Source organism: Xiphophorus couchianus, chromosome 5 (assembly GCF_001444195.1).
Source record: "Xiphophorus couchianus chromosome 5, X_couchianus-1.0, whole genome shotgun sequence".
Taxonomy (NCBI): Eukaryota; Metazoa; Chordata; class Actinopteri; order Cyprinodontiformes; family Poeciliidae; genus Xiphophorus; species Xiphophorus couchianus.
Window position 1 is genome coordinate 5,757,062 of NC_040232.1, and position 71,674 is coordinate 5,828,735.

A 71,674-nucleotide genomic window follows, 5' to 3' on the forward strand; every position below is an offset into this window, starting at 1 on the left:
GTTCTTGAAGTCTTCCAACAGAATCAGCTGGCGGAGGGATTCAAAGTCACTTTTAACCTCACTTGCAGCACACCATTTATCAAAAAGTAGTCCCTTCTCACGCGCAAACTCCACATAGGTCTGGCCACTAGACCTCTTATGGTTCCTGAATTTTTGCCTGTAAGCTTCAGGTACAAGTTCATAAGCACGTAGGATTGACTTTTTCAATACCTCATACTTCATGCCCTCCTCAGCTGACAGTGACGAAACAACCTCCTGCGCTTTACCTATGAGCTTGCACTGCAATAGAACAGCCCACACCTCCTTTGGCCACTCCAGTGCCACAGCAATCCTCTCAAATGAATTGAAGTAAGAGTCTACTTCTGACTCCCTAAACACAGGCACCAAAGTAATATTCTTGCTGACATCAAACTTGTTTTTGTCCGACACCACCTGTGGAGAATCAGAGTAAACAGATGAACGAGGAGGTGCGTTGCCATGTGAAAGTCTTAGAGCTTCTACCTCCAGCTGTTTCAGCTTAATCTCTTTTTCAGCTTCAATTTCCAACTTGCGCATTTCAAGTTTGAAATCAAACTCAGCTTTTCTTACCAACTCCCTCTCCTGTGCCTCCAGCTGTAGGCGAGCCAGCCGAACCTTAAGTCTGACATTACCACTGGAGCCACTGAGCTCTGGTGACACTGGATCGAACCGTGGTAAAGTCGCAGGGGGCGCCGGTGGCTCTGCCGACCCCCTTGATGGCGTTGCCATTACATCAACACCTTCATCTTTTGAAGGAGGGAGTTCTAAATCAACAGAAGGAACATCACAAACATCTACATCCATTTTACTTGGGTCCACCAGGACTTTAATCTGAACCAGTTTTTGAACAACAATGTTCTTAATTTCAGCTTTTGAAAAGTGTTTTTTCACTGAAATATCAAAATGCTCAGCCAGACATAACAAGTCATCCTTACGACACAATTCCAGCTGTACATGGCTAGGAGCCTGTACAAACTCCTCTAAGCTAAAGCTCATTTCTAAACAGACACAAGGATCTCTCAAATTATTATGGATGTCTACAGCTCAGGGAAAAGAGAGATCCCGGACGAGCCCCCACTTGTTACGGCCCCCCCCTTTTTTTTGTGAGGAGGGGAGTAACACGACAGCCACAATCATTTGACAGAGTCCAGGTGAATGTTGTAAAAAAGAGGGATTTATTGATAACGAAAATCCCGGAAGGCTCACACAAACTGTGGGGGAGAAAGGGGCGGTTAGGGGGGTGCCAAATCATAGAAAATAATAAAACAAAACAGGGCCTAACTACCGTCTGAACTAAGGAAACAAAACGAAAACAAAAACCCTGTTTATCTAATCTAACAAAAGTTTCCACCAAAACTTTACATGGGTGGCACCCACCTCCTTACCTAGTGTATCTAACAGAAAATACAACTACGTGATGAAATGTACAGGGTACCCCAAACTTACCTCGCCCTCTAACTCCCACCACAAACCTTCACACAAAGAGCAACAAGACATGTGTCAGGTAACAAAGCCAGCTCCCGCTCTCCCCAGCTGGGCTGCTTAAATAAGGCCTCCCTGCATGCTGATTGGCCCATAGTTGATGAGGATCAATCAGAGGAGATTGACACCAGCTTTCCCTAGTACCTGTGAAGAAACAAAGAGGGAGGGAAAAAAAGAAACAAACAGCCTGCCAGGCATGTAACATGAAGCCACAGAAAAAAAAGTGTACTTCTTTCAAACGACCTCAGCGTTTGAAAATTTAAGATGCTTGTCCAATGAGGCAGCGTCCAGGCAAGACCTGTCTTAGAGCTCTTGAGTTAACCTTTTGATAAGCCCTCTGGACAGTGTAGATTAAAGGTATTAAATCATCATTTTGTGGTGTGGAGGTGTGCATGCAGAGACTTCCCCTTCACAGTCTAGTGGTCAGGTTGGAGGTGCGAGGTGGTCGGTGCAGACAGGTCATCCTGCTGCAGTGACGAATGGTTTTCATCAAGGGGCCTATAGGCCCACTAGGAAAACATACATAGAGACTTCTGGCAAAGACAAATATTCACCCACCAGCAGCCCCACTCGGCAGGATACAAAGTCTGAAAAGGACGTCTTCACCTCTATCTAAGGCTTTTATTAACCCATTAACACACACATTGTGCAACTTTGCAGAGATGAACCGTCTGGATGTTATTTCTCCATGAAAACATGTATTCCTGCAGCACCACTCACTGCAGCTCCTTGTTGCTCTAATTCAGCAGCAAATGGAGACATCCTCAGATTGAAATGATGCCAATTAGCACAGGCACAACTGATTTTAAAGCAGTGATTAAAGGAGATGTGCCACACTGAATCTAGGATTTATCCCCTCTGCCCCCCTCCCTCTGCAGACTTGCCTTTGCTCAGACTGCCATTAACATCCCATGAGGCATTGGGGCAAGCTCCTGGCCAGCAGCCAGATTCCCAGTTATCTGTTTAAACAATTTTGTAGGCTATTTCAGGAAGTGGAAGCTTGCTGTCCATGTCTCTCGCCGTTGTTATGGCAACAGCTCAGCTCATGTTAAACACAACTCAGAGACATGACCCAATATCTAAGCTAAGTTAGATAATGTGAGTTCAATATTTTTTAAAGAAACCCAGAAAATTACAAAGTAACCATCTCATATGATGTAGAAATGATACATATTTATATTCTATTAACAGGCAGCAACAAAACTGGGGTTAAGAGTCTTTTTGGTTGATCTAGATGTTAACTAATTTGAGCACTATGCTGCCAGTTATCATACAGTCATTACAACAGAAGCTTTCTTGAGTGACTTTAATTTGAATTTGTTCAGCCTTATATAAAATAACTCCTTATCTCTGTAGCTGCTCCTAAATATAGTATCCCTTAATCCTTAACAAGTGTGTAATTGGTGCTGCATTAGTTAGTCCAGTATAGCAACGCATATGCATATGCATGCTGGAATGTTAATGAATGGCAGTGAGGTTAACAAGAGCTGAGCTTCTCTTTCCTGTTTTAAACGTGACTGCATTCAGATTTCTGACCTTCTAATGATGCAAAATCTATCATAGAATTAGAATTTATGAACAATTTAGGTTTATCTCACAAGACAGAGATGATACACTATACTGGGTTCGCATGAATGAGAAACAAATCTGATTTTAATAATACGATACAATACAAGAATAATTTTTGTGTTTGTAGATTCCAAAAGAAGGTCCGATTCCAGAGGAAGGAAAAACAAGCTGTGCTAAAGTGTTTCTAGTTTAAAATTTCAGTTTCTTCTCTCCTTTTTGCTGTTTTTATGCTTGTCTAATTCTATTTGCCTGATTTTGAAAGACTCCAAATAAACAAAGAAATTTATATGCAAAACCAATACAATTATTATTTAAATAAGATAGTTTACACAAAACTTTAACTTCATTGCATCATTTCACTGGTTCTATTGTCGCATTTTTTTTACTGTTTTACCAGTTTATTCATTTTCATCAACCTTTCATATTTTACTTAGTAATTTAGTTGATTATGACTAGCTTAGTGGATATCTTGATTAAAATATCTTTTTGTTAAGAAACTCTCGGATTTTGAAGATAAGCTGTTTGTGTTTATTTCATATCTGCAATGTCCGGTGCTCGACTTATACCTTCATCTGTTGTTATTTTAAGAAGCTAAATGACACAAAATAATCATATTTTATAAGTAAAGAATTTCTTGATTACTGTGCTTGTATTCAAGGATTTTACCTCCAACTATTCACTGCATATTATCTTATGACACCACTAGGCTAAGCCTAGTACACTTTATGAATTTTATTTTATTACTTTTACATCCAAACCTGGGTACACGTTGTTCTTCCCAGCAGAGTTGAGACTTGGGAGTCAATGCATCAACAGCATTGGCATAACCTCGGGCATAGACCTTTGATATATTGCTTCAATATATCCTTCTGGCTGAGGTTACCATTTTGATCTAAACTGACTCTGATGAGATGATTCTCCCATTTCAGCTGAAAGATAATCCACAAGTATACAACCTGAAAAACTTTTCAATTGAGATCAGTAAGCTTAAGATTATTTTTGGTCATATTAAAGTGTTTTTACCCAGTTAGTAACTATTAAAAAGTTACAAATAAAAGGGGGGAAATAACTTAACGAAAAAATTACAAAATCACAAAAATAGTGAACCACAATGGATGAAGAATCTGAATACACAGAAAGGAAAATATAAAGTAAGGCCTTTAAAGCATCAATAACAAACTGTATATAGCCAAACCTGTAGAGACCCAGATGGAAGTATAAAAAAGTCCAAAATATGAATTTTGCAAAATAGGTCCTGTTAACTAGCCATGGTCAACCATCCAAAGCAGCAGGGAGTGCACAAGATAGGCGAAGAAGAGTGTAGGCTTGGTTTAGCGCATGTTTGCTTATATTATAAACAGCTCCACCCAATTTCACCTGGCTGTAAATATGGATGAAACAAACAAAAGCTCACAGTTAAAGAGAACATGCAGAAGTGGGGTGGAGAGTGGATAAAGTTTTCAAGAGAATCAAAAGTTTAGTTCCCTCACAATTGGTGAAGCTAACCACAATCTAATGTTTCAGTGAATATTATGAATGTTGTTTTATACTCAATAAAAGTGAAGCGACACTGCATCGGTAGAAATTTGAGTTGAACACACAAACAATCCAAACTGTAGCAGGAAGGTTAAATTCAATTTTCATTCCTAAAACTGAGTTCCAGCAGCCCACACACACAGAGAAATAAAGTACGACTGATGCACAGATGGGCGAGAAGAAGAAAGTGTTGAAGGAAGGTAAATAAAGGTTTAGAGACTCCATTATTCAGATATCTAAAGATATTTCTTAAAACAGAGTTCTAATGATAACTTCTGACAACCTTGAGATGATTATATTATTGATTTTATAGAAAATTTAAAGAAATACATTGAGTTTCCAGAAAAGTGCCTCAAAGCATTTCGAGAAATTTACCTAAAGTTAGGTCCAAAAACTTTTGGTTAAATGAAAGTAAAAGTATTTTCATTTATCTCAGAACTTTGTTAATCACATATCACATATATCAATAGACTGTTTATTTAAATTTAAAAAATACCTTCTCAATAATCAATGGCAAAATCTTTACTAATCATGCCACTAAACTCTTTCTTATAGTTTCTTAAATGCTGTTTGCAGGTTTTCTCTGGTATTTTGACAATTTGTTTGGGGATGAGGCTGGATGCCATCACCCTCATTTTAGCTCCCTCCACAGAATCTCTGGTAGATCAATTAGGACCTAAGACTTTTTTTTAACAAATATTGTGGTAAAATTTAAAAAACATACTCCACAATTCAATTCAAAACTACATTATTTATCCCAAAGGGAAATTAAATGTTGTAACTCATATCATCCAAGTATCTTCCAGGAGTTGTTGTAGATGGAGATGCTGAGGGCAGGGAGGATCTCCTGTAGCAGTTAGTCTTGCAGTAAATCTGAAAAGGCCTCCCTGTGTAATTTGAACTTTTGATGTTCTACTTAGCTGTCCCCGGTTGTAAAAACAATATGTTGTTGCCATGGTTACACATCAGATAGTAAAAAACTACGAGTAAAAGTCCTTTCAGCTGCTCAGCATCCAAAGCCAGAGAGAACAACCATCTAAATATGCAACAAATATTGAACAAAAGTAAAAGAAAAGAGACAAAGAACTAATAACATTGAGCTACGCTAACATGCTGCCACCATAAGTGGCACAATTATAAAAATAAATACATTAATCCACAGCAATAGATAGCAGGTTTATAAATAGTTTTTTATTGTTTGAAAACTGCATTTTTTTTCCACTTTTTTGCATTTTTACCCATGTTTTCATTGTTGGATGAATTTTGTGACACGTAGCATTTTAATCTACATTTCTGTTTCACAAGCCAGCCATTGGTTGAGGGTTTTAATTACCTCAGCAGTATAATAAAAAACATCAGTTTTTCTCTTCATCTGAACACATTAATTATCGTGTAGGAACAGTATCATTTAAAAGAAAATAAAACAAACTAATGATATACAATACACAACCAACCAAGTGTTGCGTCCCACTCTCCTCTGATCAGCCCCTTCATTTGATGATTAAATCTTGTGATTTACCCCTTGCCATCTGAGCCAGACCTTGAAGCAGCTCTCCCCATTACACGAGGCCATCTCCATAATTACACTACAGAAACAGAGAGACCTGCTGCACATCAAACTCACAGCACTTAGATTGTTAAAGCACGTATGTCAGCTGTTGAATTTGACTCATATCCAAGGCTTGCCGGTAATGAAACAGAGGGGGGACGCGAGGGGTGAGTCAGCCACTGGCCTTTGTTAATTGCATGTCTCACATCATCCTGGCCAGGACAGTTAATTGGAAAAGATCAAGGGGATTTGCAGTGTTAATGAGCTTCCCGTGAACTCAAGTCATACTTTGGATACCAGAGGAGCCTTTACAACTTTTCATTTCTAGGGTAATGTGGTCATACAGCTGTAGACAACTACATCCTCATCTCCTGCGTTTGGCAGAGTCGGCTCATAAGGGAATAGACGTTCTATTATAAGCACCTGACCATTCGTCCTTCTCTGTCTCTTTGTCACTTTGCAATGAGCCCATATTTTGCTATGGTGCAGTTTAATATAAACTTCAATATGTAGTTACTTAGTAAGTGTGTTATTTAGGGGTGCACTAATTTATCAGTGCCAATTTCCTTAATTTTTGGAGATTGGTGTTCACTGACACTTATATGTGAAGCCAATCTTACTGACCTGAGCAAAGGTTTAAAAATCAACGACTGTACTCTTCTGCTCTCCCGTAAAAGTGGTTTTATTGACAGACCGGCCATCCTGGTAATACCTGCATGTTTGCCGTTAACAATAGTCGCCCAACTGTTGCTAACTCAGTAGCTTTCTTGCTAAATTTAGTGACATTTCAGACAAAAAAACCTGGTACCAGCCAAAATCAGACCTGGCAAGTCAGGCTTTTTAAAAATTGCTAATCGGCAACCGGCCAGAAAATTGCAAAAAAGCATAAAAAGAAACAAGATAAAACTGATCAGAATCAATAGAACCAAGAAGCAAACCAGGTTAAATCCAGTGAAAAATATTCATAAAGCTCTAAGCAACTCTTATATGAATCTGTAAATTATTTCACAAAGTCAAAACAAACCACTGCAAATATATGTTTATCACTAAAATGCAATATGGAACATGAAAGAGGATCTGACATGTACTAAAAACATTAAAATCTGCCCTGCAATAACCAGGAAGCCGTGGAGTAGATGACCCACCGCACTCTGTGCACAATGTAGAAATGATCAATCATAGCAAAAATATTTTATTCTATATAAAATAATTATAGCTTTATAATTTAAGGTATGAAAACTTGAGTGAAATGAAAGCAGTGAATTACCTGGCCGTGTTTTGAGCTGCTTTTCTCCTTCCTGTTAGGCATTGACAGATGCCAGCTCTCCTGCCAAAGGCCACATCATTCTTTGCAGCCACACCACCCTTCCTGCCAGCTACACACAATTAGGCCACTTGGTTAACAGTCATCATCAAACCGATGGAAAAAAAAAAACAGGTTGAGAGAGCTTATGGTTCATAATGTGACTGTGACATTTGTATGGATAACAGACGATGTGCAACGTCTCCCTAAATGGTAAATACACAATAAACAAAAAGAAAAATCCTCTAAAATTATTACAATTGATAAAATGATACTTTTGACTCCATAACAATGACATTTTTGTCCCTATGTGGCGGCATGGTAGGGGTCTTTTTACATTTATGTTTGAGCTTTAATTCTCTGGCTAATGTGCTGAATTGTTGCTTTAAAATTTAGAAATAATGTTGCACCAGTCCCTCCTGTGGCAAAACACACCGGCCATCATAATGCTGCCCGCTACCTCCTTACTTACCAACTATTCTCAACTTTCCCCCTACAATGAAAGCTAACTGCTTTAACACTTTAGACTACAATAATTTAATTCATTATCAATTCATATACACATTTTCAGGCAGATGGTGATAAGCTTCGGTATCTGCGTTTAAATTAACAGTAAAACTGCGCAAATTGAAATTACAAAAATATATTTTTGTATAGTGGCAGCACGCCAATTTAAAAAAAATAATAAAAACTTACGCTTTTCGATAAAAAGTTGTTGCACTAACTCAGTGCTTCTCAATTCAAGTCCTCAGGCCCCCCTGCTCTGCATGTTTTAGATGTGCCTCTATTCCGGAACAGCTGATTCAAATGATTGCATGACTATCAAGTGCTGCAGAAACCTGTTGATCACCCATAGATTCAATCCAGGTGTGTAGCAGAAGGGAAACACCTAAAACATGCAGGGCAGGGAGGCCTGAGGACCGGAATTGAGAAAAGCTGCACTAACATGAAGTGGTTTTTAACCGAAATAGTTGAATTTTGCAGAACTACAAGGGAAACACTTTTTTTGCATCACACGAGTCACGTGATCAAGATCCAGATGTTACTACTGGGGAAAACAGGAAAGGCCCCTAGGTCCCCCCAAGGGTTCCTCCCTTGCCTCCCCACCCCCCCAACTTTAAAAGTCTAGCTCCGCCACTGAATATGAGGGGCTTGTTGCTCCAACGCCTGAATATGAAATTTGTCAATTTTATGCAAATATCTCTTAGGGTGTTAAATCATAAAATTAAGATTTGACAAGAATCTGTTTTTTTCTGCTGTTGCAAGTTCACACTTTTGATACAGTTAAGCCATAAGAGATGCTTCTGCTTGTTTATGACAGACAAGTTTGAAAATGGTACTATCAGATATTATTAAACCCTTAAAGTACAGCTCAGCAGACTTACCATTTGACATGAAAAATGTTAAAAATTATTTTTGACAAAAGCTAAAGATGAGGTTTTAACCAGACTGGTGCAACAAACACACAACCTTGAACTGGAGGGGCAGAGCAGGTGGAGAGGAAGAGACTTTGAGAAGGAGTGAGAGTGTGGGTGGGAGAACGAGCTGAGAGAAAGGAGAGAGGATTTTACTGCAAAATGGCCCAGGGGGATTTAATCACAGTAAAACACTGAACTCTTATTGGGAGTCTTAAAATGTTTTTAAGAGACCAGCTGTGCCAAACTGTAGCACCACAACAGGACCACATTACATTATACGGCCACAATAGTCCTCTAGATCACCTCATGAATGTTATGTAAACGCTGTGGAAGCTTCACAAAACATACTTTACCTGGGAAAACTAAGAGACAAGGCAGTGCATGAGCTAGATGGACTAAATACAGCAACTAAAGGAGAGATTAATCGAGCTGATGACCTTATCTTTATTTATTCTTAACATCCTTGTTGATTTGTGTTTCTACTATATTTCTTATATTTATGTTTATTGAGATATACTTATTTCATTATTATTTTATTCAATTATCTGACTTGCTTTCGAGAGTTGCTATTTTTTAAATTTCGTTGTGCTTTATTCATGCACAATGACATTAAAAGGAATTCTGATTTTTTTTTTGGCTTAAAGGAAAACTGGTTTTGGACATTCCATCTATCCACCCATCATAAAATATAAGTAAACAAAGCATCTAGCATTCAGGAAAGGGTCCTGAGGCTGCAGTTTGTAACTTTTATAAAATTATACATATTTTTTACATATTTGCCAAAAATGTCACCATGTTGTGACATTTTGATATGAGACAGATAATCTGTGAAAATATTGATATCTTAAATGTCCCTGAGCTACTACTGCTGTCTGAATAAATGCACCACTCCTGGTCAAAAGGTTCTGATTGGTTGTTGATTGTGCTGGCAATCAACCACATGTACTCGCTGCTCAGTGTGCTAATGGTTGAGAAACAAATCAGAAAAACCATTTATCCATTGTAATTGGTGGCTACACTAACTAGCCTAGTGTTCATGACAGGCTTTGCTGACGGGGAAAAGCATAAGGGGAGGAATGTTGCGCACATGGGAATGATTGACAGATTTTTAGCACATTTTTTTTCACAGATTATCTGTCTCATATTATACTGTTGCAACATATATGTAAAAATATATATGTTATAAAAGTTAAATAACGGAGCTTTAAGAAATCTCTTTTTAGCAAAAGTTTTGGTTAAACATTTATAAATGTTTATCTTAACCTCTTATGTTGTCTTTTTTACCCATTGTAATTGGTTGTTTTGTTTTTAGCTCTTTCTATCTCTTTGAGATCTTACAATGAAAAGGGCATTGCAAATAAAATTTATTATTATTATTTCTTAGATGGGAATCTATATAATCTCCAGCATTAACATTTATTTTTATCAAACTGAATCTAATTCAAAGTAAACCCAATCATAATTTGGACCACTAATTGACAAAGTGAAAAGCACAACACCAACATCAATGAGCATCTTGCTTTGTTGAAATCCTTTAAAGGATGCACTTTTAACAAAAGATGTTGCTTTGTGCTACATATTAGCATTAGTCAATAAAAAAGTCTGAATAAGGCTGCATTTTCTCGTGTATAGTTGTTTTGTAAAATATGGCTGTTTGGACTTTAGTGTGCCTGCTTTCTGCAGGAATGTTTCTCAATATCCTGAGAGTTACAGATTTCTGTGCAGTGATAACTCTGAGATTTTTCCTTTTTTTCATTTAAAATTATGGCGTTGCTTTGAGGTTTGTCATCAAGGCAAAACACATTTGAAAAGAAATACTTCTAACACTTAAGCACTCTTTTCAAAGCATGTCAGGTTCCTGGGCCAAATTGGGAAGGATAGATAGGAAATGAGCAACAGATGGCTGGAACTGATGAAGAGAAGAAAACAACACTGCTGAACAGAGTCAAACAGGCATTTTGGCACATTGGAGGGCCGTCGTCTCCATCTTCCTAAACCATGTTTTTGACTTTTAGATGAGAACAGCCTACATTTACTCATTATACACAGACCCTACAGATGGTAACAACCTCCTTTAAGTCAGTGATTTCCTGCAGAATCAAAGCAAATCGTTAACAATTCATGCATGAAGATCACAAACTTTAGAAAAGGTGGTTTGTTCCCTTTGGGTTTAATATCTTCTTTTAAGCCAAGGAATATAAATACCCGCATGTCTTGTTCAGAAGTGATGAAAGGATGGAGGGGGAGATGGATAGAAGGATTGGGGCCTCATGTGCAGTAACGCATGTGGAGCTTCAGTCTGTGGAAATGAAGAAACTATGGAGCCAAAAATAGAGCGTTGTACATGTAGCGCTCTGTAGATACATGTAAAAAAAAGACATTATGAATAAAATGTATTATTTTATCTATGAAATAAATAAAATACAGAATGCTACATGTTCTGTAGCTACATCTATCTATCTATTTATAGATAGACAGGTAAACGTACTTGGGGTCATAAATCATGGATCATGACCTAAACTAAGTAACTGAAAGTAAATTTATATTCATATTCATATGCTTCAACTATCAAAGTCAAGATATATCACATATGTATAACATATACAGTATATATACTGAATATATATATATATATATATATATATATATATATATATATATATATATATATATATATATATATGTGTATGAAAATATAAATGTTTTTTTATTTTATATATATATACTGTATATATGTATATACAGTATATATAGTGAGGATATCCTCTGTAGTCTAACATAACGTTGCTCTGCAGCTACATGTATATATAAATATAAAAAATATAGATTGTAAATACATTTTAATGAGTAATCTTTAAGTAAATTTTATAACATTTTGAATTTTTATATATTTTTATTAATTTCTTTTTAATTAAAAAGTATTTTAATAAATATTTACATTTAAATTACACATTTTAAATTGAAATTTTTATCAACTCATTCTATTTGAAAACAATTATATTTTTAAATACATGTTTTAAATAAATTTCAATGAGAAATAAAACTTTACATCTATCCATGTGCATATCCACTTGAAAAGAAATGAGTCAGCCAGGCATTTCTATTTGTTTTTCGGTATTTCAAGTTAACTATATAGAGCCTCAATCAATCAGTCAATCAAGTTTATTTGTTAACACATTTCAGCAACATGGCAGTTCAACGTGTTTTACATCATATTGAGAGGATGCTTATATGTCTGAGGCCAGATGTTCTAACACTAGATCAGGTCAGGTCACAACAATCTGAGTTTAAATTAAGTACCTTAAAATGCTCTGGCAGTGTGATCAGTAGCCATCATTTCCAATATCACTATAACAAAATAAGAAATGACAGCCTGAAATAAAATATATAATAAATTAAACCTCTCCCTCATTAAATCTCACTCTTTATTCTAATAGGATTTCTGCAGAGCGAGGTCTTCCTGCTGTCATGCAGAGACTGACTGAGTGAGCCAACCTGGGTTGCTGGTGGTGACCCGTTACTTAGGAACCACCGTTATTGTTTCATGCTGCAGGTGGAACCTCCATTAGGACGCCAGCTGCATGTGAAACTCTGCTACTCCTGTATTTAAAGAAACTCAAAGGATTTCTGAGTTGTGTTTGTGCACTTGTGGCAACAAGCAGCTGGTGAGATTCAAGGCTTGCGAGGGAATATCATGAGCTCAGGCGGTTTTCCCTGGGATCACACTGACTCATCTATCATGCTTCTCTCTCTCTCTACGTCCACACGCTCATATTCTGTGATCAGTGTTGTAATTCATCAAACAACACTACACAGCAAACTTCCTGCTTACGACAACTTCCATGGCACACAACTTTTCAACAGTCAATCATATGCAGATAAAAAAAATTAACAGAAAAGTCAGCTAAAAAAGATTTTATTTCAATGTAAAATTCTATTAAAATTTATATAATCAAGGAAAGCACATTAAACAATGTTACCTGTTAAAAACAGAGCAACCGTTGTTTAATACAAAGGTTTTCTAGACAAACCGAGTCCTTGGTTGGATCTTTAATAAAAAACAGCAAAATTTAAATTAAATATTTCTGTCACACACAGAGAGAGACACATAAGCTGAATTTCTGCGACTGTAAACAAGAAAAAACATGAAAGTGGCTATATGCATATGTAAATAAAAATTTTAAATTTATGGTAAAAAAAAAAAAAAAAAAAACTAGACAAGCTCTTATGGCTAAATCTGGCATATTTCTGACTGACTGGATTATTTTAATGAACCCAGCAAACGTCCATGGCACATGACTTTTCAAACTTTTCAGTCATCTGCAGATAACAAATGTACAGGAATATCAGCTTTTTAAAATGTAGATGTCAAAATAAAATTCAAATATTTTTAAAATATATATCATAATCCTGTTCTATATAATCAAACTGATCCAAATTAGCTTATGTGGCTAAATGTGGCACATTTCCATGACTGACTGGCTTATTTTAATTAATGTTAATATTTAATGTTTTTATGAGGTAAAGCACTTTGAACTAAACTTGACTTGACTTAATTGGTTTTAATTTAATTAATTAATTAATGTATTTTTGAAGTTATACTACAGAAAAGCGTTTGCGTTTTCATAAGAGTTATAAGGTTAGAAGCAACAAATATTGACATTTTGGGTGTAAATGTTATAGCAAATAAAAGTTTTTTACTGTTTATTAACAAACTATTCGAGGTAAATGGGACAAAAGTGGAAAATCCACCATAGCTGAAGGTAATTGGTTGCCTGAATGTACATGATTTCAAATTATGGTTCTTTTTTCAAAAAGAAACAAAAAAGTGTTTCGCCATGGTGACCTGAACAATCTGAAAAGTGTGGTGTGCATTTGTGTTCACTATCTTAGTATCATCCAGCTATTTGTTACATCCAGAAATTGGCATTTTCGCCCATTTTTATTCTGAAAAACTCAACAGTTTAGTGAGATTCCTTGGAGAGCATCTGTGAATGTGGATTTTCAAGTCTTCCCATGGATTCTCACTGATTCCCGCTGTTCTTAACACATGAGTATGCTTTGATGTAAACCCTTTCATTTCGGCTCTGGCTGTATGTTAAAGGTCATTGTCCTCCTGGGAGGTGAACCTCTGTTCCAGTCTGAAAACGTTTGTTACATTTCAAACGGTTTTCCTCCAGAATCGCAGTGAGTCCAACACATGGCGTAAACAGGAAACAGGACTTATGGTTGTCTTTCAAAGTGAATGACTAATAACATGTCTAAAGATTCTCGCACCTGAGATTAGAGATGGGAATTGATAAGAATTTATCAATACCAATTCCATTATCAATCTCGTTTATCTATTCTCATTGAGTTAAAAAATAAACTCCTTAATTCAAAATATGCACCATGTTGTATTTGATTCAAACAAAATTAATACTTGCTTAAAGAGTAAGAATCTGTCAATCAAATGAACATTCTAACACGAAATGCAGCTTTCATGTTAGAAAGCACAGCCTTTGTGCTTTTAATATTTTAAACAAGCCCCGTTGGAAAATATATTCTAATTTGTTGAATATGACTGTAAATGTTAATGTGAGATGGAGATTATTCATACAGCATGGCGCTAAAGTTAATAAAATAACCAGGCGGCAGAACATGGAGGAGTTTAATGTTACCTGGGACATTCATAGCAGGAGATGCTGCGCTCAAAGCTCCACCCCCTTGAGCCAGCGCTGTTGCTAAGCAACAGATCAAACAAATCTGTTGGAGGCTGTGTGGTCAACTGTTTGAGGGTGTTAGAGGTATTTCCTCCTCTTATTATGATTACAGATTTGAACATGTTGCAACTGGCCCTAGTTTCATCTTTAATTGTGGAATGTAATAATATTTTGGAGTGCTCCACGTCCTGGACAGCATGTGCAATACATCCTCACAAATACTTCACACATTATGGGAACTGTAACCAAGTAATTGAACCGCTTGCAGATTCCCATTGTTTGAGATGTAGATCAGCTATCTATTTGCAAAGTGCCTTGAGACAAAGGAGGCATTCATAGTATCATTTATCAGTTACCAGGCTGAAACTGTCCTTATTATCAGGATTGACACTTTTACGGTTAAATACCAATAAATTCAAAAATACAGTTACTGTGTGCAGTTTAGTGACACACTTCTTTCTGTGACAAAAGCAGCAAATTACAAATGGGAAAGCTTAAAATTTTAAGTGCATGTCTCTAATTGGGTGGACAGCCATGTTTTGGTTGGTAGGTATGTAGATATTCTAATCCAGGGGTGTCAAACTCCAGTCCTCAAGGGCCTTTTACATGTGCCTCTGCTGCACCAGAACTGAATAGAATAATTAGGACATTAGCATGGTTCTGGAGAACTTATCTACACAAGGAGGAGGTAAGTCAGCCATTTCATTCCAGTGTTTTGTACCTGTGGCACATCTAAAAACTGCAGGAGACCGGAGCCTGAGGACTGGAGTTTGACACCTGTGTTCTAATCTTTTTCCATTTTTAGACGATAGAGTGGACAGTGCTTCATCATGATGAGATATTCAAAGTTTAGGATTGTATTTTCTAACATAACCCTGCATTAAACTACCTAGCAACTTGATTCCTGCTCTTTATTGTGTGTTCTTTGTTCTTCATTAAGCTTTTTGTTCCGTAAGACATTTGAAGTTTGAGGTTGAATACAAATGCTTGCCAAACACTTCAGTCTTTTATATTTAATTTACCGATAAATATCCGACTATCCACAATAAACTGACTGGAAATTGTAGATTTATCGATATTGTAGTATTCAGACTCATTCAATAAATTAGATTATTATTTAAAAAAATAATATATTCCAGGAACTTTATCACGAAATAAAACACCATATATATTAATTACACACAGATGGATATTTGAAGACCTTTTTCTGTTAATTATGAGTATTTTTCCTTCACAGCTAATAAAACCATGACATTTAAAATGTAAATATTACATCGGAAAAGTTATGATTAACTTAAATTTATGAACATTATGCTTAATACCTGCTTAAAGGTTGCTATCTTCAAAAGGCACTTTGAATCTGAGAAACAAAACTCATTGGTATGTATACTTTCATTTATTGAATATAACTGTTCAATAGATACTGTGAAATCTATGTATAGAAAACCATAATTGTTTTATTTAATCTTCCTTTAACCAGGTAAGTTGTTTGAGAACAAACATTATCTAAGACAATATTACACACACACATCTAACTTAAGTTCATATGATTTGTTTATAAAAAAATTATTTATATATATACAGTATATATAAATAATTTTATATATATATATATATATATATATATATATATATATATATATATATATATATCCACTCAGTTATAGTAAAATTGCTTCAGATTTTATTTGTCCAGGAATTTTGTTCCAAGTTTAAGGCAAAATAGTTTTGACTTCAGGTTCCTTGTTTAAGCAAAAAAAAAAAAAAGACAGGCAAAAGCCTGGGAAACACTGCCATCTATTGGTTGAATATGTCACTAGACATATTAATCAGCAGAACCTTTAGGTTGGTTTTATGACCATTTTTAAAACTGATTCAGTTTGCCGGTAAATACTGAATGTTCTTCAGTGTCTTAAACATATGCTTCAATAGCTGCCCGGAGGTGTAAATAACTAAAGGTAAATACAGGCAATCTGGGTCAATTTGTATGTTGGTAAACATGAAAAGCATCATATATACTCATCAATGTATTTAAATATTACTGGACACCGTTTTATTCAAGAGCTGCTCTGATACTTTGTGGGATTTATAAGCTCTACTGGAATTAAAGAGAAAATAGAGTCTAAATGGTTTACACTGATTTGCCCTGCTAAGATCTTGCTGCCCAAGTTTTTACTTATAAAAATGTTTATAGTCTTACCCACTGAAATGCAATCATAAGCAAACAGAAAACTTTGATTTACAACAGACATCAGTATATAATCATAACACATCACTGATAGTTACATAACAGTTGTCCAGTTTTTTAAAAACAGTGGGTTAAACACCCATTTCTTCTTTCTACACTTTGACTCTAATCTAATGTGAAATAATATAATATACACACAGATATTTCAACACAATTCAAAGCGACAGCATGTACTGTTTACTGTATATTTATCTGACCTCCAAATGGCCCAGTTGGCTCGGCAGATGGAAAATACCATTAAGACAATTTAGCTTGTGTACAAACAAGAAGTCATGCTTACACATAAACTGTGTTTTTTTGCGTGTTGTGTATTTTTGTTCCAAACAAATTTGAAGGTGGGAAGAGTAGCTAGAAATTGTTCACAGTGTCACTTTAAAATAATATTACTCAAAAGTAAAAATGCATTTTGAAGTAAAACAACTCCTACAAGTATATTGTTTTTCTAAAAGTTAATCAAGTAAATATGCTAGCTGTGCCAATTTCATAAAAAATTAATGCTGTAAAATACTTTCAAATCTGCAGAAAATTTAAAGATTAATATTCAAAAACTATGAAGTGATAATGAGAGTCTAACTTTCAGTCCATTTTAATTCTAAGCTATGAATATTCCACCTTAGATGAAACTGGACAAGTGAATTATTTCTATGACAATTCATTCATCAAATGTTTCTAAAGAGCCTTTGAGTCCGACAACAGCAGACATGTTCAGATGGTGGCGAAAACTTCCAGACTTGCTCTGACATCACAGCGGTCTGTGGGAGTTTGTTACAAGATTAGCTGAGAAAAGACTTATTCACCAGCACTGTGGTTGATATTCACAGTGAAAGACAACCGTCAATGCCCAACTGCTCACTATGCTAATTTCTGACACGTCTCTGTGAATTTTATGCAGCATCTCTGGTGACATCCAGTGACCGGTGGAGCTGTGTATCATAGTGTAGCTTGCATCATCATTGTGTGAAAGCGGTGTATGTCCAAATGTGTAGTGATGAAATATTCATAATAGCATGTAAAAAGCTTTATAGTCCATGTTTACAAGCATTTACTACTAAATGAAGCCACTGCAAACATTGAAACCTCAGCTATTTACCTCTTAGTGGATTTAAGATTTTTCTCCCGACTGAATTATTTATGACTCATTGATTATTGCTTTGCTTTTAAAGTCTTTATGCAAAATGTAAAGAAAATATTAATGGTGTCCTATTTATGCTTCCTTGAACAGGTTAGGATAGGTGTATGTACAATGGCCAGTTAGGGCCATTGTAGATAGAAAAAAGGAGGACATTTCCAACAAAAAACTCAAATTTTGAGGTTAATCTCAGAAATTTTCTAGAAAGAAACTTGTAAGTTTCTGAGTTTCAAAAGTCTAAAATTTTCACCTTTTAAAATTCAGAAAATATCCCAAGTTTTTTCTGGAAAATTTATGAAATTACAGTAATCTCAAACTTTCTGAGTTTTTCCTTGGTAATTTTTGATGACTTGTTAGAGATACATTTAATTGACTTGAAATACTCAACAAAGTAGTTCAGAAAGAGATTAAATGATAGAGTGGTATTTTTCTGTATACAATTATGACTAAATTATCTACTCAAAATCATAAGATTAATGAGATCAGAAAAATAGTTCATGAAATAAAGAACTTCCTTAGATGTGAAAGAATGCATATTAGCGATTTTATGCAAACAAATGCACAATTATACATCTGTACATTTTTAAAAAGCATAAGTGGCACCTCATGCACAGCCAAATGCAGCAAATGGTTTCTGAATAGTATGTCAACAGGATAACTCTTTTCCAGCAGTCATTGTAAACACAGAGCGGTAGAACCAGCTCACCAAATGCTGTAACTCCACTTGGGTTGCTAAGTGACGAGCCGGGCTTTGCTGGGGTTGCTAGGTAACGGCTTTGGCTTCACTGGGTTGCTAGGTGAGGGTCAGCCCCTGCTAATTTGCGATGTTACATTCTGAAGGTTTTTGAAACAACTCATTTTCCAGATACCAAAAAATATTGATTTATTCCCCAAAAAAATGGCTGTTTTTTTTTTATTAAGCACTTGGACTGTTTTTAGAAGTTTTAGATACCCAAATGGGAGTGCAAGAATGTGCTTAATGTGAATTTTGCATTCTATTCTATTTAGTTTGATGTCTATTTTCTATGCTCATCCAGAGCAAAAGTAAAATTTGAAAACTCAAGAGTTCCTCGTAAATTTATAAATTAGGCCCGCATTATTATGCTGGTGCCTCGAGATGTTATTTCTAATACAGTACAGGACACATAGCACTGGAAAACAGATGTAACAACGCCATCTTGTGGTCAGAAGTGAAAGATTTGGTTTTAAAGTCAGTCCTTATCACCTTTTTCTTCCCAGTTTGCTAATTCTGCAAAAAAATAAACTCTCTCTCTTTTCCTTGGTTGGCTTGTAACATAATTCAATATTGTTTTCCACATACAATCTGCATATAAAATGTTATACTTGTTAGATGTGTTCAGGGTGGGAGTACCAAATTTAAATTGAGGAAGAATTTAGAAGCAGAATTCAGTTTCTATGCTCCTCTAATCTGGATCAAACTTCCAGAAAACTGCAAAAATGTTTAAACACTGTTCATTTAAATCAAGGTCCTTTCCAATTTGGATCAGGCAACAGGACAACAATCTCAAATGTAGTAACAAATCTGTAGAAATGTGACTAAAAGAGAAAGTAGTGCCACGGTGTAGTCAAAGTAAGAGAGCTGTGCACCACCACTAGGCACATTGGCTGGTTCCGTTCTGGGGATGACTGTGGAGATGAAGATGCAAAGAAGGATTTTACATAAAGTCAAGAAAATGCTGGACAATCCTGACCTTCCTTTTCATGAGACTATCTTGCAAAAACAGAGTCTTGTCAGAAGCTTCATCAAATTTGCTGCAATAAAGACCACTACCGGAAATTTGGGTTAATGAGTTACAACATTTAATTTCCCTTCATGACAAATAAAGTATTCCTTAATTGAATTGAACATTTGTAGCTAAATATATTGCAAGAATAAAATTGAGCATTTATTCTTTTTTTTCCAAACACACCCCAGGTTTAAACTTTTAAAATTAAAACCACACCCAATCTTGAGAAAATGTGCATTTTCAGAATACCATATCCTTTACTTGGTTATTTGTCTGGAAGGAGAATTGCATTAGAAAACATTGTGAAAAAGAAAATCTTTTTCAAACAGTCAAGGAAACAGATTTTATCACCGTTAGTCCTTCATTTCGTAGAAACTCGATGTCTCTTTTTTGTCTTATTTTTCTTCTTTAAAACTTTCCTATTTTTCTTGTTTGGATTTGCCATCTCTCCTTTAAAAGACGAGAGGTTACTTGGTTTGGGTTTGAAATTTGCTTGACCGGGTTTCTGGGCCCCTCCTGAACCTTTCACAGCATTCTGCCTGGACTTCCTCAGGGATCCTTTGCTGTTGGTTTTATTCGTCTGCTTTTCCTTTTTCACTGATCTCTTCACACGGATGGACCTGCTTTCCAGCTTTGAGCCATCCAGTGCTAGCGCCACCTCTACCGAGTCGGCACTCTGCGACAGGGACAAACAAAAAATATATTTTTTAATGTTTCCATCGTAAAAACAATACAAATCTTTACTAGAGTAATTCTAATTCTAAAGACAGCATCCTAATTGTTGCATTATGTTCAACGCACCTCAAATAGGACATATCCGAATCCTTTCCCAAGTCCGGAGTTTGGGTCTCGCACTAGTCGCACTGCCTCGACTTTTCCACACTCCTCAAAATGCTGTCGAAATGCCAACTCCTTGATATCTACAAATATCCAACAGATCAGTATCATGCATATCACATTATATCATGAGCTTTGTTTTGGCACACCATCTTACCAAATGCCAGGTTCCCAACAAAAACAGAGCGCTTGTGATCATGCTGCAAGAATAAAAGGATTTTTTAGCAACAAGACTGCAGAGTGCACAGGTGAGTTTAATCTTGGAAAGTCTTACTGATGACTTGTCAGTCACTCTGTCCACTCGGATGTGAAAGCCTTTCTCAATCTCCATGCCGTTCCTGAGAGGACAAAGCCAATCATCATTTATGTGCTTGTTTACCGTTTCTCTTCTAAGTTTATTATTAGTTTGGCAGCACTGTTAATCTTCTCACCTCTCCAGAGCATTAATAACTCCCTCTTCATTTTTAAACACCACATAAGCATTTATGCTTTGCTTCTTGGGATGAACTTGGCGTCTGTAAATGTAAAAAAGAAAATCCATACTGAAAAGTGTAACATAAAAAGAAGAGGTTCTGTGAAGCTACTATAAGTACTAATTCCCTTCTGCATCAAGACTATAGTGAGATGGCAATGAGTTTATAGAAGAGTTAAAAAAAAGACAGATTATTAGTTAGTCAGCCAAACTGTACGCTTGGTGATATTAACATTTACATAAAACCATTAACACTGAAAAAGTTTGTGATGTTAGAAATGCTGTATTAGAAATCATAGACACATTTTTTTTTTTTATTTATACTAATGCAGTTCTATGTTGTTAGTTAGACTGCTGAATGAGAATCTGACACATGAATGAATTACATTTAACCAGCTGTTGGCACACCGCTAACTAAAAAGTCTAGCTCTAAAGTACTAATCATAGACATTAGTTCTGCTAATGCTAAGGCACTACAATAACATGATATCTAGCAAAGCTAATGCTAAAGTGCTAATGTCAATTCAAGTGAGTGTGTTGGACATTGAGGACTCGGGATTTTATTTCAAGAGAAGTCCAGACCACAACTGTGGAAATGTCACTAAATTGCCAGCATATTGTCCAGCTTATTTCTCTTCATCCTTGTTTTCACCGGATTCAAAACATACCGATTCAGTTCTATGCAATAAGGCGAGTTACTACGTGTTTCTGTTACCGCTGTCACGCATTGTCTCCTCCTTGCTCCAATACAGTGCACAGTGTTTGTCTCGGGGCGGGAGAAGATGTCTGTCTAATTGTCGGTAATAAGCGAAAAGCATCAGTGACCAATAAATACAGTATATAGAGAATGAATAGAGAACATTGTCAAGTTTTTCTTCTTTAGGAATATTCTGTCAAATATTTAGACATATCTAAGATTTTTAAGTACTTCTTTAATAACTACTAAATGTATTTTGTTTGTAATAATGATCTTTACATTGATTACAGTATTCAACCATTCGGCAGACAGATCAAAAAGAAAGCAGCGATGCACTGATTGCAATTTTCTAGTCTGTGTGAGCTTCATTTTCAAATTTTTGTCATTTATATTTCCTCCCTCTCTGCCTGTACTATAATTTTACATGTCCAAGTTAAACTTGGTGGGGTTAGTCTTTCAGTCATATACTTTTCTTTCTGAACCTGTTGTACTGTTGTATGTGGGTCATGGAAAATTGTACTGAAGGTCAAGGAGAGTTATGGAAAAGTCATGGAATACCAATGCGAACCCTGCTGTAAAGTTTTTCTAGAGCTGTACTGTCAACATATTTGAGTCAAACACTTACTTAATAGTTGCTTCTTTACGAGACATTGAGGGATCCTCTCTAACCTAAAGTGAAGAAAGAGTAAAATATGATTAAAGATTATTTTGGTAATTAAATAAATGAGAATTTCACTGAGTGTTACAATTGTGAATCTGATCTTTTTTTTCTTTTTTTTTACCACAGAGCGAAACCGAGCAGATTCAATCGGTCCTTTATCTTTGAAGAGTCCTTGCAGAGTCTAAAGAAAGTAAAAAAATAACCAAATGATTACACATTAGCTCCTTCATAAAACAATAAGAACAATCTTAATAAATAATACAGAACTTTGCCTTGCATTTTATCAACCTAAGATCACAAGAATTGGTTTAATGTGGGGTCAGTCTCCAAAACAGAAATAGAGGGAAGCACAGAGATAAATACTATTCCCAAGGATACACAATATATCAGTATCTGGTTTTTTTTTTCATATCGATATCGGTCCGATAAGTAAAATTGGGCCAATATTAACAACAGATGATCATTTCCATCCATTCTTAGAGTAATGTAGGGAACATTATTTTTGTAAATTGGTGTACATCATGTGCTTTCTAAAGAAATTGTAAGGCTTTAGACTTTCTAATTGTCTAAAGCCTGACCATTGTTCCTGGTCAAACCGAGGAAGAATGATCAAGTCATTTGATGCTTAAACTGTGAGTGACTGCTACCTTCATTGTGCAGCTGATTGGTAGGTTGCCAACAAACACGGTCCTTTTCATCTTTAAGGCTTCCTCTTGTTTATTGGCTTTCTGTTTCTGTCGCTTCATCACCCAGTACTCTGCACTGTTTTCACCAGTAATCTCTGATGCTTTCCTCTTTTTCCTCATTGAACTCTTTTGCACATCCTCGTCTGTGTCTGCTGTTAATAAACTGCTCTCCCTAAAACCAATGCAGATGAACAAGAGAGAGAAAAAGACAAAAGGTTGTGCTTTTATTTAGTTTTTTGATAAGATCGTTTAGAACAATGTGATGGTAAGAAGGAAGATTCGAACAATAAAATATGCATTTGAAGGAATGATTTGTAAACTTCTCACCTGTTCAGCAGTTGCTGCTCAGCCACTGATGTCTTCCTGAAGGATTTGTTCGTCGTCTGCTTGACCTTCACTTCTAAGCCATCTTTCTGCTGCTCATTTCTTTCTGTAGTCTTTTGTATACGCTTCTACAGTAAAGAAAAGAAAAGAAAAATATGAAATGCCAAGACTGCAAACAAGTTATGGTCTCATTTATAATAATGTATTTTATTTGTTAGCGCCTTTCAAAACACCCAAAGACCCCTTCCAAGAAAAAAACAATACAAAATATAAAAAATTAAAACATATGAAGGAGGGGAAAAAATGATTACAATGAATAGGCCAACTAAATAATCCTAATCAACTAATAACACCTAAAGCAGTCAGTAGAAAAGCCTCTTGTAAATTTTGGTTTTCTTAAAAGTTGTGACTCCATGTTGGAATGGTGTTACAAATCAAGCCTGCATTACATCTTATGTTCACTTTTAATTAACTGAAGTTCTTTTGTAACAGAACCTTTGAGCTCTGAAAACCAGATTGTGGTTTGGAGTTCTTGTTGTTCCTAGCAGATATTCAAGTTTAGGAAACATGTTAATGGCCAATACAAACAAGAAACGTGCTGAAAGCTGAACTGAATTATGTTTTCCAGGAGCAAGATTTTATTTCTATTTACATGCTCGACCTGTGGTCGAGTTTACATACTCTAAAACGCTAAGTAAATGTCTAACACAGGAAAAACAAACCTATGTAGCACAGACACATTCAGGAAGCTAAGTCGTACTTAAAGGCTCGGGAGGCTGGACTGAAAGACAGCAAAACAGCACTAATTGTAATAGGACATAATCAAGATAATCCGTAGTCTGTAAATGACAAGGGTAAGATCCTGTGGGACTTCCAGGTCTAAACTGATAGACAGATGAGGACCAATCAACAAGATACCCTGGACAAGTCACAAGAGCACCAGATTTGTGAACATTTAAGTTAACTGAATAACCCTGAGGTATTCAATCATCGGGTTGGAAAACACATGATTAAGAGGTAGTTGGTTAATTCTGGGGTTATAATCCCACCATCAAAAAAGCAAACTGTTATATAGACTGTGCAGTTTGAAAACATCTAAGACTCAAAACGTGTAAAAATGTCCACCTTTAACATCCTGCTTTTTAAGGGAAATCAAGGCGAACAAAAGTGGTGCTTACCTTGGGGACAGGCTGAAACAGAGATTCTGACGCTGGTAACGGAGTCGTGAATAATGCTGACAATGACCCAGACGGTTCAGAGCTCTGTTGGAACAAACTGCCTGATACCTGGCCGACAGCATATGCAGATAACTCTTGATTGAGCAGCATTTTTTCTCTGCAGAAACAAACATAAGAATGAAAAAGATGCAAAAGTAGAACAATAAATCCATAATAATGTCAGACTGTTATGGGCGTTTCAACTGTTTTAGTGCGTGGTTTCTCTGTCCTGTATTCACGTGCCAATAGCAAGGAGGTTGTCGCAAGTAAACAAACCTGTGGTGAACTTTTTTCTTCATGGCTTCTTCTGGATCCCCGCCGTCCAATCTTATGTCTTTATCTTTGCTTAAATAATGTATTATTTACAGTCGCATGTAGACTTTTTGAACACACAACACAACAACACGTTCCGTTTATGGTCCGAGCACTGTTCTACCTAGAATTGTGTCCCCAACGGAAAACTGTAAGGAAGATACAAAGGTACCAACTAATAAATGACCGGAATTAAACTATAAGCGGGATATTTAGGATTTAGCTAAAGGGAATATATTTATGACGATTAGAAATATTTTTTTTATTTACTCACTTGGTATTTTTATTTTTTTAAATGAAAAATATTTGAGGTGGAAACGAGTACGCCTTTGAAATGTGTCACTTCCGGTAAGCCTACGGTCTACGTACCTTTTTCTCTCTTCTCTCTCTCACTTAAAGTTACATAAATTATATTTAACCGCTTAGAGAAAACATCTCCCGTATTATTTAAGTCATAAAAGTTTCTGTCACTGTCCAAATGCCAAAAGAGTTCACGTATTTACAATATCGAGCACAAGCAAGGTTATACGTAAGGTTGAACAGCAGGTGGCGGTAATGCGTCTTTGCAAACCGTCAAAAGACACCAGAAGAAATATTTTTAGCTTGTCAAGCTGTCATGTTTCTCAACTCAGCCCAGATCCGCTTCTAGATTTGGACTCTAATGCTAAAAGTTTCACTTGTAAATCTCTGAAGGTATTTAAGGCTGGAAAGTACCACATACATAAAGCGCGATCTATAGCAATTGCAGTTTTAGTGTTTTCTGTCTTCTGTGGTCGGCTTAATGAGAACCGATCAGGCCGAACGGGATGAGATGCCGCTGGACCCCGTGGGCAGGCGGATCTCCTGCGGAAAGGAACGGGCCACGGTCCGCTACGTTGGGCATGTATCACCATATGAAGGTGAAAAAACACAATTATTCTCATTTCTGAGTTGTTTTGGTAGCGAATTCAGATTCTCATAATTTTTGATACCTAATAATTTGCTCGGTTTTACATCCTGATGGTAACTTCAGTAGCACAAATATAAAGATCGACCCTGAAATGGGACAAATTCATCCTAGGCAATCGGACTGTTTTGTTGTACTTAAAAAAAACAACAACAAAAAAAAACTGATGTACAGAAGATTTAATAACCAATTCTTCAATGTTTGTTGTTTAGCATTTCCTTCAGGTCAGGGTTTGTTATTGGGGAAGCACCCATCTGTTCTGCGTTTCTATGTGGTTGGCAAAATGCATCCTAGTCTGTGGCTTCAAATCAACCTAGCAAGGTTTCTTCAGCTTCCTGTGACCATCTTGTCACAGCTCTTGTTTTAATCACAGGTTTCCTCTCTGACGGGTTTAAAACAAGATAATAATCTGATTTGCCAAGAGGTTGTCTTGCTTTAGAGATGCATAAATGCATAAATTCTTGATATTTAACAAAGCTAGTGTCCTATTTTCTGTGGTGGAGCAGCTAAAAATGGTTGAAATGTTGGAAGTGTAGCAGAGAGAGAAGCAAAATCACCAGATATTGCCACAAACACATCAACAATATCTGTCTGTAGCTCAGGAACAGCTAATTTGATGATCCCACAGACAGTGTTGGTTACAGATGTAGGTGAAACGTATTTTGGTGAGCTGTTGAGAGTAGTTTGGAAGCAACAAATAAAGAACAGGAGGTTACTTTAAAGTTTAAATGTTATATCTTAAATCCAGATGAAAAATAGTCGTGCGTTCATTTGTGTGGTAAAGTTTAAGCACAAAAGTGCAAATTACATCAAATTTATAGCCATGACAGTGCAAAACTTATTTTTGTTTTAAGGGTGCACAATTAGGCAACCAAATATCCAACTTTTACACGTTTTTAAAATGCAGAAAATACATCTGTAACTATTTATTTTACAAAATTTCAACCATTTGAGACCTGTTTTAAATCCATCACCATAAATTCAAGTAGTCACTTTATTGCACATTCTTTCTATGGCTTATATTTTTGATTCAGTTTTTCTTATTAAATACAACACAGCATTAAAAAGGCTTTTGAGACATTAGAATGTTTCTATAGTTTCTATCTATGCTAAACTAAGTCAGTTTAGCATAGATATATTTATTTTTGTTGTAGTTCTGAAACTTTTATAAAAGCCAACATATGGTGCTGAGGTAGATATTAACTTTTTACCTGCATAATCGTTGTTTTTAGGCCTGTGGCTTGGTGTGGAGTGGGATAACCCAGAGAGAGGAAAACATGATGGCAGCCATGAAGGAGTGCGGTATTTTACATGCAGGTAATCTCTGACCGTTTATTTCAATTTTATCATTGTTGTTTTGTTTACTATCAGTGATTTTAAGTGATGGAAATTTGGCCCTGGCAGTATAATTTCTGCTTGCAAGTCAAGGAAATAAACTTTTTACAGTGGGACTTAGACAACCTTTTGCATTCAGCTTTTATTACGACTTTATTCTTGTATTATTTCAACTTTATTGTTGTGCGACTTTATATTATGACTTTGTTCACTGATTTTTTTTCTTAGTCTCCATCACATCTAAGTGAATAATTAAAAAGATGAATACTGTTTTCTTCTCTTAGAAATCCTAAGGGAGGATCCTTTGTTCGTCCGCAGAAAGTGAGTTTTGGAGTGGACTTCCTCACTGCTGTTTATTTGACCTATCAGACAAACGCAGAGGAGGTGCTGAACGAGGAGATCTTTATTTCCTCCAAGAAGCTCGAATGGTTTGTTGTTGAGGAGAAAAGGTACGACAGTTGTATTTGCAGGATTTTCACTAAGTTGTGCTTGTTTTATGTGATTATTCAGCTGCTTTGCTTCATGTTTTCGGGTGTTGTTAGACTAGGGCAAATGAAGCTCAGACAAAAGAATAAGAAAAAGTTGCACAATATTTTTGCCGACCACTTAAAAAATTGGAATTGGATTGGACAAACATATCAGCAAATCTTTAGTAATCTTCCTTCTAAGTACCTTATTATTCATTTTGATATTAACTGCCCTGGTATCTGCTTTGTGTAAAAACGTCTGCCAAATGCAGATACACATCAACATAAACATGTTTTTTGTTATTACAGGTTTGAGAATCTTCCATCAGTTGTATTGAACCATAGCAATGTCAATGGACCCGGGGCGGCCGGAGAAATCAGGAAAACAACACCCAGTATCCTGTTCTTACCAACCTAACAACTACAGATGTAAATTTTGGCTGAAATATTGATTGGAATATTATACTTCAGCTTTATTTATTCAGTTCAATTTGAAAATACTTTATTCATCCCAAAGGAAAGTTGAATGTTGTCGCAACTTTTGTCATCCAAGTATCTTCAAAGAGCCGTCTTGGATGGTAATGCCATGACTGAAGGCAGTACCATGACTGTAATGAAATGCTAACAGCTCAATTTCTGGGTAGCAAAGATGATATTTCACAGTAACGTCCTGGATGACATCATCAGTTGTTGCTGCTAATCTACCTCATTTGCTTTTGCCGCTCCTCTTTAAATCTCTGTCTGGTCAGAAAGCCAATCAGAAAGGTGAAGAAAACAACAGAAAAAAAACACTATGTACAGGTTATGACCTGACTGAAACTAGTGTCTCAGTCAGGTCTTGGCTGTGCTACCTGTGATTATCGGAGTAGTTGGAGGCCTTAACAGCCCACTTCAGACGTTCAGTGGTTGGACCTCTCTGGATCTCTATTGTCCACATGGAAAGATGTGGCTGCCATCACAGAGCAGCTGGACAAACTGGAAGGCCTGCAGCTCAGGTAAAACCTCCTCCAGAAAGTCTGTGTTTTAACAGCTGCATTCTGTTTTAACTGATTTAAAACTCTTTTAATTCTGTTAGTGTCAACAGAATTAGCTTGACCTCTGACCCCTGGGCTCACCGTCAGGCGTTCAGCAACCTCAAACTCCTTGCCCTCAACAACTGTGACTTCACCTGGCTGCAGGTAAGCAATTCCTAAAAACACAACAGGTTTATAGTTCTTGAAATTCTTTCAAATTTCTTTTAGGTGGTTTTCGGGTTTGGAAATGCTTGATTTCCTTATAAAATCAAGCACTTTAAAGCATAAAAATCCCTTAAAGTGTTTGATATTCAAACTGCACAGTTTTACAATAAATTGCAATCTAACAGTTGATTTAAAAAACTAAATTTCGAAAACATTTACAAATTTGTTTCCCCACTGTTTGAAGTTAAATCAGTCTAAACTTTTGTTTTAGATTAGCTAGAATCAGTGTGGATAAAGTGAAACGGAGATCTGGGAAATCCTTGCTTAATACTTTCTTTAATTAAAAATGGTAGTTTACCAGGCAGAGGAAAGATTTTTAAAACATTTTAATTGTGCTTATAAACGTTTTTTTCTCCAAAGGCCAAATAACACTTGAAATTTCTCTGGTTAGATGCTGGAGTGCGCCCCCATGTGGCCTCAGCTGGAGGATCTGTCTTTAGAAAATAACAACATAAGGGAACTACAGAGGTAAGATTCCCATCATCCATTTTCAATTTTGCAGTATCTTTTTCCTCTCATATCACATTGAAACTTATGAAAGTATCTTCCCTGAAGGCCAGAGGGCGTCCTGCAAACACTGAAGAGTCTCAATCTGTCTTGTAATCCTTTGATGCAAGAAAGCGTGTCCAGGTTATCCTCTCTGCCCAGGTATAGTCAGGAGGAAGTTTAATAGTCTTCATTTTTAAGTTGTAAAATATTAACCGATTTACTAGAATTTAATAACACCATGGAGTAAAAAATCACATCTTCTTTTAATTCTACACTTTCATTTGTTAGGACATAATAATATGGATTTTTTTCATGTTCTACAAAGATTTAAAGCTTACAAAAACACAATAAAGGTTTCACAGTCTTTATTTATTAGACAAAAATGAAAACAACATAAAATACTGCATGTGAAAAACTAAATCTGTGATTTAATACCAGGCTTAAATACTTACATTTTTATCAATAACAATGATCTTTCTAAAATAATTCTGTTTTCTTTTACATTGGAGACTGGAGTGGCTTAACCTGTCTAACACCAAACTGTCAATTATTCAACTTGAAGACGCAAATCAAGGTGTGTTGACAAATTTTCTGTTATTTATAATGTGACATGCACATTTAAATATTTATATGAATATATACACAGTTGAAACCAGAAGTTTCCATACATATTTATCTGACTGTCAGAATTTAAATAGACCAAATTTATCTTCTTTTAGGTGAGTTAGAATTACAAAAATTTGCTATGTGTGACAAAGTCAGATTTATGTATTTGTTTTCTCGATCAGAATGAATACTGTCTCTTTAAACGAGTGAAAGCCCAGATTGTGATGCCATGGCTTTGGAGGCGCCTGATAGGTTAACTGAGACATTTGAGTTAATTGGATGTATTTTAACACCACATATAGAAGTAACTGCTTATGTAGAAATATTGAAATGTCTGGAAGGAAACCCAGAAAGTTTGATCCAGGTCAAACATTTCAGAGACAAAGCTACAAAATACTGAGGAAAATATGTGTAAATTTCTGATTCTGAAAACATTAATAAATACATCTAAAATAAAATTGTGGCATTTAGCAAATAGAAGTAATTCCAGATGATTCTAATGGACCTAAATTGAGGGAAGTTTGGTCTGATTTACTGAGAAGAAAAGGTGTACAAGTCTTTTTATTTGGTGGATTTGTCAATCACTGAGTGCATTTTGTGTTTAAACTCCATAATTCTAAAGTCGTTAATATTTTTTCTCTGTAGCTACTAGTACAGACATCTTTCCCGCTCTGATGAATCTCAATCTGGACCACAACAACATCTCTGAGGTCAGGCTGTGTTACAGCTTGAGATTATTCCATTTTATTTTTCCTTTCAATTATACAGACCCCCATAGGGGACATAAAAAAATCTTTTGCATTCCCTCGCAAAAGTATTGCGTTCCCTCACAATTAGCAAATATGCCGTGCTCTGTTTTGCATAGAGTCACAAATGTCAATTGAAAATTGCACATTTAAAGAGCCTCTGAAAACGTGTTTATATATTCTTAACTCTTTGGTGTAAAAAACTGAAAATCGATTTATTCACTGCAGTTTATGTTTATTTGTGTAAGGTGGAGATGGAACTGCACATGAAAACGGCCCTTTATTAACCATTCCGACTATCGACACAAAAAAGACGCAATCAAAACTGTCAGATGACTTTATTACTCAGTGAAAATAACTCAGAAATAGTCCACATAGTTTGGATGTGTTTCTTCTTTCTTTCCTTCTTATAGAAAGTTTCTGTTTATATCTTAAAAGGGATGGAAAGCACATTAGGCTGTTTTGCTTTTACGTTTGTGGTGCACTTCAATCCTAAGGAAAAAGATATAAAACCTTAGATATCTCACAAAAGAGATGTTGACATACATGGAAAACCCCTATATTACAGCAGAAACACTTTCAGTGTTCAATTATGCCGCATGAACTGACCAGTACATTATTGTATTCCCAATAAATGTTACTGCGATTGAACACAAAATAATTTTTTCCCATGTCCCCTAGGAGGCTCTGTACAATCATAAGCACTAATTATGCTGGCAACAAGTTTTCGTTTCGTTTGAACAGGCTCTCTGTGTCTTTTCTTCCAGTGGAGTATGGTTAATGAGCTTGCCAAACTTCCCTGCCTCGTTAAATTATCATGTCGTGACAACAAACTGGTGAGCAGCGATGGAAACCCAAAAACTGTCAATCAAATGATTATTGCCAAACTTGGACATCTGCTCTACCTGAACAACAGTGAGGTATGTGTGCGTGTTTTCCATCACTGTTAGCCATTTTTGTGTATTTTTTTTACTTGAGATGTTAACTGGAAGAGTCCACTGTGGTCATTTCTACACATGGATGAGTCTTTGAGGTGAAGTTATTCAGCTGCAGAAGAATATTTCATAGTGGGATAGTTGCAAATGACAGTGAGACTTAAAGATGCAAAGTTTTGCTCTTGAATTTCATCCAGAAAGTATTCACATGGCTTCACTTTTTCCATATTTTGTTACATTGTAGCTTTATTTCAAATTGTATTAAACCTATTATGCAAAATTTACATTCTGAACATTTTTATACACCCATTTTTGTTTCTACTGCTTCTAAAAACAACCCAAGCCATTTGTTGGCAAGAATAAGTTTAAAGTTTTTTAGTGTCTGGAAAATGAGCCGTTTCAAAAACCCCAAGGTAACTAAGACACACTAGGGGCCCTGTGGCGTTACCTAGCAACCCCAGCCCGTCACCTAGCAATCCAAGCTGAGTTCCAGCATGTTTGGTCATTTTACCACTGTATGCACTGTACAATGCCAGCTGGAAAAGACAACTGTTTTGTTGTTGATTCACCATCCAGAAACTGACGTTCATTTCTCCTGGCTTTTAGATCAGCTTTGAAGAAAGAAAGGGGGCGGAGCTTGACTACATCAAGATGTTTGGAGAGGAGTGGCTGAAGGCAGGGGGTGTGGATCAGGCCAGCACGGCGTTCACCTGCCAGCACCCACGTTATCAGATGCTTATTGAGAGTAAGACACTTTGGCTTTGTTAAAAATGCCTAACTAAGCACAGTTATGCTAAAAAGAATTCTACTATGTTCATTATTGTGCAATATATTGCCAAAGGTATTAGGCTCCAAATCAGAGAATGCAAGTGTTCTAGTGATTGGGAATTATAGATCCTTTACTCTGTTTATATGTTTTTAGCAACTCTTTCCAAAGTTGTAAATTTACTCATATTTTTTCTAAATTATGAATTGATTAGTATCTGCTACTTGTTTCAGTAGAGAAACATCTGTTATCATGCTGCTTTGTTCTTTCAAATAAAAGAGGAATTGATTGATGAGGCAAAAGCAAGGTGAAAAGGTTGAAAATATAAGAAAACTAAAGTCCTAAATAAAAGCTAAGAAAATTATGGGATGTTAAGATGTGACCAAATATTCAGAAAAAACAAATTAACTTTTCTGTCTTGTGCAATCACTCTTTGTTCAGTATTCAGGACAGAAAGAGGCTATAACGAATAATAAGGAAAAGGCAAGCCTTCTTTTTTTATGGTGACAGTTTTTATTCAGTTATCATTTATTGTCTGTTTTGTTTTTTCTAAGAGTATGGAGCTCCGGATGAAGGCGAGCTGAAGAAGCCAGAGCCATTTGCCTTGAAAAATCAGCTGATAAGTCAGTTCTGCTTGATTTTTTTTTTCTCCTCAGTTGTCTCCACAAAAAATAATAATAATAACCCTAACCCATAATATGATGCTTTCTGTATATGGTTTTGTTTTCCATATGTTTTCTTAGATATTACATTTGTTTTTCCTGATGATGCTGAACGGGAACCTATAGGCAAGAAACTACCAGGTAAAAAACAAACTGCCTGAGCATTAATTCAGCAGTTATTAATGAATTAAACCTCATGTAAAAGTTGTTTTCTGGTTATATCCAAACATTTGTAGCCTCTATGGTTGTTCAGAAAGTAAAGGGACTGCTGCACAGGCTGCTGAAGATCCCACCTGCAGATCTGAGGCTAACCTACACCAGTCACAAGGTGAAACTGGATCACACATCTCTGCTTTATTTCTACACAGAATCCACAAACTAAGCAGGCCTAAATACTTGCAATCGGCACCTGCTTGTATTTGCATTTGAATCAGTTTATAAACACCTGGTGGCAATGTAATGTAGAAATGAGTCATCTGCATAGTTGTGGTAGCTAATTTTACTTAATATTACCGTGCTTGAAATAATCTAATAGCTAATATTAAGCAAAATTCACATTTTCCACATTTTTGTACCTAAAAATTAACCCAAGCGCTTAAAAAAAAAATTGGTAAAAACTTGATGTTTTTTGGTGTTTAGAAAATGAGCCATTTCAAAAATCTCCAGAAGGAAATGGCACAAATCAGCAGGCACTACCCGTTACCTAGCAACCACAGCGAGGCCTAGCCCGTTACACAGCAACCCACGCTGGACTCCAGGCCATTTGTTTGCCCAGCACATACAGTGGTAAAATGAGCTGACCAAAGTGTTTTGTTGTTGACTTTATGTCCAGACATTGTTGCTAAATTCTTGTTTGTTGTGCAGGTGGCTCTACTTTTGCTTTTGAAAGATGTATGGTTGTATAATTGCTCATCTCTTTGCAACCATTTTCACATGCGAGTGTAAACACTTAGTTGGGCATGGTCAGCAGAAGCTTATTTAGATTTAAAGAGACAGAAGGCCCTAAAACTGCTCATTTTGAAAAAACTGACCTGTTAAAAATGTCATCATCTAAAAATGATTTTGTGCAAAAAAAAGGTAATAAGCATGTAATAAACCCTGCTCTAGGAAGATTTATAGGTCACCTTTTAAATAAGTTATGGTGGGACAAAAAGCAAAAATGGATGAAATAAGGAGGCCAATGCTTTCTTGGAACATTGTGTATGTCAGGGGTCTCAAACTCCAGTCCTCGAGGGCCGCTGTCCTGCAGTTTTTAGATGTGCCACAGGTACAAAACACTGGAATGAAATGGCTTAATTTCCTCCTCCCTGTGTAGATCAATTCTCCAGAGCCTTGCTAATGACCTCATTATTCTATTGAGGTGTGGTGCAGCAGAGGCACATCTAAAAGTTGCGGGAGAGCGGCCCTTGAGGACTGGAGTTTGAGACCCCTGGTGTATGTAGTCTTTGTTAGAAAGAAATCAAATGCAATATTAAGCTAAAACGATCATGAAAACAAATATTAATGAGATAAAAATGAGCAGGTTTTTTTTTTTTTTTTTACAAACTAACATTGTATGAATTGAAAAATGCTTGAAGATGCAGCTGTCCTGTAAATCACTGAAATAATATTTAGGTATAAAGCCAATGTTTCTGAGAAATGCTTTGTTTTCAAGTTGATACAGTTTTCAGTTAGAAAATAATCTAATTTAGTCTATTTCTAGGTACACCACAAAAAGAAACAACCACAAATAATTTTGAGTAAAATAATAGGAACAGTTTTAAGTTGTTAATCACTCAATTAGGACCTAACGACCTATTTTGTTTCAGGTGTCGGGGACAGAGTTTCCCATCGACAGCGACTTAAAGACGCTTCATTTTTACTCTGTGGAGGACGGAGACCAGGTTCTGGTTCGCTGGTCCTGACTTGATCCAGCTGCATGTTTTCTAAACTTTAACACAAACTGAAATGTGATTTTGTTATCACACTGTTCTGTGTTAATTTTTCTCATTTAGGCAACTGCAGACGTTCAGAACGATGTAATCGTCTTAATTTGTGCCTCATTAAGAAGAAGGTGTAAGGTAGCGATTCTTCTTCTGCCTTAAAAATATTTTAATTTTGAAACGGGTCATCATCATAAAGCTTTCACAAGCCTGGAAAGCTTCATGTGTGTTTAGTTTCAGACTACAGTGCAGCAGAAAGAAACAGCATCTCTTAATTTATGTGTTCTGTCTGAGTCTGTTTTTATGGATCGTTTGTTTTTTTTGTTAAACAGCTCATATTTTCAATGTTTTGTTTTTGTTTCTATGTAGAAACTAAAAATGTGGATTTAGGGAGATAAAACGTCTCCCCAGAAACATTGAACACCTTCACTGGATAACTATTTTAGTTATTTGTCTTTTACACATCAGATTGTGGATAAGTATTTTGAGAATTATCTAATTCTTTTCTGTGTTGTGGAACAAATAAAGAGTTGGAAAAATGTCTTTGCTGTTTTTGGTTTCTTGTTTTAAAAGTTCACCATTGCTGCTACATTTTGTTTGCTTTCCTAAATTGTTATAAATAATATCTTATGTAATACCCTGGAGAAAGAGTAGAGAGGCACATATTTCACAATCCTGGAAGTCTACAATGAAATTTGCAGTTTGATAATTTAGGGTCTGTTGGTTCTGGTCCACTGGGTTTTCTGAAATCCAGTTAACACACGACATTGACTGGGACATTTTAGAGGAATTCATGCTGACAGGTTTTATGGGGATACTGATTTCATTAAGTAATTCATGTCAAAGGAGCTTCAACCAAGTATGAGGATACCTTTCAGAAGCCTGACATTTCTACTTAAAATTTCTGTTTTATCGAAACTACAAAAAATAAATGCCTGAAATGTCAAGCGACCAAATGTTGAACTTTTTATTAAACTTTTTCAAAATATACATGTGTGTGTAATCTATATTATTTGTGTGAATCACAAAAATTATGACTATACACCAAGATAGTGGAATTCCAGAAAAACTATTGTGAGAAACATGTGGAAGGAAGCTCCCCAGATAGCACAATGACTGAAATGATGTCAGGCAGAAACATTGAATCTACATTGAAGCCTGACATTGAAACGAAATTGAAAGTGGTCGGTGACTTACATGTTGAATCACCGTTAGGGTTTTAACCATAACTGACACTATATCACTGTTGATTCAACCATCATCTGAATGTGGATCCACATGCACATTTGTGTTGATTTTAGATTGAATAAGTGTTAGGAATCAATGTTGATTCATTTACATTTTTGGTCTGATAGGTCTACATCATAAATTAAAAGTTTCTTCACTGGTTTTAAACACAATTTTATTGGCAGATGATGGGTTTTATGTCGTTCAAAATTATATTACATTAACATATTTCCAAAAATGTGTGTACACAAGTTTAAAAGTAACATGACATTTATATAACATTTCATTTAAGAAAACAGGGATAGATCTGTAAACATATTTGATTCCTTTTTGACTGTCCGAATAGCAGTCTATTGTCCACGGAAGAACAGCATCCATAAGGTTAAGCATTGCACTGTATGAACCATGGAAACATGGTTGGGGTAACCCACTGAAAAACGCAAAAACAAAAGTGAAGAAGGTGCTGGTTAGAAAGATGATATAAACATTTGAAAAGTTTTGAAACATAAAAATATTAAATAGTGTACTTGTTACAGGTCCGAGAACAAACACAAACTCTATTGTTCCCCATGTACATTCAGTTAAATTAATAAGGACATGCTAATGAATATTCATCTTAATGTTAGTTGACATTTGACATATGCAATCACATTTACCCATCAAGCTGCAGCATAGTGTAGCATTTATGATACTGTGGCCAGATAAAAACAACAGATGCCATCTCAAGGAGCTTTTATTGGCCAGGAACGTCTGTGGACATCAAGAAATGGGTATGTTAGATAAGCACTGGACTAAGTAAACTATTTTCTTTAGTACTACTAACTACAAGTTTTACATTTTAGGAACATAAATGTGTAAGCCTTATTTATATGAAACTATAGTTGTCTAATAATGTCTACTTTGCATGTGTTAAATTCTTGTTGGTTTGTGTCTTTGTAGTGGTATAGAAATATACATATTTCTACACAAATAGTTTCCAGGTGCGAAGTTCCGGTTGGATAAAGTGGGCGTGGTATAAAAGAAGCTGCCGCATTCAATCAGACACACGTCCCACTCGTACTTCCACTTTGTGGCTCATGTCCTGTGGGTTCCAACTGTAAACAGCAACAGGTTGCAAAGTGTGGTACATGCTGCTTTGGTTTCCTGGTGGTAGGTGTCCTCTCTCGCTGCCCAATAGCTGATCTTTGTTAGATAGTGATGGGTAAATGAGGCGTTTCGACCCATAGCAAAACTGTATTGATACTGTGTCGATACTGTGTCATTGAATACTGACACCTGCTGGACATTAAAGATTCCTACAGGCAACGTAGTTGTCAAATTGATTTGATGACCTAGTCTATACAATAAGATTTAAGTTATTGTATTTTATTGTATATTATATATTGTATTATGTCATATATTCAGTTAAATTCAAAATATATTTGATATGCTTAGATACAGTCAATAAATAATGTTAACATGTACCATAAAGTGAAAATTTAAGCGAACGTGTTTGGAATGAGGATGCTTGTGGACTGGGGAGAGGGAGGGATTTCACAAATTTTCATTCAAAAAAATAAGCTTTTCCAAAATTTTGAAATTTAGTCTGTTACGCTTTTTTGACACAACTTCTCCTGCTGTAGAAAAAAATGATGTAAATGATACATTTATATAAAATAATTTATAAAAAGCAACTGAGTAATTTGTAGAATACCTGAGTTTATCCTATCTGGTACTTCATTCTGATGCCTGGCCCTATAATGCCTCAGCATTGAGGAGGTGGATTTATTTAAATAAGACAGTTCTGTCAAACATATGCAACACTTAACCTGCAGAACATAATATGAAAGTAATCTAAGAGTCAATTTCAGCTGAATTTGGATTCAGATAGATCAAGTAGAAACGGAAAAGAACCGGATGAAACAACAACGAAGTGATAACCAATAGCTTATTTAAGATCAAAATGGTCCCAAACTACGAAACCTTTTGTTTACCTTGAGGCTGCTCCACAGTTGACGCTGTACCATAAAAGATCAAGAAATCTCTTGGCAAATGCATCCCGTTGACAGATTCACTTCCTTATAAACACAGTTTGGTTCACCAGGGTCATTTCAAAACAGTTCCTGTATCGGTCACATAACTTGCTGAAAGCAATACGCGCACCGACACGGGGTTTTGTCTATGGGCTTGACGCATCGGTGTTGCCGAACCCATCACTGATTTTAGATAACTTATACATTCCACTATTTTTGTAGATGACCAGACATATCCAATGGCAGCTATTGGATGTGTTGGAAACTGGAGTTTTGGCCTTGAGGGGAGTTGTTCTGCTGTTCTTCCACCAGGAGGAGCCCAGAGGTTGCTGTCTGATGGAGGGTGATTCCTGCGCACCTGCAAGTAGTTGGCTTCATCAACTCAAGCATAAGAGGAGCCAGTTCTCCAGCACCTGACTGTTAGCCTATTATGGTATTCTGAGCCCCTCTGAGGTTTACCTCCAAGTATTTTCCTGTTCTTTCAACCTGAATTTTTCTCTGACTTCCTCGTGGGTTTCCCCTCTTGGCGCCTTGGAAGATGCCCACAGTGTTGCCGGAATTTTTCAGTTCCACTATCTAAGACCTCTTTGAGAAGATTCATCTGGTTTATTCATCCATGACTAGCAAAGATCTGCTGCTCTGTCAACAGTCTGGTTGATTACCTGCCTGCCCTCCAACATTACTTACACGTGCAACCTTCAGAAAATTCTGCAAGACTTTCAATCATCTTAACCTGGACCTGACATCTGTTTTCTCCACAAGCAACCTAAACTCCAGTGACCCAACCTCTCCCCCGGCAGATAAACCTCAAATCACTTAGTAAGCTTCATTCAGTCACCTTTTCAGTCTAATTTCAAACTGCCTTCTTACCTCTCATCTCCCCTACCTTCAGAACTCAGACGATCCTGATCCAGTATCTCCGGGACAAGAATCACATACTACACTCATTGTTCTGTTCAAAACAAACTTTATTCATCTGATTTCATGGTCTCCTGTATGTGTTCTGCATGTGGTCAAGTGAATAGCTCCCATTTTGACAGGATGTGTGGTGATGACATTTTAATGAATACCTTACTCCTAAAATGGGTGGGTCTTTGTGCTCTGGTCGCTATGAAAGTACCAGTAACCCTAGTGTATGAAATAGTTAAAGATTTAGTAGGAATGGGCTTTGTAGAAGCCAGGGGGATTATGGGTTAAATGAAGGAATATATCTGAATCTTAGAGGTGCACCAAGAGGAATTCCAGATGAATTTAAAGCACAACACAAAATTATTGCAGGATTTGAATCCATCTTACGTTGGGTTACAATTAACAAAAATGTTGAATGGATTAACTATGTTTATTGTAACCATCGGAATGATAAACGTTACTGTTGAAGGATCTCAATGAAATGAGAATGGCAAGATAAAACAGATGAGCATTAATTGGATTTTGGCTAACATGGGAGGAGTTTGCCATATGTTCACAAATCAATGCTGCACATACATTCCTATGCATACTGCACCAAAGACACAGTTATTAAAGCAGTAATGACCAGGCTTATTAAACTGAAAGCGGAAATAAAAGAGAATGCAGGACATTCTCTTTTGTAGTACACTAGTACCAAGTGTAGTACACTTGGTTATGGAAAGGCCTGGAGGAAAGTTAACGTGAATGGGGAGCTTTAGCAGTCAAAATATGGTTAACTCTAGTAGTAATACTAATTGTTATTCTTCTTGTGTGTTATGTGTTCCCTGTCATGAGAAGATGGATCTTGGGGTCTATATACAGATGGATAACCAAGGACAGTGGACATCAGAAGGAATAGCACATGTGGCCACCTGGATGAGTGAAACCATGAATTTTTTTGAAGGATGGAAAAGACTCGAGGACATTCTTGATGCCCGGACTAACTCACTTATGGATTTGTTTAATGGGTTAATGAGTTCAAGGGAATTGGAACAGAGCCTTGGACACCATTGATATGCACTATTACATATATTGATCATAAAAGTGTAATATTATGATCACTTAAGTACCCATGCTTACACTTTTAAAGTGTTAACTAAGTGTAAGTGGATTACACTTAGTTAATACATATAAGAACACGTCTGTGAGTATGAGTATGAATGTGTGAGAGAGTGCGTGAATGAATACAAGTGTCATACGGCTATACAATATTATTCCTACGAAGACTTTGGTTTATTATATTCTGTTACGACCCGGCTCGGCCAGGGGAAAGGGAAGTAACATTAAAGAAACCTAGGTGGTAAGGTTTAACAGTTTAGAGGTTTATTGTTTGGGTTCAACAAAAATAAAGGGGGTAAAAGTTAACAATAGTCAAAATGTAGTGACTAACAAAAGGGTACTAAACAAAACAAAACCCCAAAATAATCAGTTGTAAATCAAAGAACTTAACCAAACAAAAATAGACTTTCAGAACAGGGTACACAAAACAAACTACAAATCTCTAACAGAGGATCAAAGATCCCACACAGGGACAAAGTGAGTGACACAAGCTATCCAAGCTAACAAAGGTTGTCAGAGCTAACAAAGGTTATCAGAGCTATCAAAACAAGTTTACAGCAGTCAAACCCCTAACAAAGTGGCAAGCTGTCTAAACAAAGAAACAGCCGCGCCTTCTCCCAGGATGTCCTTGGTTCTTAAAAGGGAGGCCTCAACAGTGATTGGTGGAGCCGGCAATTGATGACCCAATCACAGTAGGCCTCAGGATGTGACACAGGACAAGCAGGGCAGCACCCACTTCCAGGTGGAGTCAATCTGATTAGCCACTGAAAAACAACAAACACAGAAAAAAAGGCCACTGGCCGTAACATATTCCAATACTCAATTACTCTGAACTATATGCGTTTTATGGACACTTCTTCACAAGTTTGTCTGCCTGGTTCTCACCTGCAGCTCCGCTCCCTCCGTGCTCCTGGGTAAGCTACCTGCTATCTAGATTTTAATTTATTTTATCTGAATCCAAAGTTAATGGGTTCTCTGTTTCAGGCTTTCTGCTTTTATTTTTGTAATAATTGAAATTGTCCTCACACCTTTCCTTTTTCTTCTCAGGGACCGAGTTGTAGGCCTGAATAGAAATGTTTTAAGGAAATTGTTAATAAAAGGTTGTGTAGAATTTAGTTTGTGTTCTGGTGCACTTTATACATAACTTTTTAAAAGAATCCTCTCCCCTCTCCCTTCTGGCCTCACATGGGGCACTTAGGTGCAGATAGACTGGTTGCGCTGGCCAGACAACATTTTTACTGGCCTAAAATGTGGCTGGAATTTGAGGACCACATTACCGAAGTGTTCCGATGTTTAAAAAAGTTGAAACCCAACAGAGTGATTAGAACACCCAACCAGACTATCACAACAACTGCACCATTTGAGATTATCTCAATCGACTTCCTTCACTTGGAGAAATGTAAGGGAGGTGAAGAATACATACTTATCATAGTGGATCACGTCACTAAATATGCACAGGCATATGCAACCAAAGATAAATCTGGGAAAACCGCAGCCAGGAAACTCTTTGATGACTTTAAAACATGATTTGGATTCCCATCCAGAATACACCACAATCAATGTATTCTGAAAGAAATTTGAAAACAGTCTCTTCAATAAGCTCCAAAGTTTCTGTAGCATCCGCTCATCTCACACCTCACCTTAAAATCCTCAAGCAAACTCTGAGAATGATTAAAAAAACTCTTATTGAAATGTTGTGAGGAGACACAAAAATCAAGATGGAAGGAACATTTAAACAAAGTGGTTCATGCTTAAAATTCTACTGTTAATGAAGCAACTGGATTTTCTCATTTTCTCCTTCTTTTTGGTCGTGAATGCTGCCCGTCGACCTAAACTAATCACATTCTGGCTATGCTGAGAAATTGAAAGAATTGCAATGGAAAACATTAATAAAAGTGCAAAAAGAGGACAGAAAAACAATAATCGTCGCACTTGGAGTTCCACCTTGAGTTCAGGTGGTGAGAAACCTAACACCAAGAGGAGGACCTGGAAAGCTTCATAGTAACTGGGAGGACATAATCTATGTTGTCAAAGCCCAGAAGTGGCCAAACAGCCCAGTGTTTGTTGTAAAACCATTGCATGGAACAGGAAGGGACCAAGTGTTACATCACAACCTGCTATTACCATGTCCTTACCTGGTGGAAGAGCCCAACATCAGCGGTTCAAATCCCGGAAAAAAATAAAAAAATTTAAAAAATCAAAGTAAGAAGAACAAAAAACCACACAACTGACCAAGATGTCAAACCTGCTGATACGGAAAGGTCCAATGAGAAAGACTACTATGTATGGACTGCAGCAAGACCTGCACCACCTTCACCCTTAAACTCTAAAATCAGAGGCTGAGTTGGACCTAAAGATCTAACTGAGCCAAACGAGGTCTTGGAGGAAGGAGAAGAGGAGATACATTCTCAAGAAGATGAGGTTGGTTCAGATGCTGCTAAATCTAATGATGGTCAAAGAGATGAAGGAGCACCTGGAGAACACCCAGGAAGGAGGAGGCAGCCCATGAGAATCTACACTTATGACCAGTTGTATCACCTGACCTCCTCAAGAGCAGATCCACCAGAGTATATACACTCATAAGACAACTCTTCCAGGCAATCCTCATCCATATATCCTTATTATGGCATCACTTAAAAAACTAAATCAGTTCATGTTCATACTCATTTTGTTAGTTTAACAGGCTAGTTAATATTACAGTCTAATCTAATAAGAATAATAATCCATGGAGATTTGTGAAATTTTATGCTGTCAGTTGTGAGAACAGATTTATGTTTATATTGACAGTTTTTTTCCTAGTTTTTGTGGATATCTTTGTTCTGTATTGCCAACAATCTTAAAATGTTGTTAGGCAAAAAATTTTTGTGGCATAGGGTGTTGCATCCTATAAGTATTTTATTTAAATTATTACTATTTTTTAATGTTATGGCTAAAACACTCTTTTATCCATTTATTTAATGTGTATAATTTGTCTTATTCATTTTATTGTTTAAAACATTATGCCTAGTTATTTTTGTTCGAACATAGATGTTTTACAGAATTAGAGCTGTGTGCTACGTGACCGGAAGTAGTGTCAGCTGTAAAGTTGTAACTGGAAGTAGAAACTATGTAACGGTTTTTCTGTGCTCCAATGTCCGGCTGTTCCAGAGATTACAATTCCAAGAGAAATACACACCGAGTGGGGCAAATCTAGTTGCTGAAACTGAAGGACTCTGTCTGTTTTATGAGTTCAACACAATCAAAGAATTGAAATACTTCAATAAATTTCTTTCACTGTTACCTTGCTCCTTTATTGACTGAAGCTAAATTTAAGTGGCTTTTTATGAGTTTTTCTTCCTTGCTGTTAAACCTTTCCTTCATTGGAGGTCCGGTAGAACTGTTCTAAATGTAGAACAGTTTGTTCTACCGGACCAAAAGGTGCCGGTAGAACTGTTTGTTCTGTTAGAGTAGATACTTTGTACAAAACACTGCAAAAATAAAATCCTCAAACTTTCGCAGCAGTTACAAGAAACAAAGTAACTATATTCAATAGACCTTTACATGATGTTCTGTATGAATCTTTATCTCTCCAGGGCTGCTGCTTTATAAACCACAGTTCTCAGCTCAGCGAACTTAGACATTGCTTGTTTCAACTTCTTTTCAGTCTGCCTTGGACAGGTAAGATTTTTTTAATATCCAAAAGGAAAATAAAATTAACTGGAAAAAAGAGTATCTTTGTTTAGAATACACTACAGCAATTAAAAATATTGTGTGTTGATTTAGTTATAAAATTTATTTTATAGAAGGTCATTTTCTTGTGAATTTATTAGGGGTGCACTGATTATAGGTTATAGGTTGAAAGGCTTTGATGAATCCTGACTAACTTACAGAAAGATGCAGATTTTAAGATTAGCATCTTAAAATATTAAAAATCTTGCCGATTTCAATTTTGGCAGATATCAATTTTTTGTCTGAAATCTTGCTAAATATAGCAAGAAAGTTGATGAGTTGCCAACAGTGAGGTGAGTATTGTTAAGTACAAACATTTAGGCATGATCTGGTGGGCCGGTCCTCTGCAGCAGAGCAGAAGAAGAAAGCAGCTGATTTAAATACCTTTGCAGAGATAGATAAAATCGGTGGATAAGATCGGCTTCACATGTAAAAATATGTAAAAAAATTTCCCCAGACTTAGGGAAATCGACAGATAAATCAGTTGGGCGATAAATCAGTGCACCCCTAGAATTTATAATTTCACTTACAGTAATGTGGTGGAGCTGTGTGGCTGTTTGTTGAAATCAAAGATTTGTAGATATATAAAGCTGAATTTGTGTTTTGTTCATTGCTGGGAATCAGAATTGTTGAAACCAAAAATGTTGTAGCCACTTCTCAAGAGGACATCAAAATTGTTGGGAATCAGAACTCGCTTTGACATTTGGCTTATGTAATGCTTACAAATTGTAATCCATAATTTATTATTAATTAGTAAAGCCAAGCTCAGTCTCTCATGAGGGAATGAAGAAACTCTTCACACAATATGGAATGATCACTGATATGCTTATTTCTAATTGAGTCTCAGAATTTATTTACTAAATAGCCCAACTTCACAGCTGAATTATTATGTGAATAATTTCTTTATTTATTTTCTGGCATGTAACCTAACTACTGACAAGATAAAATAAATATATAGAATAATAAAATGGGAATAAAATCAGATTAATGAATGAACTTCATTGTTTTCTTCACAAATATCTGCTGGCTATAACATTTTGTGTTATCTAGAAGTGTTTACTAATGTTTCACCATCATTAACTGCTGCTCCCATGAACAAATACGTTCCAACTCAAAAGCCTGATATTAGATTACTGAAACACTTATTTAAATGTCATATCTGCTTATAGTGCCATTCATTTTAAGGATCTTATGTATAGCATAAATTAGAATAAATTCAGGATATGCTGCTAGCACCGGGCTATGATATGAATTGAATAGAATTAGTAATGGTCTTAATGGCTTATCTCTGTTCAGTTATTTTTGCATGTTAGCATATAACTTTCTTATACGATGTTATATAAATAAGTCATAGAAATAAGGAAAATGTCATGCACTATGTAAAAAACAATTTCATTTCTTTTCACTCTATCTTTTAGCTTTTGACTACAGCTATGCTGCCCGATTCAACTTCAGCTCTTCTTCTCCTAAGCGTCCTCCTTGTTCACTCCTCTGTTCTGTCCTGTCGGATCGGGACCCAAAGCGAGTGTGATGCTGCTCCATTTGTACCAGGCTACAACCTGGTGGGGGAAGGTTATGATATAGTCAGACTGCAAAGAAAAGGAGCTTATGTGATTGATGTGAAGACTTATCTGAGCTCCGCTGACAGCTGTACTCTCTGCTCCAACCCTCTTCAAAACCATGCCTACCAAAAAGTAATTAAAAATGCATAAATAAACAGCTGCACGTCTGACTAGAGATTAACAATAATGCGACTTTTCTCCACTTTAAGCTTCCATCTTCTGTTGTGGACTGGCGTGCCATCAATCGATGCACTGCTGAAATCTCCAGCAGTCATCACACCTCTGCCAGGTATTTAAACCTCATTGTGAACACTGTAAACATTGAATCACATAATTAAACTAACAAAGACGAGATTTTTTTTTACATGTTCCAATCAACAGAGTATATTTATTGGATCTTTATGTGGCAGACCAACACATAGTGGAAGTGGAATCAAAATATGAAAAATATGGTGTGCATTTATACTGGTTTAATGAAAAGTGTGTTTAATACCTGCTTAGAGGTTGTTATTTTAAAAAAGTACTTTTAATCTGAAAATTGAGCCACATATGGAAGCACATTCAAATTTACTGAATATAACTGTAGTTTATGAATACCTACCTAATAAGTCTATGGTATTAAAATAACAATAGTCGAATCAACAATTTCACTAAGCTATAAAGCTTAACTACCTTATTAAAAATATGAAAAATGAACTGTATAGATGTTTAATAATGATTACATCCTTTAAAATGTCCAACAGCTCTCTGATTCAGGCTTACACATCCCACGACACCAATGATTGGTCGGTAAGAAACAACTCAAAGCTGAACATTTCAGAATATTTTCAATGGAGCCCTTATAACACAACCCTGATAGAAACCTTGCTGGTTGATTTTCTTTCTTTCACCATTTCAATTCAGTTAAAATGTGCTATTCCAAGAATTGTATTATCTTTTTTACTTTGAATTCAGTTAGAACTGAAGTAAGTGATTAGCATAGTGATAAAAAATATGGCTTCTTATTTAACACCTTATAAACTACATGTTTTGTCTGTATTTCATCAGTTTGGCTTGGATGTTCAAAATGTTCTGGAGTCTGGCAAGTCAGATGTGGGAGGCACCCGCTCCAATGCCTACAAGTTCGCTTCACAAAGGAGCAAAGAGGACCGCTACACTTTCAGCACACACAGCATCACCTGCAGCCATTATCGGTAGGATGGAAATTTGACTTTTTTCATTAAGTTCTGACCGGTCATGGTTATAAAAATATTTATCTAATTTTGTGTTGGTGTTTAGTTTTCGTGTATCAAGCACACCTAACTTAAGCATAGATTTCAAAAGGCAGTCAGAAAATCTGCCAAGTCACTACAACTCCTCCACTGCAGATGAGTATGGAGATCTCATAAACACCTTTGGCACACACTACTTCAGACTGGTGAGAACTTTTGCACACACACAATATGAATTAGTTATACACATTTTTCTACAGGGAAGCATTTTAAAGAACTTAAAACCTGTTTCAGGTTATTCTTGGAGGGCAACTAAAACGACTGACATCTTCACGAAGCTGTTTGTCCTCCCTGAATGGGTTAAGCTCAAGTGAGGTAACAAAATGCACAACACAACCGATTTTTACACAACCATGTATTATACTTCCATGATTCTAATGCCTACTGATGAGTCATATGTGACACCTATATTTTTTAACTTTGATTTTGATTTTTAACTTTGATGTCTAGTGGGCAGAAAGATACAATTGTCTGGATGATTTTTGATGGAAGTACCTGGGAGCAATCATTGGTCAACAGCCAAAAAATTGTCTGTGGTTATTCAGTTGTTTTAGGGTAATTTTGATGTACTGAATCCAAAAATCACAACTTTCTGAACTAAGCTACGTACATATTAAGGGAGGCAGTCATGATGGCTGATTACTGTTGGACTCTGAAGAGAGATATCCCTGCTGCAGAACACACGAGGCATTCAAAGAAACAGAAGTTCATGCCCCGAGTTTTGCACAATGAAGACTTAATTTTTAATTTACATGTACTTACCCTTATCAGTGTTTATTACTCAGTTTACAGAAATCCAAGTTTGTATCATTTAAATAATATACTCTGTTAGAACAATTTTTTTCATTGTCATTTTTGGATTCAAAGGTGCAAAATAGTCCCAATTCAGTTAAAAAAAAAAACATAGACAACTTCCAATCAATATTTTTTTGTTACTTAGTGTAATCATAGTCGTAATCATAGTCTTACTGTCTTACTGGTGTTTAGAACCAGAAAGTTACTGGAGAGCCAGTCACTGATACAGGACATTGGACAAGGTTGGCCGACCTGTCCTGATGTGGACTTAATGGTATTTTACCGTAAATTAGAGCAAATTATTATTATTGTGGATCCGTAGTTTTTTTTGTCTTGCTATGAGTTAGTTTGTAACCATTTTGTCTATGCAATACAATTTATTTGTTGACGCATTAGCACAGTATATTGTGCATTATATATTCTGCTATATTGTATATTGTATATTGTATAGGCACATGAATATTACATGGTTTAATGACAATTTTAGATAGTTATTGAGTTGGTAAGTAATAGGTTTGTTTAAATTGAGGCAATGAATTAAATAAGTGTTCATGACTTCTCCCTACTCCTTTTCAAACAGAAAAGTAGTGGTAAACTCATTGTTTTGTTCTTGGTTGTGTATGCACAAGTTTTCTGTCTTACTGATTGCGTGTTTTTTGTTTAAAAACCTATTTCAAATAAATAAATCAAATCAATCAAATCAAATATTTTTAATTGTAAGTGTGTCATGAGGAGGAAACAGTGTGCCACGTCTCAAAATATAACATTCTTGATTCGGGTCACGTGTGTTTACGTATTGTTTTTGTGAACTTATACCAGTTGTCCAGTAGGTGGCACTGTGTACAGTCACATATTAAATTACAGTGGTGTTTCTTAGGCTGCACTTATATTATTACCAAATGAAGTTGATCACTTCCAATAATCTATTTTAAGTATGTTTAAGAGTTATTTTTTTGTTTTCTTCTTCTTTTTTGTATTCTTCTCTGTTTGTGTCTGTCTCTTTAAGGAAATGTCTGGAGTAGTGCAACTTTAAAAAAACAAATCTCTTTGCTGTTCTTTCCCCCAGGTCCACTCCTGTTTATCTATGGGTGTTGCTGTTGGCTTGGGAAAGACGCAACTCACTGGTGCTCTTAAGTCTTGCAAAAATGTCCTACAAAACCAGGACTCCTCCACTAATTTCAGCACTGGTCTCCACCAACACTACACAGAGGTGTCTGGAGGAGATGGTTGGTTGGGGGAGTTTACAATTTCCAAAAATGATTCCATAAGCTACACAAAATGGCTACTGAGCCTGAAAAATACGCCAGATGTTGTTTCGTTCTCCCTTCGACCGCTCTATCAGCTTGTGCCAGGCCAGCTTCAAAAGGCAGGGATGAAAACTGCTATTGAGCAGTATTTGATGAACAATGCTGTGAAGAAATCACCCCAAGAACCACACTGTGAGACCACCACTCCTAATTTGTCCTCTAACTGCTGCCCTCAGCAAGCCTTAAAGGGAACTCTATCAGTGACCATTATTCAAGGCTACAACATCAGTGGAGATATTGCTGGGAGAACTGAGTGGTGGGTTGATGCAAAGGTAGAATACTATGACCTAATGATACCTGATAAGCACACCATTTATATAGTTCTTCCTTTGTTCACAGTTTTGTTCACATATGGTATGGTTCCACAAAACAGAGCACCCACATGGTCAAATCCAACAATCCGAAGTTCAACGAGAATTTTGATTTTGGCAAGGTCAGTAAACGTTATCATCACAGGTTTACTTAAAAAATCTCAACAGAGAAACTCATCCATTTACTCTGCTGATGCAGAAGAATTTATAACGTTAATACCAGCATTTATCTTGGCGAAAATAAAAACTCAATTAGCAGAAGTGAGGAGAATTGAGTTTTTATGCATAAGTTTTGAAAGAAAGCTGATCCATTCATTGGTGCCACCAAAACTATTTGTTACCAAACATTTCATATTGGGTCAAATATCATTTACTATCAGAAATAAGTTGTAGTTTAAATTGCAAATAAATTAATGTTCATGAACTAATGTGTCCTTCAACTTGTTTGCATGAGACAGCAGCCACAATAACAAGAAAAGAGCTCCTCCCTTTAGGCCTGACTCGTTCTTGTTTCGGTTCTCACAACCAACCTGGATGTCTGTGGACATGCGGCTCCCACACTCACTGCTCTGCTTACCTGTTGTTGAGTCAGGAAGTGATAACCCTCTTTCATTGCTTTTAACATAAACATTTGGCTATCCAAACAACAAATGTCCAAAACGTACTTTTAATGTCAAAGTACTCCAATCCTACTGATTGCTTATTTTCTTGTTTTTAAAAACCTGTTTGAAATAAATAAATCAAATCAAATAAGACAAATCAAAGTAAACATGATATGTAATGCAGACAAACAGCATATGGTGTAGGGAAACTTGGGGAATGGACAATCAACTCTATTCTTAGTTCCAAGTCCAGTAGGTGGCACTGTGTACAGTCACATATAGATTCTTTATGTTTTGGGATGCCGAGTCAGCACTTGCATGAAAAAGAATTTGGTTTTACTTGATTAGACAATACATATTTCACGGTGTTTATGGTCAAGTACAAATAAAAGTAAAAACATAAAAGAATCTGAAAATATTTGAACAGAAACCACTTTACACATATATTGTGTAAACAGACACAGCCCAGCTGATGTATTTCATATCTTGTGCTGTTGTGTTTCAACTAAGATTGCACTGCATTTATCAACTTTTGAGATGTGTTTTATTTTCTATATCACGTTAAAAAGTTGACTTTGAACTGGAAAATATGCATCTGAAAGATTCTCCATTCCAATTTTCTCATGAAGGTGGACACAAACAACGTTCTGAGGGTTGAAGTTTGGGATAAGGACTTGTTCTATGACCAGTTTCTCGGAGACTGCAGGCGGAACCCGACCCCGGGCACTCATCATATCAAGTGCTCAATAAAGAGAGGGCGCCTTGAGTTCACATACACGCTGACCTGTGACCCATATCTGACTGGAGACCGGTGCGAGCGTTATAAACCATCTCCTGACTGACAGGAGCTTGGTGATCTTTGGAAATTAAAGCTTTTCATTTCATCACGTAATATTAACTCACTAAATCTGGTAAAAACTCAAAATCATTAATCGTTTAATTTTGTTAAAGACCCAGTTAAATGTACAATAAAAAATATTCAAGATTCTGTGTAACATTTAATCACAAGAAATAACTATGCTTTAATATATGCAACCAGAAACTGTGTTCCCTTTAATGACAATAAAATGTTTTAAATTGCTACACATTGGTGACTTCATATATTGTCAACAGATCTTGTATAATTAGTTGTAGAGAAGTAATTATGAATTATGACTTATTTATGTTACTATAAAATAGCAAGTTTGGTGAGCTATGTAGTTCACTAACCATAAACTGTTTATAGCTTTATGTCCAACTAAAATAAACATTTTTACATGATTTTCTCAAGATTTGGTTTGTTAGAAACGGCAGAGATGTAGGTATGCTAAAAAAGTATGGTCAGACCTTCTGTTTTCAGCAAAGCGGAGAACAAGGGGGCATATTTTTCAACATGATTATTGTTTCCTTAGGGTTTAATGGTTAAAATCAAGAGGCGCTGATGAAATTTATTAATTGAAATAATCTCCCATCATCTAGTCATGTTTGAAAACAGCGAAGACATCTCATGAGCCACAATGTTCAATGTTTTTTTGTTATTCTTATTTATTACATAAAAGGTCCAGGCACCACAATTTCACAGTTTTCCTTTAGAACAGTGGTCCCCAACCTTTTTAGTACCGCAGACCGGTGAAGTCTTCGCAAATTTCCTGCGGACCAGGGGGACGAGGGTCCAGTTGCTAAACTGTTCATATAAATAATATAATTTCTTCCTAGAGACGGACAAAGTGCTCCTCCGAGTTTGGCAAATTTCTCCTTTTTAAATCTGCCAATTTACTATATTTCAAACACCTCCATTAATGATGACAAATATGCTCTATGTTTCATCAGATGCAGCATTTTAGCAGAGTAGAAAAAAGGGATTTGGATGAGCTATAGGAGCCATTTCAAGGCCAATCAAATGGCATCATTTAGTTTGTTTGGGGAACAATTTTGTATGTGTTCGTAATGATGCGCTCAAAAATCCAGGGCAACTTTTACAAAACTTAAAACATCAATCAGATGCCATTTGCTACATACAAATTTCTTTAGTCAGATTTCCTACTTATCAGTTAAAAAGGAATTGTTTTTTCCTTTTTAAATCAAATTTATTTGATCCAATAAATTTGGTTGGATCAAATTTATTTGATCCTATCATATTTTACTGGGTAAAATATGATTTTATCAGATTTTATCATACAGTATCATATGCCAGGTCTGAACAGGCCTGTAGTTCAGACCTGGCAGGCCCAAATATATTGTGAGGTTCTGCTGGGAATGTCTGGCAGAGTCTCCTGTGAGATGATGCTTTAACTCCCATCTCCTGGAGGGTTTTAAACACATTCCAGAGGAGATAAGGGACATTGAGTATGAGTGGACCTTGTTCTGCGCCTCCATTGTCGAGGCTGCTTTTCGGAGCTGTACCCGCAAGGTTGTCAGTGCCTGTCTCGGTGGCAACCTTCGGACCCATTTGGTGGACAACTTTGGTGAGGGACGCTGCAAGACTGAAGAAGGACTCCTGCAGGGGCCTTTTTGGCATGAGGGACCCCGGAAACAGTTGATGGGTGTTAGAGAGTTTTTGGTATTATCATTTTATTTTCTTACTCTAGTTCACATTAAGTCTATAGATCTTTGTGATTTTCTGTTTAAAGTGTTCTCTTCTTTAAATGACCTGGAGGTCACTACTGTCTGTTCAACTTTACGGGAAATAGATAACACTGAGTTTCTCAGACTTTAAACCCTTTTGCAAGAACACCCCCTAATTTAGTAACCACCTGTGAGCAGTCGTATTTTGTTTTCTTGACAGTATTGACCGAGATTTGAACCGGGCTCAGACCTTTGATCAGATATCACATCTGGACCTGGGTTGTTAGATGTTTGGGTTAGAAGCTTTACGACCTCTGTTGTTTTTCCTGACTGCCCCCTTGCCTGTCCTTCTTAGACAATAAAAACAGGAGCCGTTGTAAGGGAGCCCAGAACGCTCTGTGGATTCCTCGGAGAAAAGGTTCTCAGAGCCTTCTCCCAAGAGTTCTCAAAGCCTTCTCCTTTTGCAAAAGCTATACATGAAATTCATATACGTTGTCTGTGGTTCTTTCTTTTATTTAGGTTCGAAAGGAAAATACCTATCATTATTTGGTGCCGAAACCCGGGATCTCTCACCTCCCCCGCTGTCAGGCAGAGGAAGACGCGCTGAATCCGTGCACGGCCAGAGTCAATTGGACCTGGAAAGGAAAACCCAGGAAGCAAATTCTTCGCTGGGCCAGCGACGTATCCGACTTTGTCTGCTAACGGCGGAGTGACGAGATCCGACTGGACAACCCGAAAACTACAGAACCGTAGGTGAATTTTAAGTCATACAGGTTTGAGTCCTTGTCAAATATTAATTTGACTAAAGAAATACAGGTTTGAGTCCTTGTCAAATATTAATTTGACTAAAGAAATACAGGTTTAAGTCCTTGTCAAATATTAATTTGACTAAAGAAATACAGGTTTGAGTCCTTGTCAAATATTAATTTGACTAAAGAAATATAGGTTTGAGTCCTTGTCAAATATTAACATTTTAATTTGACTAAAGAATAATGAAGGGTTAGAGTCCCAGTTGACAGAGAGTTTCAACTAAAGGCAAAAGGATAGGCTCTTAGAGCGTCCTTAATTAGAAGACGCCTCTTAAGGGAAAGTCCTCACTTAGATAGAAAGTTTGTAATTTGCTGTGCTGCTACTGGTTTTGTTTGTTGTTTTGTTGCTGTGTGTGCATGAAGGAGTGAATGGTGTTTCTCTCTCTGGGAGTAAAACTCTCTGCCTTCGGAATTAGAATCCAAAGTGAAGAACCGCTTAGAGCTCGGCTCCAAGTAGAAGCCTGTTCTTCAGGAGGCACTGAGCGCTGACTTACAGCACTTTCTCTGAGAGAGCACGCGATACTAGTATTTTTAAGCAAGAGATTTAAACAATGGGAAACACAAATTCCTGTAATTCCTCACTTATTGAGGGCCCCGAAGGGGATGAAAAGTACATGATGTCCAGATTTCCTGGCAGCATTGTACATATAAAAAAAAATGGAAAAAGAAATATAAAATAGATGGGAAGCTAAAGATTGATCAATGGCAAGCAATTGTGGGAATTTTGGAGAGTAGTGTAGCAAGAAAAAAGGGGATAAAAAAAGTTAGAAAGGAAGATGAACTAAAGTGTGCCAAATTATGGTTAAAAGCAGCCATAGACCGGAAAGGAAAAAAAAAATAAAAAAATTTAAAAAAAAGGTTAAGGACAAAAGGCCAGCAGATATTGACAGGCGGAATGCCTCGGTGGGACGGGGAGAGCAGGTACGGCCGACTGCTCCTCCCCCAACCGCTGCGGCAGATTCGTCTGCCTTGTCTCAGTGTCACCAGGCTCGGTGAATAGACAGCCGAGTGCACCTTTTAATACCAGTGAGGAAGCCACTATCATATTTGCAAGACATTGCCCAGAAAACAAAATAAATCACCGGAAGGGTGGCAGATGGGAGAAAAAACAAAAGTATAACTCCTCAGCATGACTAGACTTTTCCACAACCAAACAAAACTTAACACCAGATCAAATTGATGAAATAGTGGATGTATGTGCAGCTTGGGATATGTTAAATGCATTAAAAGAAAAAACCTTATATCACACTGATTGTTTGCAGGGAAAAAGTTGAATTTTTATGTGACACCGGTGCATGCAAAACAGTTTTAAAAACTAAAATAGAAGGTGTAAACCCCACAAATGAATCCATTTGGGTGAAATCTGCTGATGGACAAACACATAGAGAACATATGTCAAAAGGCACATCTTTTAAAGATCCTGAAACAGGAATTAAAATAAAAGCTTCTGTTGTAATGTCACTAAAGTGTCCAACAAATCTGTTAGGTAGAGACCTAATGACAAAATTAGGGATAGCAGTAGTCCCTGTACAAGATGGCATGAGAGCTTTTAGACTAAAACATTCTGATCTGTACACAGTTAACAAGGATGAAAAAATCTACTGTTCATATGATCTAAAGCCAGCTGACAATCCTCATGTCCCAGGAAAGCTTCTTAGAGAAGCTCGAGGACAGCTGGACTCACCTGAAACAGAAATGAACTATAATCAGTTGCATGTAAAAATGAACATCCTAAATGATCCACAGGATGATTATGTGCAAACGTTTTTAGAGACAAATCCTGTGACACTTGCTGTGACTGAAATGTTCACAGACCGGAGGTCTTATGCAGCTGTGACTGTGCTCCTTCCGACTAGTCAAACAAAGCTGTATAAATTACCTGCAAACCCATACATTTCACTTTATAAGCCGCATAATATTACATGGGCAGATGTGGGTAACAGAACTAAAATGGCTGTTGAAGCCACTGATTTCAAAGAAGGTGAAGATGGTTGGAGCTACAGCCCCAGCTGTGATGTCTGGAAACAATCACTTTGTGAAGTTGTTACAGGGACAGCTCAAGTTCATGCATTTGAGTGACACATGAACATATTTTTGACAGAAAAAGATGAAGCTGAATTAGCTAAGCTTCCAGAACACATGTGGACAAAAGGTCCCTCTGATGTTGGATTACTTAGTTCAATTCCCCCAGTGCAAATTAAAGCAAAATCTAGTTGGAGACCTATAATAAGACAGTACCCTATAAAGACAGAAGCACTGAATGGGATTGAACCAGTAATCGAAGGTTTGTTAAAAGGAGGAATCATTAAAAAGTGTTCAGATTCTCCTTGTAACACACCTATTTTTCCTGTTCAAAAGGCAAACAAAAAAGACTGGCGCATGATTCAAGATTTACGATCAGTCAATGAAGCAGTACAAACGAGAGCACCAAATGTCCCAGACCCACACACGTTGTTAAACTCGCTAAGACCAAGCAATAAATTCTTCACAGTAATTGACCTCAGCAATGCTTTTTTTTCTCTGTACCCATTCATCCTGACTCCCAGTTTTGGTTCGCATTTACCTACAGAGGTCAGGGGTATACTTATACTAGATTACCCCAAGGTTTTGCGGACAGTCCAAGCATATTTTGGGAAGCAATTATGGCCTGCTTGTCTGATTTTCAAATATCGGAAGTCAACTTTTGATTTATGTTGATGACCTGTTAATAGCATCTGAAAGCGAGGAAGCATGCAGAGCAGATTCACTAGCTCTGCTGCACCATCTCTGTCAGACAGGGAACAAAGTAAACAAGGATAAGCTACAGTGGGTCAGAGCAGAAGTAAATTATTTGGGACACACACTTTCTGCTGAAGGGAAGCAGATACAAAAAGCGAGAAAAGAGACAGTTTCTGAAGCTCCTAAACCAGAAATTAAGAAGCAAATGATGTCATTTCTTGGACTTTGCAATTACTGCAGAGCCTGGATTCCACACTATGCTGAAAAAACACAGGCTTTACAGGATTTGATTCATGGCACCCCAATGGCCATGACTGACAAAATAACTTGGAATCCAGAAGCTAAAATAAAAAAAAAAAGATTTGCTGAACTTAAACAAGCATTAATGCAGGCAACAACTTTGATTCTTCCAAACTATAAAAAAAAAACCAGACAGGTTATTCTGTTGTTGCTTTGCCGAACAAAATAATAGAAGCAGAGAGAATTTCTAGCACTCATTCTGCACAAGCAGCAGAATTGATTGCTTTGACTAGGGCATGCGAACTGGCTAAGGACAAGCACCTGACAGTGTACACAGATAGCCAGTATGTTTTCTCTACACTGTTTTATTTTGCGAAACAATGGGAGCATAGAGGAATGACAACCTCTACTGGGAGACCAATAACACATGCATCTTTGCTTAAAGATCTTTTACAAGCAATACAACTCCCAACTAAACTAGCTGTATGTAAATGCGCAGCTCACACAAAAAGCAAAGATGAAGTTTCAAATGGAAACAGACTAGCTGATAAAATCGCTAAAGAAGCTGCAGCAGGGAAGCATGGGAAAGGTATATTCTCAGCACAGACTGAAGGGGAACAACAAATGATAGACAAAACAGTACTAAGAGACATGCAGGACGATGCACCACGGGCTGAGAAAAGGCTGTGGATAACTAAAGGTGCAAAAATGAATGTCGGGAACATTTTTGAGGTTAATGACAAACCAGTGCTTCCTAAGTCTTTATTTAAAGCAGCAGCAATTGTGTCACATGGGCGCTGCCATGTGTCAACTGGGGGGATGGAAACCATAATAAAACAGCATTTCACAACGTATGGTTTAAATTCTTACTTAAAATCTTTTTGTACTGCATGTCCAGTCTGTGTGAAATACAATCCTCAGGGAAACATAAGGCCAAAATGAGGCAGGTTCCCAAAATCATCTTATCCCTTTCAAACTATGCACATGGATTTTATTGAACTTTCACAAAGTGGGCCATATAAATATTGTCTGGTGATGATTGATGCTTTTTCTAAATGGGTTGAAATAGTTCCAGCAAAGCATGCAGATGCTTTGACAATAGCTAAGGCTATTTGTAAAACTATCATCCCAACACATGGCATCCCACAGACTGTGTATAGTGACAATGGACCACATTTTGTAAACCGAGTGATACAAAACATGGCTACACACTTGGGAATGACATTAAAAAATCACTGTGCCTATCGGCCACAGAGTGCAGGGCTGGTGGAAAGAACAAATGCTACTGTGAAAAGTAGATTAAGAAAGTGCATGGCAGACACTGGCCGATCCTGGCCAGAATGTTTAGACTTGGTGAAGCTCTATATGAGAATCACATCAACAGCTGATGGTCTAACACCTTTTGAAATAATTCATGGGAGAGCTTACAGATTGCCTCTGTTTGCTCCAGACATACAAAAAGCTGATGAAGAACAGACATTAGCAGATTATATGATCAGGACTCTTAAACTGAAGGAAGTGTCCAGTGCAAATTTACTGCCTTCTGATTCTCCTCCTATACAGGAAGCCATTCCACTTGAGCCAGGTGACTGGGTCTACATAAAAGTCATCAAACGAAAGAACTGGACGAGTCCACGGTGGGAAGGACCATTCCAAGTACTGATGACCACACCAACAGCTGTAAAAATTGCTGAAAGACCCAGCTGGATACATCTTAGTCACTGTAAGCGGCAGAGAGTGTTGGACCCCTAATTCGGAGTAGAGAGGAAGGTGGGCTTTTTAGCCTCTGGGCTACACAGGCATTCTAATTTTTAGTATTATTTTGTCTCAAACCCAGCGAAGAACTGCTAAGATTCTCACTCTTTTAGTTTGGGGGCTCTGACATCTCTGCACGCCGAGCAGTAATGGGGACTCCATATGCAAGATGGATCTTCTACTGTGCTGTGACTGCTGTATGTTTGATGTTTGGAGAAGGAAGTGAGCCTGAGTTCCACCCACACGACTACAGCACCAACCTGTGGTGGAAACTGATGAATAGAACTGCTTATGAAGGACATGCTGTGAACTGCTATGTATGTGCGCAGCTGCCGGTTTCCATACATAACTCAGGTCTCCGACCAGGTAACATTACTGACGACAAACAGATGTGTCTCTATGTTCTAAGCACCAGACCACGGCGCGTCCCACCCCTAAGGGGAGACAGACCACGTGAGAAGGATTATTCAGCTGACCTCCGGATGGGTGAGGCTGTGCAAGGACTGTTTCAATCTTTGAATTGTTCACTTGCAGAGGATGTACTTCCTTTTTCGTCATCTCAACAAACTGTATGGAAAATACCAGAGATCATTTCATTAGCAGGAGCTAAACCAGGATCTCTGGGGAACTGTGTTTATAATAATGGAAATGTTTTTCTAGGGACATTGCCCTGGAACTTGTGTAACAGAGTTTACACCTACTGCGAACCGACACAGGATTACATCACCTGCGTAGCCTGCAGGGGTCAAAGGATGGCTCCACACTGCAAAGGCTGGAAGGAAAACCCAGACTGTGACAACTTGCTTCAGGAGAGGAGTTTCAACATCACGCATAAGATAAAGAGGAGACAAGAGACAACACTGTGCAGCGCCATAGTGCCAGGAGATTATGGCTCAAGGATGTTATCTGATTGGTACTTCATATGTGGAAATGAAGCGTACATGTTCTTGCCGAAAAATTGGGGAGGACTGTGTGCTGTGGTTCCCTTGATCAACCCGATTGTATTCATCAGGAAAGCACAGGATGATTCACACACTCGCTCCAAACGAACAGTTATGTCAGAGGTCAAAAGATGGGGAGGCCTCACAACACATACTGGAGTTCCATGGGAAAGGCATCTTATGAGACAACTGAAGATGACCTGTTTCAAGTTTCTGACGATTTTCTGAACAATGATGAAGTCCTGTAATAAATAAACGGAAAAATCATTTGCTGAATGATTCCTACACTGAAAATGTTTAAACAAGTGGTGTTAAGGATGAGAAAACTGCTTTTGATTTTTTGCTGTTTCTTTTATTTTATTTTTTTTACATTTATTACATTATTTTCCACTGTGTATTTTCTGTGTTTAGCTTAGAAAAAAAAAAAAAAAAAATTCTTGCATTTATTGGTTCTTTACTTTTTTTTCTTTTCTTTTCTTTGCTTAGCTTTTGCATAATGAAATGATAAAAGGGGGGAATGTTAGAGAGTTTTTGGTATTATCATTTTATTTTCTTACTCTAGTTCACATTAAGTCTATAGATCTTTGTGATTTTCTGTTTAAAGTGTTCTCTTCTTTAAATGACCTGGAGGTCACTACTGTCTGTTCAACTTTACGGGAAATAGATAACACTGAGTTTCTCAGACTTTAAACCCTTTTGCAAGAACACCCCCTAATTTAGTAACCACCTGTGAGCAGTCGTATTTTGTTTTCTTGACAGTATTGACCGAGATTTGAACCGGGCTCAGACCTTTGATCAGATATCACATCTGGACCTGGGTTGTTAGATGTTTGGGTTAGAAGCTTTACGACCTCTGTTGTTTTTCCTGACTGCCCCCTTGCCTGTCCTTCTTAGACAATAAAAACAGGAGCCGTTGTAAGGGAGCCCAGAACGCTCTGTGGATTCCTCGGAGAAAAGGTTCTCAGAGCCTTCTCCCAAGAGTTCTCAAAGCCTTCTCCTTTTGCAAAAGCTATACATGAAATTCATATACGTTGTCTGTGGTTCTTTCTTTTATTTAGGTTCGAAAGGAAAATACCTATCAATGGGTAAACTGCATGCGGCTCGGGTGGTTGCTGAGGCAAGAATTCAGGCATGGGAGAAGTTTGGAGAGAACATGAAGAAAGACTTCGGTACAGCTTCAAGGCAATTCTGGTCCACCATCCGGTGTCTCAGGAGGGAAAAGCAGTACAGTACCAACAATGTTTATAGTGGGGATTGTGTGCTGCTGACCTTGACTCAGGATGTTGTGGGCCAGTGGGCAGAATAGATTGAAGACTTCCTCAATCCCACTAACACGATTGGAGACTGGGAATTCTGGGTCGAGCTCTCAGATCTCTGGGAATGAGATCTCCTGGGTAATTATAGAGCTATTTGATGGAAGGGCCCTGGAGTGGAAGAGATTTACCCCGAGTTCCTTAAGGGTCTGGATGTTGTAGGGTTGTGTTGGGTGACATACTGTAACTCTGCAATATTGCATGGACATCGGGGGAGGTTCCCCTGGATTGGCAGACTGGAGTGATGTTCTTCCTATTTAAAAAGGGGGGCCAGATGGTGTGCTCCAATTGCAGAGGGGTTGTTAGAGAAATTGTATATACAATTATGTTATCAAACATTTGCTTCTTTTGTTCATGCATCATGAATGTTGAATTACTTTAACTATGTTTCTGAGTATGTTGAAGGAGGCCGTGCTGAAGGATGCAGAGACAGCCGGCGCCAGCTTGTTCTAATCAGACGGCTACACATTCATGTTTATTCTTCATGTTTATAATAAGATAGTTTATAGCGTAATGGTGCTGATTAGCCTTATACAGTCATACTGTCCTTAGTAAATGCTCTAGTTTATCTTATGAAATCGTGAATCACATTGCAGCAGCATATTTTTTGTTTCCTCCCTTAGAGATGCAACGTGCATTGTGATTAGGGCATACCCTGTTTCAATAAAAAGAGAGGGCTCGGCAGGACGTATTTTCAGAGCGGGTCGAGATTGTAATTGAGTACGTCTCTGTCCATTCTCCTCGTGAGTAAAAAGAAACTAACTGTCTTGTCTTTTCCTGTGTATTTCAATGTTCTGGGTGATTAAACCTGACAGGGGTCACACTCTTAAGCCTACCTGACAAGGTCTATTAAATGATGTGGTCCCATTGACTTTATCAGGTCGTGATCTATAGCTTTCACTAGAGCAATTTGCAGCTGAGTGTGAAGTGGCTGGGATGAGGACCAGTGGCTACAAAATCAGATTCCATGGTCTTGAGCTGGAAACTTCCATATGCAACCTTCGGAAACCTCTGTAACTCCTCCAATCGTCTGAACCCGGACCAGACATCTCTTTCCCCCACAAGCAACCCAAACTCCGGTGACCCAACCTCTCACCCTGGTGGATAAACCTCACTTCACTTAGTAAGCTTCATTCAGTCGCCTTCTCAGTCTCATTTCAAATTGCCTTCTTACCTCTCATCTCCCCTACCTTCAGAACTCAGACGATCCTGATCCAGTATCTCCGGGACAAGAATCACATACTACACTCATTGTTCTGTTCAAAACAAACTTTATTCATCTGATTTCATGGTCTCTTGTATGTGTTCTGCTTGTGGTCAAGTGTCAAGTGAATAGCTCCCATTATGACAGGATGTGTGGTGATGACATTTTAATGAATACCTTACTCCTGAAATGGGTGGGCCTTTGTGCTCTGGTTGCTATGAAAGTACCAGTAACCCTAGTGTATGAAGGAGTTAAAGATTTAGTAGGAATGCATGACAATAAAACAGGGCTTTATAGAAGCCTGGGGGATTGTGGGTTAAATGAAGAAATATATCTGAATCTTAGAGGTGCACCAAGAGGAATTCCAGATGAATTTAAAGCACAACATAAAATTATTGCAGGATTTGAATCCATTTTACGTTGGGTTACAATTAACAAAAATGTTGAATGGATTAACTATGTTTATTGTAACCATCGGAATGATAAACTTTACTGTTGAAGAATCTCTGGCCCTAGGAGAGCAACTCCATGAAATGAGAAGAATGGCAAGACAAATAAGCTGAGCATTAATTGGATTTTGGCTAACATGGGAGGAGTTTGTCATATGTTCGCCAATCAATGCTGCACATACATTCCTATGCATACCCCACCAAAGACACATTTAAAGCAATAATGACCAGGCTTAGTAAACTGAAAGCGGAAGTAAAAGATAATGCAGGACAGAACATGCATGGAGGTCATGGAAAGCCTGGAGGCCTTTCCATGTCCTCCATGGAAGGCCTCTATCTTGACCCAATCTTTTGCAGTCAAGATAGGCTTAACTGTAGTAGTAATACTAATTGTCATTCTTCTGCTTGTGTGTTGTGTGCTCCTTATCACGAGGAGATGGATGTTGAGGACTATATAGAGATGGATGACCAAGGACAGTGGACATCAGACTTATGCGCATGGCCACCCGGACCAGTGAAACCAGTGAAACCAGGAATTGTTCAAAGGACTGCCAGGGACACTTTTGATGACTCAACTACCTCACTTATGGGTTTGTTCAATGGATTCATGAGTTCAGCAGAGCTTTGTATGGAATGAATGAACTTGTATGGAAGCACACCGTTCAGGGTTTTCCCCAGAAAACTTGCTAAGTGCGGTGGTGGGGGTGCTGAGCTGGTCCATAAAATCATTAAATCATAAACTGAGTTAACAACTGAAAGAATTCCTCTTCTTGTGGTTTAAGGTGGTATGTTCACCTTAAATGTGAAAGTGTTTGACTCCGTACACCAGTGTATTCCTAGAGCTCTTTCAGTAGGCAGAGTGTCTTTGTATGCTATGAGAAGTATTTGTGAGGTCTGGGCCTTGTGTAATTTTATCCTGTCATTGGTGAGAACAGATTTATGTTTATATTGACAGTGTTTATACCATTATTTAGACAAGAATGCCACAGACAGTAATTAAACAAGAATAAAAGTTAGTTCAAAAACTTAAAGTAAGAAATTTTATGGCGTGTTATTGAAATGTGTGACGAATCTGGGTATATTGGGTAATTTCCTTGTCTCTTGGTGAAGATTTTGTGGGGCCCATCAACACTTTAGACTTTTCACCCTTTAGTACTAATGGACTGTAGACTGTTCTGTATGACACACAAGCTATATGGAAGATGAGAAGCAATATGACAACATTTAATGAAGATGACACAAAAAGCCTTGCAATATTGTAATATTTGTTAAAATACTTGCCTGTTAACTTACCTTTAATCCTAGTTCTTGTGGATATCATTGTTCAGCATTGACAAAAATGTTAAAATGTTGTTAGGCAACTTTTTTTGTGGCAGAGGGTGTTGCACCATAGAAGTATTTCATTTAAATTATTACTGTTTTTTAAAGTTATGGACAAAACACTCTTTTATCCATTTATTTTATCCATTTCTTTTGTCTTATTAATTTTATTGTTTAAAACAGTATGCCTAGTTATTTTTGTTCGAACATAGATGTTTTACAGAATTAGAGCTGTGTGCTACGTGTTTGTTTTTGTACCGGAAGTAGTGTCAGTTGTAAAGTTGTAACTAGAAGTAGAAACTATGTAACGGTTTTTCTGTGCTCCAACGCCCGGCTGTTCCAGAGAGAACAATTCCAAGAAAATCACAGAGTGGAGCAAATCTAGTTGCCGAAAATAAAGAATAACTCCTGTCTGTTTTATGAGTGAAACACAATCACAGAATTAAAATACTTCAATAAATTTCAATCACTGTTACCTTGTTCTGTCATTGACTGAAGCTAAATTTAGAGTTGCTCTTTATGTGTTTTTTCTGACTTGATGTTAAACTATTCCTTCATTGCAGTTCCGGTAAAACTATTTATTCTACTGGAACAAAAGGTTCCGGTAGAACTGTTTGTTCTGTTAGCGTAGATATTTTAAAAAGATCACTGCTAAAATAAAAACCTCAAACTTTAGTGGCAGTAACAAGAAACAAAGTAACTACATTCAATTGACCTTTACACGATGTTCTGTATGAATCTTTATCTCTCCAGGGCTGCTGCTTTATAAACCACAGTTCTCAGCTCAGCTAACTTAGACATTGCTTGTTTCAACTTCTTTTCAGTCTGCTTTGGACAGGTAAGATTTTTTTAATATACAAAGAGTATCTTTGTTTAGAATACACTACAGCAATTAAAAATATTGCGTGTTTGTTGAGTTGTAAAAAAATTTTTATAGAAGATATTTTTCTCATGAATATATTAGAAGTGCACCGATTGCAGGTTTCTGGCTGATCACCGATTAAAAATATACTAAAAATCCTGACCTGCTGATTTCAATTGTGGCTGAAATTAATTTTTTTGTCTGTAATCTTGCTAAATATAGGAAGAAAGTTGATGAGTTACCAACAGTGGGGTGACTTTTGTTAACTGCAAACTAGTCAAACCTCTCACAGCAGAGCAGAAGATAGCAGTTGCTTTAAATACGTTTGCCAAGGTAGATAAAATCAGTGGATAAGATCGGCTTCACATGTAAAAATCGCCAGATCACCGGTTTCCTAAAATTAGAAAAATTGACACAGATAAATTGGGCATCTTGCCTGCCCATGCATTATTTAACATGAAATGCAGTGACTAGTTTCCTTGCCATCTGATAAATCAGTGCAGCCCTAGAATTTATAATTTCCCTGATATTAATGTGGTGGAGCTGTGTGGCTGTTTGTTGAAATCAAAGATCTGTGGAAACCAAAATTGTTGTAGCAACCTCACAAGAGGACATCAAAATTGTTGGGGATCAGAACTCGCTTCGAAGTTTGGCTTATGTAATTATTATGAATTGTAATCCATAATTTATTATTTAATTAATAAAGCCAAGCTTAGTCTCTGATGAGGGAATGAAGAAACTCTTCACACAACAAGGAATGATCACTGATATGCTTATTTCTAATCGAGTCTCAGAATTCATTAACTAAATAGCCCAACTTCACAGCTGAATTATTATGTGAATAACGTCTTTCTTTAACTAATGGCATGTAACATAACTACTGATAAGAGAAAAGAAATATAAAGAATAATAAAATGGGAATAAAATCAGATTAATGAATGAACTTCATTGTTTCCTTCACAAATATTTACAGGCTGAAACTTTTTGTGTTATCTAGAACTGTTTACTAATGTTTCACCATCACTAACTGCTGCTCCCATGAACGAATACTCTATCTCAAAATTGTGATATTGGCTTATGCTAACACATGCAAAAATAAAAAATAACTGAACAGAAATGCATATGTAAAAATGCACAGAAACGTTCAAATGAATTAAATAAATAATTGGTTCAATAAATATTCAACTGTATTTAATGCATGGGCAAGTAATATTCACAATATGCTTAAACAATATATAACCATTAAATCTGACTTCTATTCATTTCTGGTTATTGTCCTGTGTTAGCAGCACATCCTGACTTTATTTTATCTGTCAGCCAGACCCTCCAAATTCAATGGGTAGCTGTGCTGTACTGTTACAATGAAATGCACTGTAAACAGATATTTACCCATGTATTAAATACATTTAAATATTTATTGAAACAATTACACATTTAATTCATACATGTTTGATCTTTTATGTACATTTTTACATATGTTTCTCTGTTCAGTTGTTTTTTATTTTTGCAAAAGCCTTATAAAGCCCATGTTTATGATGTGACCAGTCTAAGATATTCATGAAAACTTAATCATGTTCGTGACAGCTGTTATGTTTATGACAGTGTCATGTCAATCTTATGCAGACCCCTTTCTTATACAATGTTATATAAATAAGTCATAAAAATAAGGAAAATGCCATACACTATGTAAAAAACAATTTAATTTCTTTTCTCTCTATCTTTTAGCTTTTGACTACAGCTATGCTGCCCGATTCAACTTCAGCTCTTCTTCTCCTGAGCGTCCTCCTTGTTCACTCCTCTGTTCTGTCTTGTTGGATCGGGACCCAAAGAGAGTGTGATGCTGCTCCTTTTGTACCAGGCCACAAGATGGTGGGGAAAGGTTTTGATATAGTCAGACTGCAGATAAAAAGAGCTCATGTGATTAATGTGAAGACTTACCTGAACGCCAGAGAAACCTGCATTCTCTGCTCCAACCCTCTTCAAAACCATACCTACCAAAAAGTAATTAAAGATGCATAAATAAACAGCTGCACGTCTGACTTGAGGGATTAACAATAATGCGACTTTTCTTCATTTTAAGCTTCCATCATCTGTTGTGGACTGGAGTGCCAGCAGTCAATGCAGTGCTGACATCATCAGCAGTTATCACACCTCTGTTAGGTACAGTATTTAAACCGGATTGTGAACACTGTAAAAGTTGAATCACATAATTAAACTAACAATTACCGGATATTTGATACATGTTCCAATCAACAGTGTATGTTTATTGGACTTTTATGTGGTAGACCAACAAATAGTGGATAATTTGTAAGTAGATGCTAAATTTGAAATATGCGGTGTGCATTTAAACTGATATTCTGATATTTATAAATATATTCAACTGCAACCAGTTGACTTCATAGCTCACCTAGAATAAATGTATAATCTTTTTTAAAATTCACCTTTATTCTCAGTTAAGTTCACAGCTAATCTTACAAACAGCATCATGAAGACCAAAGAAAAACAAAAAAAAATGTAGTAAAGTTTGAAGGAGAGTTAAGTTGTAAAAACAAAATCCCAAACTTGAGACAAATCATGGAGCACGTCTACACTGTCAGCTGAAAGGTATCAAAGCTATGGAGGGTGTCTGAGTTTGTGTATTTACTTCTCTTTGCCTGTAGCGCACTGATCATGTTCTGCAGAGCGGGGGCAGCCTTATAAACTGTAAAACATTTGGGACACATTTAGTTGTGTCTACTATCTTCTAGTCTTTAATATAAATAAATTTAGTTTTAGATTTTTAACCTAAATATGTGAGTTTGTGAAAGACAATCTTACAGTATTTAAGATATGTTAGCATTTCATTAATTTTGTCAAACCTAAAAGAGTTCAATAAATTAGAGTTTATATGTTAGCACTAAAAACACTGAAAGAAGAAAAACACAGGAATGGGAACTATTTCCCAGAATGCTTAGCGGCATGTTTTTGTATCCAGAGATGGATGTGTGTTACATTGATCTGACTTTGGTGTGTTATTAAGGCAAACGTTCATTTTAATAAGTTGTAAGTCTCTGCTAAAAGTTTTTGAGCAGAATTTATGTTTTTATGTTGATCTTTGTTAAATTCATTAGCAAATGATAATTTTTGTTCTAATCAAATTGAAACAAGAATTTTAATTTTTCCAATATAAAAAACATATTTAATTTAACTTGATAAGGTGAGTGAAAATAATACTGAAACGTGTGAAGGCAGCTTTTTTTCTTGCATATTGTGAAATACCATACCAACTTTATTTATAAAGCACTTTAAAACAACCACAGCTGATACAAAGTGCTGTACATCAAAACACAACATAACAATAAAAAACATAAAATAAAAACTTACAATTTAAAAACAAAACAAAATGATTATTTGGTTTAAAGTCCAGTATTAAGTTAAAACTCACAATTCAAGATTAATTTGCTAACAGAACTTAAAAAACAATGTTTAAACAACATGTCTCTTCTTGTTAAATTAACTTCATGAACTTTAATTCCCGAGTTAAAACCTAAACAATTTTCTTATTGACTGTAATTGCATTTCAAAGCAGCAGACAGACTTTTATTTTTAAGTCGAGCCACCTTCAAATATTTTATGGGTTTGTTGCATAGTTCACCCCTCATTTCTATTTCACTTTGTCTGTTGTGACAAGACAACTTAACATCTTTAGTCTGTGCATATAAAGATCTGACTCTGACCCGAAACCCGACCTAAATTCAAGTCACTCCTTAGTCCTAAACCAAACCCCTGAATCAAAGACAGCACTTCTTATGAGGACTTACAAGGTGAGAAATCCTAAAACACAAACACAAATATATTCACACACACAAAGGGACATGTGCTCAAGGACCATCATGCAACAATGAGAATCAGTTTGACTGTGAATAACTATAAATAATTAGTTAGGAAAATTATTAACAAACCAGAAATTTTGATTAAAATCACCAAGTGAAGAAAATAGGCAAATACAGATTCGTTCAATAAATTAGAATTTATTTCTATAAAAGTCAATTTGTTTCAGAAGTTTTATCACTAAGTGAAATATATTATATAGAATAATTCCACAAATATGAATTTTTAAACCCTTTATTTCTGTTAATTATGAGGATTTTCAACATAGAAGTATTGCAGACCTAATATTGAAAATTGGAATTAAACAGGAAACCAAAAAAAATATTTTCTAATACAGAAGAATGAAAAGTGTTTGTTACCTGCTTAGAGGTTCAAAAATCAACAATTTCACTAAGCTGCAATGCTTAACCACCTAAATAGAAATATAAAAAATGAACTGTATAGATGTTTAATAATAATTACTTCCTTTAAAATGTCCAACAGCTCTCTGATTAAGGCTTACACATCCCAAGACACCAATGATTGGACGGTAAGAAACAACTCAAAGCTGAACATTTCAGAATATTTTCAATGCAGCCCTGAGTTTTGATAACACAACCTTGATAGAAACCTTGCTGGTTGATTTTCTTTCTGTCACCATTTCATTTCAGTTAATATGTGCTCTTCCAAGAAACAGCATTTTATTATCTTTTTACTTTGCATTCAGTTAGAACTGACGTAAGTGATTAGATTAGTGGAAGAAAAATATGGCTTCTTGTTTAACACCTTATAAAATACTTGTTTTGTCTGAATTTCATCAGTTTGGCTTGGAAATTGAAAAGGCTTTGTTTGACAACTTCGATGTGGGAGGAACCGGCTACAACGCCTACAAGTTCGCTAAACAACAGATCGAAGAGGACCGCTACACTTTCAGCACACACAGTGTCACCTGCAACCATTATGAGTAGGATGGAAATTTTATTTTTTTCATTGAGTTCTGACAGGTCATGGTTATTGAAAAAATTGTCTAATTTTGTCTTGGTGTCTAGTTTTATATTATCACCCACACCTCCCTTAAGCGCAGAGTTCAAAAGGCAGTTAGACATCCTGCCAAGTCACTACAACTACTCTACTAGGAATGAGTATAGAAAGCTCATAAACACCTATGGCACACACTACTTCAGACTGGTGAGAACTTTGGCACACACACATTGTGAATTAGTTACAGATAGTTTTCTGCAGGGAAGCATTTTAAAGAACTTTAAACTTGTTTTAGGTTGAACTTGGAGGGCGACTGAGACGACTGACATCTTCACGAAGTTGCTTGTCCACCCTGAATGGGTTAACTTCAAGTGAGGTAACAAAATGCACAAAACAACAGATTTGTACACAACCATAGGCCTGTTAACTTATAAAAGACGTTGCTTGCTGATCATTTTACACAGGTGGTTCACAAAGACATAAAAATGCCGCTTGCAGTGGGACAGGAAGAACAATAAATTGATTATCATTTTAAAATAAAATAAGAATAAAAACTGGGAAAACACAGCGGACAATGAATTTTTAAATCAAATGAAATCAAAACCTGATAAAATTGCAGAAGACAGTAGCTAATTTGTTCAAAAGAAAAGACAGAGATGAAAAAGTTACTGCACATGCTACAAAGTAAAAGTGTTTATCGATGTTTATACATGATAGTTGCGGTGGAAACAGTACAAATAATGTAAGGTAATCAAGTAAAACTACAGTTATTATTATTATTATTATTGCTATTACTATTATTATTATTATTTTCATACTTATTTGCACATTGTACCTCATTAAAATTATTGTCATAGTACTGGCAAGAATTTAAAATTATTTACACCCCTCCTTATATTATTACCAAATACATGAAGCTGCAAAATATGAAGTTCATCGCTTCCAACAACCTACTTTAAGTATTTTCAGTGTAATTTTTTTGTTTCTACATGAACATATTCTTCTCTGCTTGTGTCTAGCTCTTTATGTGAATGTCTGGTGAAATGCAGCTTTTTTAAAAATCTCTTTCTTATTCTTCCATCCAGATCCACTCCTGTTTATCTATGGGTGTTGCTGTTGGCTTAGGGAAGATGAAAATCTCTCATGTCCCGAAGTCTTGCATGGGTGTCCTACTAAACCAGGACTCTGCCACTAACTTCAGCTCTGGTCTTCACCAACACCACTCAGAGGTGTTAGGAGGAGATGGTTGGTTGGGGGAGTTTTCAATTTCCCAAAATGATTCCACAGCCTACATGAACTGGCTAAAGAGCCTGATAGAACATCCAGAGGTTGTATCATTCTCCTTTCGACCTCTCTATCAGCTCGTGCCAAACAAGCTTCAACAGGCAGGGATGAAAACTGCTATTGAACAGTATTTGAAGGACACTGCTGTGAAGAAATCACTCCAAGAGCCAGACTGTGAGGGCTCTACTCCTAATTTGTCCTCTGACTGCTGCCCTCTGTACGCCTCAAGGGGAAATCTATCAGTGACCATTGTTCGAGGCTGGAATCTATACGGAGATGTGATTGGAAAGACTGACGGGTGGGTTGATGCAAAGGTAAAAAAAAAACAAAGACCTTATGGAACCTGATGAGCACACCTTTTATATGGCTCCTCTTTTGTTGACAGCTATGCCAAGATGTACTATGGTTCCATATCCCACCAGACCCAAGTGATTATATCCGATGAACCTCAGTGGAACGCTGAGTTTGATTTGGGCAAGGTCAGTAAACGTTATCATCACAGATTAGCTGAAAAAGCTCAACAACAAACTAATCTATTCACTATACTGATGCAACAAAACTTATAGAGTTAATACCAGAATCTATTTTCGCAAAATAAACATTAAATTACCAGAAGTGAGAAAAATTGGGTTTTTATGCATCAGTCTTGAAAGAAAATATTCTTTGGTGCTGCCAAACTAATTTGTTAGCAAGCATTTTATATTGGGTCAAATATCATTTATCAGAAATGTGTTGTAGTTTCCATTGCAACAAAATTATGTTAAATTATTGATTATTAACTATTTTGTGCTTCAACTTGTTGTTTGCATGAGACAGCAGCCACAATAACAAGAAAAGAACTCCTCCCTTTAGGCCTGACTTGTTCTTGTTTCGGTTCTCACAACCAACCTGGATGTCTGTGGACATGCAGCTCCCACACTCACTGCTCTGCTAATCTTGTGGAGTCAGGAAGTGATAACCCTCTCTTATTGCTTTTACAAATCAATCATGAGCATAAAAAGTTGGCTGTCCAAACAACAAATGTACAAAATGAACCTTTAATGTCAAAGTAAAAACTTTATTAACAATTATTTTTAAAAACCTGTTTGAAATAAATAAATCGAATCAAATAAGACAAATCAAAGTAAAAAATGATATGTAATGCAGACAAACAGCATATTGTGTAGGCAAACTTGGGGAATTGACAATCAACTCCATTTATAGATCCAAGCCAGGCTGTAGATTCTTTATATTTTGAGATACTGGTTCAGCACCTTCATGAAAAATAATTTATTTTTACTTGATTAGACCATTCACATTTCATGATGTTTATGGTCGAGTACAAATGAAAGTAAAAACAGAAAAAAAGTCTGAAAATATTTGAACAGAAACCATTTTACACATACTGTACAGTATATTGTACACACATATATAAACAGGCGCAGCCTAGCTGATGCATTTCATACTTTGTGTTTCAGCTAAGATTACACTGCATTTATCAACTTTTGAGATGCGAGATGCTAACAGTTTTATTTTCTCTATCACCTAAATAATTTGACTTTGAATGGGAAAATATGCATCTGAATAATTCTCCATTCAAATTT

At 36.7% G+C, this 71,674-nt stretch overlaps 4 protein-coding genes and 1 long non-coding RNA gene across 6 annotated transcripts in view; 4 read left to right on the forward strand and 1 right to left on the reverse strand.

Annotated features, from left to right (window-relative positions):
* Positions 1-4,209: 4,209 nt before the first annotated feature.
* On the forward strand, positions 4,210-18,099 carry LOC114144032 (uncharacterized). Its single transcript, XR_003595382.1, has 3 exons — positions 4,210-4,220; positions 15,431-15,434; positions 17,348-18,099. It is a non-coding gene; the product is annotated as an uncharacterized LOC114144032 (long non-coding RNA).
* A 1,653-nt stretch (positions 18,100-19,752) lies between these two features.
* rbm34 (RNA binding motif protein 34) lies at positions 19,753-25,071 on the reverse strand. The gene is made up of 11 exons (XM_028018710.1): positions 24,873-25,071; positions 24,558-24,714; positions 23,383-23,507; positions 23,017-23,227; positions 22,491-22,550; positions 22,334-22,377; positions 20,971-21,054; positions 20,814-20,877; positions 20,697-20,739; positions 20,504-20,622; positions 19,753-20,378 (listed from the first exon to the last, which is right to left on the reverse strand). The coding sequence occupies exons 1-11, from the start codon at positions 24,893-24,895 to the stop codon at positions 20,064-20,066; spliced, it is 1,245 nt and encodes a 414-aa protein (XP_027874511.1). The 5' UTR covers positions 24,896-25,071; the 3' UTR covers positions 19,753-20,063.
* Positions 25,072-25,482: 411 nt separating this feature from the next.
* tbce (tubulin folding cofactor E) lies at positions 25,483-35,563 on the forward strand. The gene is made up of 16 exons (XM_028018709.1): positions 25,483-25,807; positions 27,087-27,171; positions 27,474-27,638; positions 27,966-28,051; positions 28,552-28,651; positions 28,732-28,834; positions 29,286-29,362; positions 29,450-29,542; positions 29,893-29,957; positions 30,635-30,699; positions 31,503-31,655; positions 32,277-32,415; positions 32,991-33,059; positions 33,180-33,239; positions 33,335-33,426; positions 34,907-35,563. The coding sequence occupies exons 1-16, from the start codon at positions 25,690-25,692 to the stop codon at positions 35,000-35,002; spliced, it is 1,566 nt and encodes a 521-aa protein (XP_027874510.1). The 5' UTR covers positions 25,483-25,689; the 3' UTR covers positions 35,003-35,563.
* An 8,266-nt stretch (positions 35,564-43,829) lies between these two features.
* LOC114144274 (perforin-1-like) lies at positions 43,830-50,907 on the forward strand. Its single transcript, XM_028016917.1, has 10 exons — positions 43,830-43,923; positions 45,406-45,668; positions 45,746-45,825; positions 46,280-46,325; positions 46,584-46,729; positions 46,815-46,953; positions 47,042-47,122; positions 48,669-49,165; positions 49,249-49,342; positions 50,452-50,907. The coding sequence occupies exons 2-10, from the start codon at positions 45,408-45,410 to the stop codon at positions 50,662-50,664; spliced, it is 1,557 nt and encodes a 518-aa protein (XP_027872718.1). The 5' UTR covers positions 43,830-43,923; positions 45,406-45,407; the 3' UTR covers positions 50,665-50,907.
* Positions 50,908-51,534: 627 nt separating this feature from the next.
* The window catches only part of LOC114144275 (perforin-1-like), a 21,406-nt gene continuing 1,266 nt past the window's right edge, over positions 51,535-71,674 (forward strand). Inside the window, exons 1-10 of one of the 2 annotated variants that reach the window (XM_028016919.1) lie at positions 51,535-51,540; positions 57,032-57,034; positions 65,703-65,978; positions 66,058-66,137; positions 68,331-68,376; positions 68,648-68,790; positions 68,876-69,014; positions 69,103-69,183; positions 69,893-70,389; positions 70,477-70,570. In XM_028016919.1, the coding sequence (XP_027872720.1) occupies positions 65,718-65,978; positions 66,058-66,137; positions 68,331-68,376; positions 68,648-68,790; positions 68,876-69,014; positions 69,103-69,183; positions 69,893-70,389; positions 70,477-70,570 (1,341 nt within the window). In that variant the 5' untranslated portion in view covers positions 51,535-51,540; positions 57,032-57,034; positions 65,703-65,717. Of the gene's footprint in view, positions 51,541-57,031; positions 57,035-63,809; positions 63,954-65,702; positions 65,979-66,057; positions 66,138-68,330; positions 68,377-68,647; positions 68,791-68,875; positions 69,015-69,102; positions 69,184-69,892; positions 70,390-70,476; positions 70,571-71,674 lie in introns of those variants that run through there. The other variant, XM_028016918.1, reaches the window with a different exon arrangement.

Excerpts from the sequence above, each read along its gene's own strand:
- rbm34 (XM_028018710.1), bottom strand. The coding sequence starts at position 24,895 with ATGAAGAAAAAAGTTCACCACAG. Across the intron at positions 22,378-22,490 it reads CTGCTCGGTTTCGCTCTGTG|GTTAGAGAGGATCCCTCAAT; the intron begins GTAAAAAAAAAG and ends TCTTCACTTTAG. Across the intron at positions 20,740-20,813 it reads GAGTGACTGACAAGTCATCA|CATGATCACAAGCGCTCTGT; the intron begins GTAAGACTTTCC and ends TTATTCTTGCAG.
- tbce (XM_028018709.1), top strand. The coding sequence starts at position 25,690 with ATGAGAACCGATCAGGCCGAACGGGATGAGATGCCGCTGGACCCCGTG. Across the intron at positions 29,958-30,634 it reads ACTTGAAGACGCAAATCAAG|CTACTAGTACAGACATCTTT; the intron begins GTGTGTTGACAA and ends TTTTCTCTGTAG. Across the intron at positions 31,656-32,276 it reads TCTACCTGAACAACAGTGAG|ATCAGCTTTGAAGAAAGAAA; the intron begins GTATGTGTGCGT and ends CCTGGCTTTTAG.
- LOC114144274 (XM_028016917.1), top strand. The coding sequence starts at position 45,408 with ATGCTGCCCGATTCAACTTCAGCTCTTCTTCTCCTAAGCGTCCTCCTT. Across the intron at positions 46,326-46,583 it reads ACGACACCAATGATTGGTCG|TTTGGCTTGGATGTTCAAAA; the intron begins GTAAGAAACAAC and ends GTATTTCATCAG. Across the intron at positions 46,954-47,041 it reads GCACACACTACTTCAGACTG|GTTATTCTTGGAGGGCAACT; the intron begins GTGAGAACTTTT and ends AACCTGTTTCAG.